Source organism: Chanodichthys erythropterus, chromosome 2 (assembly GCF_024489055.1).
Source record: "Chanodichthys erythropterus isolate Z2021 chromosome 2, ASM2448905v1, whole genome shotgun sequence".
Taxonomy (NCBI): Eukaryota; Metazoa; Chordata; class Actinopteri; order Cypriniformes; family Xenocyprididae; genus Chanodichthys; species Chanodichthys erythropterus.
The window spans coordinates 24115699-24187787 of NC_090222.1; the positions used below are offsets into that span (position 1 = coordinate 24115699).

Sequence of the window (72089 nt, forward strand, 5' to 3'; positions counted from 1 at the left end):
CCATGATATTCATCTAAACACGTAAATTTATGATAAATACCCCTTAAGTATATATTTAAATGGCCATATTCAGTAGGCTAACCTCGTTGTAAGCTAATTGCAATGTCTTTTCGTTAGAATACATAATACACAGTACGTGCAGAGCGAACACTTCAACTTCAGTAAAATAATAAAAACATTCCATTACAATTTCTTGTCTTTGCTTAGCTTTACTTTAACGATTCGCGCACGGTTTTACTCCGATATATCTATAAATGTTAAATATAAGATATCGAGTATTTTCTGTAATTAACAATTCACTACAACACCACAACTCTACAAACAATAAATGCATAAATACACTAAATATTCACATGCATCCAACATTTAAACTATAAAGGTAGAATGAGTTGCATTGGTTCGTTTCCCCTGAAGCGCCTCATGGGTAATGTAGTCAATTATGTTGAGGCAGACAATGGAAGCGTACAGAGGTTCTTCAAACTAAAACTACAATTACCATACTTCTTGTCCCTCGGTTTCCGGTATCTTTGGCAAAAGTTTCAATGGGGGTTGGAAAAAAAGAGTAAGGAAAAAGTATCCGTGTTGTCGTGTACATGAAGTGAAACTAGACGAGGGAAGAGGAGGGCCAGTGCCTTAGACGTAATAGGGCAAGGTAAGAGATGCTGCCTATTAACCAGATGATGCACGCGCAGGTTAATCGCATGGGAAAGAAAGTTATTTCAATGCAAATCTCAGCTTTCTGCTATGTTTTAAGTTATGCCCAAAGTACTCGTGCACATACAAAAATTTATTTTCGTAATATGCTTTCCCTCCACAAATACAGTCAAACATTTGTGTTTTATTATTATGAGAAAAAAACAATGCGGAGATCAAAGTTGTATCGGCGCTGCGCTCATCGCGATGCTCCCCATCATTTTTGCACGCTTGTTGTTGTTTTTTTTTTTTCAATGCATGCATTAAATGCATGCATTAAGCACTACGAACGGTGCATTTCCCTTTTAGTCTGGAAAGTAGGCTACTGAAAACATCACTGAACATATAACACATCTGAGAATGTTTTCCGTTATGATGATCAGCTGACTTTTCAGCAACGCACGAGAGCTGTTTTTACGCAGACGTATTTGTTTACGGGGGTTCCAAAGGGAAAAAATGTGTATGGAGAACGAAGCTCCTCGTTTTAATTCAGTAGAAAATTGACAGTGCTTTCTGAATGTACCAACGCTCATTTTCATGTCCATTTGAAATATGTGAGACGAGGAGCACGCGCGTCCACTCGCAGTGGGCATTTCGCATCTACCGCCTGTTTTTTTCTCCATTGTTACTCAAAATCTAACAGAACCGTTTACGAGAGCCGGTGTCTGATCCTTATCACATGCAGAGACTGATCTCGTCATCTTGCGTAACGTCGAGGAAGATCTCATCCTTTCAGCATCTGATTTATTCTTTGTGCACGAGTCGTTTTGAGGACTTGATTAGCTCGCAGCTCCACCAGAGCATCACTCATTCATTGCTCGAGTGAAGCTCTAATTTCTCTGGTGTGCATGAGCGAAAGATTGAGATGGATTGCCGGTTACAAGGTAGGGTGAAGGACACTTGTTAAGCTATTTAATATTATTAAGAAACATTCCATCCTGTTACTCAGTGTGGTTAGTGCAGACCATCTTATTTTACTCGCATTGGTATTCTAGCTTAAGGAGGACACAAATGATGATAACAGTGTGCTTTAGTGGAATCCTGTAGATCGGGGATTTTCAGATTTTTTAGACTCTGAGACATTAAGAAAACTCAGCCTATGATTAAAAGGTGTTTTCTTTATAATAACTTTGATTATGAACATTATAACTAACTTCACTACAAAATATAACACTTAACAGGACTTTAATTAGACAGTCAGAAATTAGTTAATGAAATGAAAATGTTTTATTATATTTTCTCTATTACATGGATCCCCTTAAGGGACCATGTATATGATTAGGTTATATGGTTATATTTTGTCTGTAGTATAGTTATTTATATACCCAATCATGTTTCAAATTGAAATTCATTTGGTGGTCTTTTCATACATCTAAATGGTTTCTGCAGAGAGATGTGTAGATGTTGAAGACACTTGGGAAGGATGTTGATAGACTGGTATAAATATCCTTTAAGTTGCCAATTATGTCATTTAATTTTTGCTTTTCTTATATTGATGGCTTATGAGAATGTGTATTGTCTATGTATTCAAAATGATTTTTGTTAGTTCTGTTCTGTTGGCCTGTTTCACACCGCATACATAAGCAGTGCATATGCGTAGTGATGGTGAAACTGTAACAGCAGGTTTGTGTTGTACTCTCACACTGTGGCTTTGCAGAAAATAAAGTGATTTCTGTGGGGTTTTTTTTAAATGATGACTTGCACATTGTACAATGGTTATCTGGGTTAGGCCATTGCGATTTATCACATTATCTCTGTGAAGTCCAGTATATGAGGGGGTGGATCACATTTAGATCAAAATTATAATTGATCTATATATAACTCATAAAAAAACAAAATGTAGCTTTTAACTTTCAGTCAGATAATGAATAGTGAGTAGTTGGGTGAAAAGGTTTCAGTAGTTTATGTTGCTTCATAAAAGCCTCGATAAATAGTATTGTAGTTCATTTTACTGTATTTTCTGCTGTTTTAAGCATGCTATGCCTGGCAAAAATCTCTCTGCAGTTACCGAAATATATACTGCTGATTGTTGAATATATAAAGCCTGCTTGTGGTTCCAACCTGATCTCATTAGAAACATTTTTTTTTTTATGAGGTAGTGATTTTGTATGTATGCGTACAATGTGATTCATATGGAAAGAAATTGTTTTTTTGTTTTTTTTTAAGCATGAAGGTCCACCCCTAAACCTAACCATCAGCGGGTATAAGCAGATTGTACTGTACAAATGTAATGTGGAGCAAAGCAGGCCTGATTAGAAAACATAACTTTTTTTTACGAGGTGGCAATTTTGTATGAATTTATACAATGTGATTCGTACATAAATGAAAATTTTTAGAAAAAAAAAAAGTTAGCATTAAGGCCCACCACTAAACCGGAGGGCCGTAAGCACTGCAGATTGTACGAAAATGCACAAATGTGATTATACAAATTCATACGAATTAGCCACCAATTCAACAAAACATGAAATAGTTATGAATTACAGTGAGAGTGTTTCTCACTCTACCACTTAAAGGGATAGTTCACCCAAAAATGAAAATTCTGTCATTAATTACTCACCCTCATTTCGTTCCAAACCCATAAGAGTTTCGTTCATCTTCGAAAACACAAATAAAGATCTTTTTGGTAAAATCTGAGAGCTTTCTGTTCCTCCATAGACAGAGACTTGATTGCTTTACATGATGAACAGATTTAATTTGGGCTTTCATTCACATATACATATTGATCAGCAAACATAAACAGAAGCTCAACCGAACCTGCTTGACATGCGAGAACAAACCCCTTGCGGAAGCTCAAACTTGCTGCGCAACACATGAAAATGAACCTCATTGGTTCTCGCACGTCAAGCAAACATGCTTAAGCTTCCGTTTACCATAACTGATGTGTAAGTTAATGAATGTTTATATGTGAATAAAAGCCTAAATTCAATCTGTTCGTCATAAAAAGCGATTGTTTCTCTTCAGAAAATTTGGACTAAACCACTCAATTCATATGGATTCGTTTTACAATCTCTTTAGGAACTTTTTTTAAGCGTCAAAGTGTCAGTTGCGTAGCTGTTTCTGTGGAGGGACAGAAAGCTCTCAGATTTCATCAAAAAGATTGTCATTTGTGTTCCGAAGATAAACAAAAGTCTTGCGGGTTTGGAATGACATGAAGGGTGAGTAATGACAGAATTTTTGGGTGAACTATCCCTTAAGTCTGGTTGAGTTGGTTTGTATTCAAAAGATCTCATCTCACTAAATGCAGTTTGCCAGCTATCAGGATTCAGTCACAAGATCTTACTTCACTTGTGGGAAATGAAGAGTGCCTTTTCTCAAACAAGGATTTCCGTCCTTTCCTTGGAACATGACTTGGTCAAGGTTGTCTGTACAGTTAGTTTCTTAGGCTATGTACAAAATAGAATGAGAGGAGGGATGAAGTTTGGTTCGGACTGGTGTTTTGGGCTCCTTGGAAAGTGGGCCACAGGTCCCTGGGGTGAGCGGAGCTTTTCTGGGGCAGGCGTGGCAATGACGTATAGGCGGTTCGTAATGGGAACGTACAGCACTGTCCAGTCATTCTAAAGGGAGCCGGGGGTGTGATATGCGGTCTGGAGATAGGAAATACAGGTCTCGCTTCATAGTTCTCTCAACGGAGCTCTTGCGTTCTGGTTGAGTTCTCAGCCAGAGAGGTAGGCGAACTTTTAGAGCGATTTTTGAAATTACTGTAAGATTGCTTTTGGGTTACATTGGTAAATTGGAAGTTCACCGTAGATACTGTCTTCCCCCGCAATTGGCATAAGTTTGTGAAATTAAAACTCTCCGTTGACCTCCAGTGCATATAACAATTTTTCTCTCAGCCATCGGCAGCTGTCTCTGCCCAAACCTAAACACATGAGCGAGCCTTGACACGCAGAGGTGGGATGCTATTTAAAGATCACACAAGCGTACCAGCTGCTCCCATTTCCGTGCTACGTAATTGAATCGGCGCATCCAGTTGAAGAACTCGTCCTTAGATTTGAAAGTTCTGTTTATAGAAGAGGACTCTACTTTCTGTCATCCTTTCTTCTTTTCTGTCAGTTTTTTTTCTTTGGTGTTTGGAGAATCAACCATGTGTTACTACAGGCAGCTTGATGTAGGACACTAAACCCACTTTTATGTGTGTTAAGCTATTCTTAGGCAGTCGAGTTGTAGGCCTAGTTTTATACATGAGAGTGTGGTGCCGTAGTGTCACTCTTAACACTGAGCTTTGGGGGTGTGTTTGAATGTGCCATCTGCTCTGATACAATTTCTATCATTTTTTTAATCGTGTCAATCATTACGTGACATCAGACATCATTTTTGGATTGGTTGGATTGGTCCAACAACTGACTAGTCAATCAGTGAAGTTTAATGTATGTAATATCTTCATAAAAGCCTACTTTAAAGCACCACTCCTGCAGCCATCTATGTTCAGAAGGAAGTCTTTGGTCATTGCATTCTTCATCACATCTCGTTTTTGTAGCATCCTACCATAAGTGTTAAGAGATTATTTTTTAAAAGCGTCTTGTCTTGTGTTTTGTTCCAATCTGTTGCTTTTCATTTTGCTGTTTGTTTTTTATTTATGTATAAATGAAGATTGTCTGTGTTAGTCTAGTTCATTGGTTTTCAGACTTTTTGGGGTCACCAAGTAGGTTGATCCCTTTGCAAGGGACGTCCATTTCTAAAATATAAAGGCAGCTCTGTATTTGTTAAGACCAATTTCAACTGTGAAAATATAATAAAAATGTTTATAGTATTTAGAAGTATATTTTTTTCATCTCATTTGTCAATAGAATATTGTCATTTGTGAGTTATCTCATGAAATATGATCAGTGTTTTAATTTAAATTTTTTTAAACTTTACCTTATAGCCAGACCCCAACTAGGCAAACCACTGACTGGTTGATTTTGAAAATGTGTTTTGCACTGCCCTACTTGAAAACCAAATGAAGTGTTTGTTTGGATATCTTGTTTCTTACTCAAGAATATCTTTGTTCAGAGCATGGAATGGACTCGATAAGAAACCATTAGCGTTAGTGACATGTAAAACTAACTGAAAGGACCTTGCAAGGTCATCCTTCCAATGTATTTCCCTCTAAACCTAATCTAAATCTAATTTTATTTTGCTTTTATATCATTTATAGGGCAGCGCCCGACAGTTTGGTACCATGCTGATTTTGCCATGTTTAATTTACAGTATGAAGGATTTTAGTTCCCTGAGCGCACATCCTAAATGGTGCACGACGGAGGCTGAGGAGTTAAGCACCCAAAGAAGAAATAGGCCAGTTACATCTTTTTTCACACTTCATGTCCTGAGGGAGGCTGCAAGGATGAGTGAGTGTGTGTGTCAGGGATTAGCATGTGTTAGGTATCACCATGTGTCAGGTTCGTGAGGTGACACTTTCTTTGCATTTGGGAATATGACAACATGCTCACCCTCTATTCCAGTGCTATTAGCTTTGCATTCATGTCATATTCACATTCATTTTGCAGACACTACACACATGAACGCTGCATGCAAACATATATTCTCACCTTTTAAGGAAGCACCCTGCACATTGTTCCAGTTTACAGTATGACTCACTGGCGTTGATGCTTCTGGTCCAGGGGTGTGAGAACGGATTTATCTGAGAGACACGCATCTGCTCCCCGTTAAGGCACTGAAGTGTCTCCAATTCATTCTCTCAGTTCTTTTGCCTATGCAGCACATATTCCTAAGCCATTTCCCATCAGAATGAAGCCACAGCAGCGTAATTTCTTCAAATTCATTGCAAGTAGTGTGTGAAATAGCAGACAATAAGGCAATGTTTATTACAGTTTTTTTGTTTTTGTTTTTTTTTACATTTATCATTGTCTGTCAGTTATTTAGTATATATATCAGTTGATATTGAATACTTAATTGTGCATGCTCATTTCCCGACCGGCTTCCGTATTCAACTTACGGAAAAAGCGTAACTGGCGTCACGTCATTTACGTTTTTTTTGCGTAAGTTGAATATGGAAGGCCGTCGGGCGGAAGCTAGATATTTTACTTAAGAACTTGTTACATATGGATATTTTTCTTACACAAATGCATCGCTTCCCTTCAGAAGGCCTTTATTAACCCCCCGGAGCCGCGATGAATATGTTTATGATGGATACATGCACTTTCTTGAGCTTCATACTCCCGTTCACTGCCATTATAAAGCTTGGATGCGTAAGGATATTTTTTTATATAACTCCGATTGTTTTCATCAGAAAGAAGAACATCATGTACACCTAGGATGGCTTGAGAGTGAGTAAATCATTTTAAAGTGAACTAATCCTTTAAGGAGAACATCTTATTCTTGTGTTTTTGAGATAGACCTAATTCAAACAGTTGATTTGACACCGTTAATGTAGATACCTAGACCTAAAAGACTATAGTTAGTTAGTTGCAGTGGCTAGACTACGATTACATGGGAGGATGGATTATTTGATGTATGCATAGCTTTGGTCAATATTACCCTGTGGTTTCAATACCACAGTCACAACATGCTAACCACTTGGCCCAAAACAAGAATGTAAGGCTTCAGAGACCAAACAAAAATAAACCCACCAAAAATTCCTTTACAGACCAAAATAAAGCTGCTTTCAAATTCTTATTGTGACATGCTTCAAAACCATAAATGAAAGCAATAAAACTATGAAACTTAAGCACACTTTACAGTTTATAATAGTCCTTTATGATTGTTGCTTGTCAGACTGTACGAACACGATCCCTGCTGTGAGCCATGTCACACTGTGGGATCTCAGTTATCATTATTGTCAGACTATATGGCAGTCAAGGCGTGTTAAAAATGGATGCATGCAAGACGACTTGGCTGATTTTTAAGATTGGAAATTGCATTCTCAAAATTTGTCTCAGGCGGCCAAATTGTGGCCAAAAGTGTGAACCTGGCTTTACATTTTTGAAGAGCAGTTTCAATATTGTGAAAAGCTGCTTGATTTTTTTTTTTTTTTACACAGGAATGAGTTGGACAATATTAGTATTCCAGCTGCCTGGTCACTGCATTGTCGCAGCGGTATACCATGTTGTTCTCAATGAGATTTGCATAAGGGGCAGTGTGTGCTCCCTGCAGGCGAGTTTTTTATAGTGTGTCCACATCTACAACAATAATAGCAATACACCTTTCTCTAAGAGTCTTGAGACAAATGAAATATATTTTCTTTTTCTCATCCTAAAAGAAAAGTGTGATAAGAGAAAACTAGCTTTATGATCAGGAGTGATGTAAGAGCCTTTTTTTTTTTTTTTGCCTTTAACCACAATTGCACATGAAAACTTTAACTTCTTTATAAAAATTAAATTACCAAAACAAAAAGATGCACTTTAAGACTTGTTCTTTTTATTTTTCACTTGCTTATTTTGTAGTTTGAGTCTAGTGTGTGCTTTAGGTATGATCATACAGTCCTTCAGGAAGTCGCAAACCAAATGACCAGGGTTTTAGGATTATTTTGGTGTCTGAAACCTCAAAAATGTGAGGCTGCGAGGGATAATGATCGTAGCTAAAACAGGCTGCTTAACTCTAGCAATGCCTGTCTCATGTTTACTGCATTCCTGCCTGCTTAATGTACGGATGCAAATTCTGTAGACCTCAGCTGACTGTCATGTTTCATAAGGGACATACCAGCATCCATTATTGAGCCTCAATAACCTTCAGTTTCGAAATATTTATAACTTAAATATTAAACTGCGTCATGGTTGATTTAATGAATGTATTTGTATGCAAATATTGCTGTTTACTATTACGTATTGTGATATTAATGGATATAGAGATTCACACATTGGTACCATAATGGTAAGTAATAAATAATAATGATCAGCCAGAATTTTAATTTTGGTGCATCCCTATTAAAATGAATGAAATGAATAATTTTATTCAGCAAGGAAATAAATTGTTTAAAGAATCCTGAAAGAAAAGTAACCACAGAGTTTCCACAAAATTATTAAGCAGCACAATTGATTTAAACATTGATAATGATAAGAAATGTTTCTTGAGCACCAAATCAGCATATTAGAATTATAGAATGATTTCTGAAGGATCATGTGACTGAAGACTGGAGAGATGATGCTGAAAATTCAGCTTTGTCGTCACAAGAATAAATAGCATTTTAAAAATATATAAATTCAAATAGAAAAGTTATTTTAAATTGTAATAATATTTCAGAATATTACTGTTACTGTAGTTTCGATCATAGTGTATAAATGACCCTTCAGCGACAACCCATAGGCGGAGGGTGAACCAAACAACTAGGGTAAGGCTAGATGCGATTCCTCCTTAAAAACACTTATACCCCCGGTTTCACAGACAGGGCTTAAGCTAGTCCTAGACTAAAATGCATGTTTGAGCTGTTTTAACTGAAAGCAACTTGCACTGACAAATCTTAAAATATGCATATGCAGGATCCATCAAGATGCACACCAGTAATGTTTTTTTCTAGGGTATGTTTATAAAAGCTACTTAAATATCCTAATTGAAATAAGGCCTAATCCTGACTTAGCCAAAGCCATGTCATGAAATAGTTACGTGTCGCCTATCAGGATGTGTAAACGCCCAAAAAAAAAAATGTCATCTTCAAATTCTCACAAAGTTCGGCTAATTGATTAAGCTGACTGTACAATGAATATCTTATTTGGCCTACATAATAACTATACTTTTTGGTTAAAAGTTAAATTATAACGAGAGGATTTGAGCGTACAGATCTCAGCACTGGACAAAAACTTATACGTTCAAGAAATCATCACATACAGTGGGTACGGAAAGTATTCAGACCCCCTTAAATTTTTCACTCTTTGTTATATTGCAGCCATTTGCTAAAATCATTTTCATTTTTTCATTTTTTTCCTCATTAATGTACACACAGCACCTCATATTGTCAGAAAAACACAGAATTGTTGACATTTTTGCAGATTTATTAAAAAAGAAAAACTGAAATATCACATGGTCCTAATTATTCAGTCCCTTTGTGACACTCATATGTTTAACTCAGGTGCTGTCCATTTCTTCTGATCATCCATGAGATGGTTCTACACCTTCATTTGAGTCCAGCTGTGTTTGATTATACTGATTGGACTTGATTAGGAAAGCCACACACCTGTCTATATAATACCTTACAGCTCACAGTGCATGTCAGAGCAAATGAGAATCATGAGGTCAAAGGAACTGCCTGAAGAGCTCAGAGACAGAATTGTGGCAAGACACAGATCTGGCCAAGGTTACAAAAAAATTCCTGCTCCACTTAAGGTTCCTAAGAGCACAGTGGCCTCCATAATCCTTAAATGGAAGATGTTTGGGACGAACAGAACCCTTCCTAGAGCTGGCCGTCCGGCCAAACTGAGCTATCAGGGAAGAAGAGCCTTGCTGAGGTAAAGAAGAACCCAAAGATCACTGTGGCCGAGCTCCACAGATGCAGTCAGGAGATGGGAGAAAGTTGTAGAAAGTCAACCACCACTGCAGCCCTCCACCAGTCGGAGGTTTATGGCAGAGTGGCCCGACGGAAGTCTCTCCTCAGTGCAAGACACATGAAAGCCCGCATGGAGTTTGCTAAAAAACACCTGAAGGACTCGATGGTGAGAAATAAGATTATCTGGTCTGATGAGACCAAGATAGAACTTTTTGGCCTTAATTCTAAGCGGTATGTGTGGACAAAGCCAGGCACTGCTCATCACCTGTCCAATACAGTCCCAACAGTGAAGCATGGTGGTGGCAGCATCATGCTGTGGGGGTGTTTTTCAGCTGCAGGGACAGGACGACTGGTTGCAATCGAGGGAAAGATGAATGCGGCCAAGTACAGGGATATCCTGGACGAAAACCTTCTCCAGAGTGCTCAAGACCAAAGGTTTAACAAGACAATGACCCTAAGCACACAGCTAAAATAACGAAGGAGTGGCTTCACAACAACTCTGTGACTGTTCTCGAATGGCCCAGCCAGAGCCCTGACTTGAACCCAATTGAGCATCTCTAGAGAGACATAAAAATGGCTGTCCAACAACGTTTACCATCCAACCTGACAGAACTGGAGAGGATCTGCAAGGAGGAATGGCAGAGGATCCCCAAATCCAGGTGTGAAAATACTGAGCATAGGGTCTGAATACTTAGGACCATGTGATATTTCAGTTTTTCGTTTTTAATAAATCTACAAAAATGTCAACAATTCTGTGTTTTTCTGTCAATATGGGGTGCTGTGTGTACATTAATGAGGAAAAAAAATGAACTTAAATGATTTTAGCAGATGGCTGCAATATAACAAAGAGTGAAAAATTTAAGGGGGTCTGAATACTTTCCCTACCCACTGTATGTTTGTGATTGGCTACATTGCTCAACGCTGCTGCAAATATGTTGTAAATAGAAAACCTGTTTATATTAGTTTCGATGTTGTCAAGAGCACAATCACCAAATCTGTTTATCAGTTTATGATGAGACTGAGAGCATTAGCGAGAGTGCAGATTTCAGTCAGAATTCCGAGTTCAGTTCGCGCACTGAACAAAACTCCGGCGTTTCAGTGATGACTAATCTGAACGCCTCTGATTGGCCATTGCAATTCAGCTCAACAGAATCATGTGTGATTGGTTAGAGTGCGCAACACTGTAAAATGCGTGACAAGTATAACGCAACATGAGCAGATCTATATTAAATGGCGTAATTGACACTTTTCATTTCATTTCACTAATAAAGGATTTACTACATTTAGTTTAAATGTGCAGCTGCATTTTTGGCCAAACCCCGCTAAGCCTTCCCCAGCCTTACACAAGCTCCGCCTATGCCGTTCCTTTTTTTGTACACAAAACTTTCTGTACATAAAGAATACACTGTTAAGTTCTCCTACCTGTTTATTTTAGCCAGTATTCAATTGGCACTGACTGTATTTTGTGTCAACTTGTATTCTGGTTTTTAAATAAGACATATCACACAAACAACATTAGCTGGGCTCAGGTAAATGCGTGCAGTCTTCTGCTGTTCTTATCTTTCATTGTGACGAAGCAGAAGTTGAAGTGCGGTAAGACTGCTGTCTGTCTGTGTTCGGTTTAATCGATCAATGCCCCTGGAGATATTCATTAGCATTTCTGTCTCTCGCTCTCTCTCTCCTCGATTCATCCATCCTCCACTTCTACTGACAGTCCATTACAGTCTGATGTGCCCTGTCTGTTTTGTGTATCCCTCTGTTAGACATTCGTTCATTTTATTTCCCTGTTATCTATCCTTTTCATCAGCGCCTTTCAGATAATTACCTGTCTTCTATTTATGGTCTTACCTTCTGGTCTTTTCTCAAGCTTGCTGGTTCTATTTTAAACAAACATTTTTTGTCCCAATAATTGTGCAACCTGGAGATGTGAAACCTGCTTTTTTAAATATGTTGGTTGAAGTTCTTGCCACCTTAATGGTGTGAGACGTGCGACTAATTAGTGTAGAAACCACCAAATTTTTGTATCAAGATTGGCAAAGATTACACTTGGAGTAAAATAACCAGCATCATTCGTAACATATGAAGGAGTTTGGGACTCGGGAGTGAAGCTTTCAAGGACGATGAGAGTACTTGAGGATAACACACTTTACTGATCGCTGTCATGAACTTGTGATCACAGCCAGTGAGGATTTGAAGAGATGTGTTTGGGCTCAACTGACCTCCGATCAAGTGAGTTACACATATTATGTCTATATTACAGGAAACCCCTGGAGATGAGCGAATGCACCCTGTCTGCTGGTCTGAACCCTTTGATATAGACTAACAGAGGCACCACGGATGACCACCAATGACCTTCACCACTGTATGTCTGCCCATTCATTCTGAGTTAATTCTGTATTGAAACCCCCAATGGTGATTCAAGAGAGATGTGTGTCCTTTTATGAACCCAAGATGGAAAAACATCCCTTAGTTTTTATTTTATTCTATTATAATATATTTTTTTTTTATTTTGTGTTGTTTTATTTGTTTTATATATATATTTTTGTCACTAAACCTTCACATTTGAAATATATTTGCAACAGTGACAACTGTTTTTTCCAAGGGTAAAGGAGTTTGAATCACATTATGCTTAAGAATACCCCTTACCAGTGGTAAATTGACTGTAATGCACATCCTCTTGTGGCTTATTGCTTTATTAAATCATTTAAATGCCATGCTATCTGTCTGTAATAATTAGTAATAAGTGGCTCTGTAAATGAAAGACCTGCTTATGTAATTATCTGTTTGTTTTGCTTTAATTACAGGATCCATTTATCGTTTTGTCTCAGATTCTGTAATGGAAAATCGAGGTGAGTATTTATTGCCTTACTCTGCTCTGTCTTGATACTAATGATGGTGAATAATTGAGAAGAAACTGTTCCATTTGTAGATTTGTTGATTACGGTCCAGAAACTAATGTGCGATCTTGATTTAACATGTTTTGGGTGCAGTGTTTATTGTCAAAAGCACAGTTACTACACAATTTATACTCTAGGATGCAGCCATTGTATTCATGCATTTGTTATTTGTTTGTGAGAGCAGTGTAATGAGGAACAATTGCATTTGATTAAAATGGGATGCTTGCAGAAGTAATTGTCTAAAGCTTCCTGCTCGTCAACAAAACACTGGTAAAGAGCTCTGTGCCACTCCCTAAGGAAGGTCATCATGAAAGCAGTTCCCACCTTGAACAGATTCATAGAGCTTGTTTTCCAGGTCATGACAGGTTCTGGGTCTAGGTAGAACCAACGAGCTGATTCTCTTCTCTCTCTGTTCTCTCGTTCTCTCTCATTGGAAATGCGCCCAGTGTAGGTGCTGTAACTGGGACAGAGTTTCAGTTCAGTCCTCTGAGTCATTTTTTTTTTTCCAGTGTAGATGCATGTGTGTTCTTACTGTGGGGCTGATCTTGGAACGGTTGCAAAGATAACAGATGAGTTGTGAGATGAATAGGTCAGAGTGATTGTGATCTATCCAACTTGGATGTACAAATTTTATGTAACATGTCAAAACCATGTAGCACAAAGCTATTTTTGTTTGTGCCTCTGTCTTTGCTTGCTTCATCTCTTTAGTTCTCTTTTGTCTTGTTGTATCATTGCAGTTTTTCCCTCTTGCTCTTTCTGTTGCCCCCAGTTCAGCATTATTGTTGCATGGCTTGGGGATTTCATAGTTCCTGCACCACAGAGAGAAAGGATTGTTTGTTCTTGGTTCTTCGTTACTTCATCAAAGCCACAGACATTTAATTTTTTGTTCAAATATTTTAAAAGACGTGTTCAGCCTAAGGCCTGGTTTCACAGACAGGGCTTAGATTAAGCAAGGATTAGACCTTAGTTCAATTAGGAAATTTAAGTAGCTTTTATAAACGTGCCCTAGAAAAAAGCATTACTGGTGTGCATCTTAAGACAAAACAAAGGCACTGACATATTTAAAGATATGTCTGTGCAAGTTGCTTTCAATTAAAACCGCTCAAACATGCATTTTAGTCTGGAACAAGGCTTAAGCCTTGTCTGTGAAACTGGGGGTAAAATTATTACAGCATTAGCCAATTCTATTTGAATGCCATATTTTTCACCATGTTCGCATCCATAAACTGGTGGTTGAGTCAGCTAGTTGATTTTGCTGCTAGTCAATGCATTGGATCTGTCAACTAATCACAGATCACTTGAATTTGTACTTCTTTTAAACATACATTTTAAACGCTTGTTAAGATTTATTTTTATGATTTTTTTTTTTTTTTTATATTTTTCAAGTCTCTCATACTCATCAAGGCTGCATTTAATTTGATCAAAAATACATTAAAATCGTAATATTGTAATATTATTACAATTTCAAATGAACTGTTTCTATATTTCGAAAAACGTTGGGCTCCATACAACATTGGTCACATTGTGTTTCACAAAGAAAGTCAGTCATGACAAAGAAAGTCATAGTTATTCAGCTATGCCGAGGTAAATTCAATTTTTGAATCTAGGCCACCTTTAAACTATAAACAAAATACTAGCTATTAGGTTTGCAACAGGTACCAAAATTTTAGTAGTTGGTACTAATAACAGTGAAATTCTGTGGTTCTCGGCACCAATTTTGGTACTAGAACAAAAACGGTTGAATAACGTACATAATAAAATTCCTTATTTGTCTCGTTCATTGGTTATCACTGTCAATTGCTGCCGTTTCCGATACAATCGCACATTTAAATAGGTTTGTCACATTTAAATAGGTTGTCAATCCAGAAAAATTGCAGTGTACTTGGCAGCATAAACAATAAGCAATAAACAAAAAGCAAGATAAGAGACCTCCCTTTATAATCACCAAGGCTGTCAACCTCTAAAGTGAAAGCTCACTTAATTTGTTGGTTATAATAATAGGATTCGCAAGTGTGTGGCTTGCATTGAACAAAACACAACTTTGTCCATTTTCAGTTCTGTTAAGCGGTTTCTGACTAACTTACTGCACCTCTGATAGGCCATTGTGTTCATTCACTCAAATGATTGTGATTGGCTACAATGGTCAACGCTACGCAAGAGAGCGTTTGAAAGCAACGTCTATTAGCGGTACTCTGTACTACCGGTACTGCAGAAATGCCTGTATGGTCAACAACCTTCTTCTTTTTTTAACTACTACTAGTAGGGTTGTCAAACGTACCGTACTAGCTGGTGTGCTGCTGTTTATATTTAGTCGACAGCTGAAGTGATGACTGTTTTAATACTTTCATCCTGGAGATTATTCCTTATTAATTATTAAACAAAGTTTGCATGAGAACAAACAAATACCATTCTAATGAATGTTGAGAGAGCATGGATACTGATGAGTTTTCCTATATGTTTGTGTCTAAAAGCATCAGTCATGTAAAGAGTTTAACACTGAGGGAGACTGAATAACTTTCCTTCAATTGTGGGTGAAGTCACTTAAATATACTTGAGCAGCCTTTATTGCTGTTATTCATTTGTGAACTAATGAAGCTCCAGTAATGTACACTTGATCTCTTGACTTGAACATCCTTCTAAGATTTGATAGGACATTAGGTCAAATATAGTGAATTTTGGTGAATCATTATATTCATTTGAGATCCATCTGGCTGTGTTTGTCCTTAGGCTGCACAATCACACATGGTCATGGATGGTGACCAAAGATCTGGAGCACTGTTGATCACAGGGAGGATGTGCTCCATGACTGATGTTTCTCATCTAAAAGAAGCTTTTATATACACATCAATGCAGTTCAAGGGTTTGGGACAGAATTGCTTAGTTATACACTGTGGAATGAGAAATAATGTCAGGCTGTAGGAAATGGGATTAGGAGTGCGATCTGCTGTAGTCAAGTTACACAGCTACACACTTCCACATTCCCGTTCTCTGCTAATGTACTCTGCTGGATAAAATTGCATTCTTGGAATTCCTGTGGATGAAGATTTGCTGAAGTGCATTACCCTCTGCTCCGTGCAGAGGGCAGGAGTCCAGATCCACTGATGAGTGTAGACTAATAGATTTAATGTTCGAATTAAATAGAGAGTTTGTTTAGGGGACCTAGATTCAGTATCAATCTTAAAGGGACATTTCACCCAAAAATATATTGTCATTGTTTACTCACCATTCCAGACCTGTCTGACTTTCTTTCCTCTGTGGAACGCAAAAGGGGAAATGCTGTAGCTTGCTCTTTTCCATGCAATTGCAATTGGGTGGAGCTTTCAAGCAAAACAAATGTATCATAAAAGTAGTTTTTGTAACTTGTATACAATATTCCAAGTCTAAAATTTACACTAGGATTCAAAAGTATTGGGGTCAGTGAGATAGAATTTAAAGGTGCCGTCGAATTGAAAATTGAATTTACCTTGGCATAGTTGAATAACAACAGTTCAGTACATGGAAATGACATACAGTGAGACTCAAACTCCATGTTTCCTCCTCCTTATCTAATCCTAATCTCATTTTGTTTAAAAGACCTCCGAAGAACAGGCAAATCTCAACATAACACCGACTGTTACATAACAGTCGGGGTATACGCCCCCAATATTTGCATATGCCAGCCCATGATCGAGGCATTACACAAGGGCAGCCAGTATTAACATCTGGATCTGTGCACAGCTGAATCAACAGACTAGGTAAGCAAGCAAGGACAACAGCGAAAAATGGCAGATGGAGCAATAATAACTGACATGATCCATAACATGATATTTTAGTGATATTTGTAAATTGTCTTTCTAAATGTTTCGTTAGCATGTTGCTAATGTACTTTTAAATGTGGTTAAACTTACCATCGTTTCTTACTGTATTCACGGAGACAAGGGCCGTCGCTATTTTCATTTTTAAACACTTGCAGTCTGTATAATTCATAAACACAACTTCATTCTTTATAAATCTCTCCAACACTGTAGCTTTAGCCGTTAGCCATGGAGCATAGCCTCAAACTCATTCAGAATCAAATGTAAACATCTAAATAAATACCATACTTACGCGATTAGACATGCTGCATGACGAACACTTTGTAAAGATCCATTTTGAGGGTTATATTAGCTGTGTGAACTTTGTTTATGCAGTGATAGAGTCGAGAGCTCAGGAAGGGATGGAGACCGCGAGCAATTAAAGGGGCCGCAGCCTGAATCTGCGCATTTCTAATTATGCCTCAAAATAGGCATACAGAAATAAATTACATTTTAAAATATAATTTAAAGGGTTAGTTCACCTAAAAATAAAAATTCTGTCATTAATTACTCACCTTTATGTCGTTCCAAACCCGTAAGACTTTTTCATCTTCAAAACACAAATGAAGATATTTTTAGTAAAATCTGAAAGAATTATGTCCTTCCATTGACAGCTATGCAACTACCATTTTGACACGTCAAAAAGTTCATAAAGACATTGTAAAACTAATCCATATGAATTTAGTGGTTTAGTCCAGTTTTTTGAAGAGACATGATTGATTTATACAATAAATAGAATCAATTTAGGCAAATAATCACTAATAATCTTCCCTTTCAGTGAGCAAGCTCAAACAACAACCCAAAAATGCGTATAATATATGGACATGGCAACACTGCAGGAGCTCTCTCTGTGAATCAGGCTTCAAACATAAACAAAACATGACTCCTCTGAATAAAATTGGAGAATGAGTCTTTGGTCAAAAATAGTGGATATCAAACATGCGAGACGCCAGAACATTGCTATGGTTACCATGATGTCAATCATCACAATTTCGGGACTGAGTCATGTTCACCCAACATTGTGATACTCCCGTATTTAAATGCGCTTGTCACTCTGAAACTATCCAATGTGTGCGTGGCCAATGAAGGTTATCCAATGTTTTCTTTGTAATGTCAGTGAAATGTAACATTTAAGTTAAAATATTGACTAACATGATGTGTTAAAAGCGTTTTTGATGATCAGTCAGTTGTATTCTCCATAACCACAAAGTCAAATGTCTGCCCAGCTGATACCATCTCTCCCTTTTTGGCAGAACTTCCTTTTAATCCCGTGCTCTTTTTTTCCCTTTGCTTTTCATTAGAACTCATACGCAAGCGCACACACACTCACTTTGCACTTTGACCTCTGCTTTAAGGAATGATAGGCATCCGTTGGCGTCTACGCTGATCTGCTTTGCAAGCTCGTTTATGAAGTGGAGGGAGAGAAAGTGGTGTGGAGGCAGGGGCCTGTGTGAGAGAGGGAGAGGGGGTGGAGAGAGTTGCAGAAGGAGGGCTGAAGGACACTGGAAGAAAAGAAGTGTAGTTGGCATGAGATCCACTCAAAGAAAAGAGAGGACCTTGGAAATGTTGTGGGTTGGAAAGTGGAAGGAAACATGAGAGCGACACTAGGTGACAGGAAAGGAGTACTTTGAAACTGAAAGGAAAAGCAGAAGACTTTGGGTATCCTGAATTGCTGCTGCTGTTCACTGGGGTGCACCTGGACAGGAGCTGCGAACGGAGGCCCTTATAGGGGGCTGGAGCATGGGACAGACGTTCCCTCTAGAGACTGCACCTCAAAACTCTTGCGCACACTTGGGTGAGTCAAGTAAACACTTCAGAAATAAGCATTTTAAGACATTGTAGGCAGCTTCAGACAAGAAGGTAATTTCAAAAGGTAGCCAAATTAATCATGCTGTCTTCTAAGATAACTTATTTTGGCTAAAATAGAAGGTGGCATTACATGTAGGCAGTCCTTTTTGGAGAATGCAATCCCAGAATTCACTACAAGTAGTAGTAAAAAAGGTGGTGTTGAAGTTGAAGCAATAAGAAATGTTAGGTGCGTCCCAATTCACGTACTTATGCCCTTTTCTATGCCATTTTGTAGTATAAATAGTGCAAGTAGTGTGTTCACACTAAAAATTCAAAAAATAAAAAATTGCATTTTTAATAACTGCATGATGCACTTATTTAACCAAAAAAAATGAAGTATGGACTGTCGCAGCTTTAATTATGAAGCGGAGGGGGGAGGGGCTATCAGACTCCAATGTTGAATGACAAAATAACCTTATAAAGTTCATTCACTATACAGTTGACTACACAGTGTATAAGTGCATAGTGTATAGTGCGTCATTTGTGACACAACTGTTGTTTTATAAATACTATCATTCAGTTTTGAAATGTATTGATTTTAAAAAGTAGTATAATTTTAAATGAATTAGTATAATTTTGGAGGATTTAATTTTAAATATTATATTTTATTTGATTATTTTACCCAATTTTTGTTTGTGCTACTTATCCACCTTATTTTTCAGTGTGGAAGTAAACTATTTCCTGTGAATGTGTAAGACTTTGAATTCATTAGCCAGTATAGGTAAATAACTAAAAGAATAACAAAGTGCAATAAACTAAAACTATTATTATTGTGATTAAAATAATAAATTCAAATAATATGATATTTGTGATTTCAAGCAGCAAAATGTATTTGTACAGCTAAAATAACTGAAAGCGACTGACACCGGAAGAATTGCATATTCAAGTTTAAAATGGCTGTATGTGAAAATAGGGTGGATATTTGTTTATTAGAATATCTCGCTCTTTGCTTAACATGCTAATGGCAAACTATTGAAACTTTTTAGGTTACAAAACAGTTAAGAGACTGTCTTACAAAGCAGCTGCCAATGTTGGCAGTAAGCAGTGAGGCAGCTCACTAGGTTTTAGAAGCAATAAGCTCAGCAAGCATTACCTCAGCTTGACTTCAGCACAGCAGGAACTGGTTATGACTCCGCAGTAGGGAAGAAATGGTTACCGGTTTGACATAAACCATGTTAAAATTCCCAATGGTTAGTATTATCATTTCATGTTTAAATCATTATTCTTTAAAAATTAATATGCCCTGACGTGAGCACTTTTTTACTGGTTTGTGGGCGGGACAAGCTGTCACTTACATGAGATCACAGCAATAGCAAACCAAAGATCCAATGAATTCCTGATGGACAGACTCAAGTCCCACATTATATTATTTCCTGTTCGAGAAGCCTTGAATATAGGCCTTCGTCACAAAGACGATCACAACTTCCGTTTAATGCCGACTTTAAATGTGGATAAAAGCCTGAAGTCTGAATTACGATGATCTTTGTACCGTTTCCCCCAGTGCAGGGTGTGAGACACCACCGATAGCTATGACAAACAGGGAGACAAAGCACAGCTGACATTCGGTTACTGCACAGAGGAAGCAATCAAGTCTTTAATGTTCCTCAGCCAAACAGCACAGCTAGGTTTCATGTCACAATACAGGCATCTTTGTTCTCTTGGCAGAATCCGCTCACTGTTGCCTCTGCCGACACTGTATTTGTTTCCAGTGGTTTCTCCTTGCAGCAAAATGTCAATTCGCTGGAAGCAACTGAAACGTTTTATCCCTACGACAATGTGTCCAATAGGAGCTTAACCTCAGACAAAAATAGTTCCAAATTGGGGTGGGTCACAATGTTGTCCAACAACTGACTATTTTATCTAGTAGTATTTATTTATGTGTGTGTAGTTTTTCTTTATATATTTACAATATTACAAAATACAATATTATTTTTTATATAATGTTTATACTATATTTATATTATATTTTTTAAAGTATTTTTAGGTGTACAGTCAAACCAAAAAATGATTCAGACATTTTTTATGTTTTTGATATATTTTTGAGTGGGTGCAGGACACTATAGTTAATTTATGTAAGTGAGGATAGCAAAATAAAGTAAACTGTGACATATCATACCCAAAAATTCTTCATACAGTGGACTACCAGTAAAATTGATAAAAATTTGGAACCAAAAATTATTCAGACACTTTGACCTGACCATGTTTTGCTTAAGTGTTATCTGGCATAATTCAGATGAATTTCCTCTGACACAGTTTAACTCTGAGATCTTGTCATATTTTATTAGCATTTTTTTAAACTATAGTGAATAAACTGTATTAATGAATGAAATGTTCAAGGTGTCTGAATACATTTTGGTTTGACTTTATATAATTATAAATAAGTAATAATATGAGTGCTTTTTTGTTATTAATATAATAATAATATAAATATAATAATAATAGAATATAAATTATATTATTAATAATATAATTGTAATTTAGATTTTTTTTCTATTTTAAATGTATATATTATTTATAATTACAAATATATATTTTTAATTGCTAACAATATAACAATGAATTTTTATTTTATATTCTATATTCTATATATTGTATATATTATACATGATATTTTGCTTTATTTGTTTTAATTTTGTATGTTTTTAGATAGTTTGCACCGTAAAAAACGTTCTTGAAAAAAAAAATGTTTTCTATTGATGCCCACCACTACAGTCATACATATTCCGTAAGTCGTCTTTGGACATAGCATGTTTCATGTGGTATTTTGACTTTCTCGTCCCAAGTGTTACGTTTTTAATATTCCGTTTCAAGTCGTTGCTGTTTTAACATGCCGTTTCTTGTCTTGAGACCCCTGCATTCGGTTCTTTTGTTGTACTCCTGTGTTTTTGAACTTGTTTGTTTGCTTTGTTTGTGAAAGCAAAAATGCATCTTATGTAAAAGCCCCCTAAGAAATGCATCTGATTTTCTTGCAGTCAAATATTCAACTAGTGGTTCAGGCAGCCCACTGATCAGTCAATTTTCTTTTTTTAATATGCTTTTTTTTTTATCATTTGAAGCACAGCTTTGAGAAATATACATTATCAGACAAGCAAGACTGTCTGGAATGAGAGCCTGTAGTTATTTGTGCATTTACAGCAATGCATAAGGGGGTGGTGTGTAGCACCGGGCAGTGATTGACTCTTCATGGTTTCTCCCTGCGGAGACAGACTGTTACATAATGAAACAAGCTGCTCCAGGCTGAATGCCGGCCTTATTTCCGACAACACAACTGCCTACACACTCCTCCTCTCATTTGCTTAGCATATACACCTCAAGCCTCGGGCTCTGGATTTGCATGTGCATGCATCCAAAAGCACTAGTCAACTAGTCGGTGGGTTGCTTGAATGACAAGGCAATTAATCGGTCTCAAGGTCCGGTTTCCGGTGCACCTACCTCAATCGGATATGTTTGTTTTAGGCCGTTTACATAAGATGTGCTAAAAAACAGCTTCACGTTGCACTGTAAAATGTTTATTGTCAAATTAACAGTAACTTACTGGCAACAATTATCCAGTAGTTGCTGTATTTAATACCACAGTAAAATTACCGTAAAAATAACTACAGTAGTTTTACTGTACTGTACTATAAAATAAAGTATAATGCTGTACTTTATTTTACAGTATGCCTAAAACTACTGTAGTTATTTTCACAGTTAAAATAAATAAAAATTAAGTTAACTGTTATATATTCAATAACACAAATTATTGCTTCAGATCAACTTTATTTAGGTTTCATCTTTTATATTTCTGAACTTCAATACAGAAATTTACCAGCATATTTCATCAATTAACAAAAAAATACAATTAAATTCATACCACTAAAATCACATTGACACATTGTGCCAGTGGAAAATAAATGTTATAAAATATAAAAATAAAGTTTGAAGAGTTAAAGTACCTAATTAGTAGCAGTATACAACAATAACCAGTGAATACATATCATCTTACATCTTAAAACCACATTCCATAAAGAAAATTGTCTTCTTTATTGCTACGACTCTTCCCCCCCGTCTCACGATGGTTCAGCCCGTCTGCCAGCGCCGCTGCAGGAAAAAAAATGCTGTCAGCACGGCTTAACTGGGAAATGAGCGCCAGCAGCACCAACAGTATTTATACCTTTAAGTTGCAAACAACATTGCTACAAAACAAAAAAAGTGATTACATGCGTTTTAAAGTTGACCTACCATTTTCACGAATGCTTTTCGTCTTCATAACGACTCTTCCCGCCTGTCTCACGTTAGTTCAGCCGGTCTCTGAAAGCGGCGCTGCGGGAGGAAAGAGCTACTTAGTGCGGCTTAACAGGGAAAAGAGCACCAGCTTCGATGTTCTTACGGATATTTATAAACTAAAACATATTTATACCTTGCAAACAATATTAGTACAAAACAAAAAAAGTATTTACATGCGTTTTAAAGTTGACCTACCATTTTCACGAATGCTTTTCGTCTTCATAACGACTCTTCCCGCCTGTCTCACGTTAGTTCAGCCGGTCTCTGAAAGCGGCGCTGCGGGAGGAAAGAGCTACTTAGTGCGGCTTAACAGGGAAAAGAGCACCAGCTTCGATGTTCTTACGGATATTTATAAACTAAAACATATTTATACCTTGCAAACAATATTAGTACAAAACAAAAAAAGTATTTACATGCGTTTTAAAGTTGACCTACCATTTTCACGAATGCTTTTCGTCTTCATAACGACTCTTCTGTCTCACGTTAGTTCAGCCGGTCTCTGCAGCGCCGCTGCGGGAGGAAAGAGCTACTTAGTGCGGCTAACAGGGAAATGAGCACCCGCTTCGATGTTCTTACGGATATTTATAAACTAAAACATATTTATACCTTGCAAACAATATTAGTACAAAACAAAAAAGGCGATTACATGCGTTTTAAAACTGACCTACCAATTTCAGGTAACGTTAATAGGCTTTTTGTCTTCACAACGGCTCTTCCCGCCTGTCTCGCGATGGTCCAGCCGGTCTGCCAGCGCCGCTGCGGGAGGAAAATTCTAGTTAGTGCGGCTCAAATGGGAAATGCTCACCCGGTCCGATGTTCATACATATATCAATTAACTCAAACGTATTTATACTTTGCAAATAACATTTGTATAAAACAGATAAGGCAATTACATGTGTTTTAAAGTATACCCACCTACCAATTTCACGTAGGCTACTCCGTCCTCGGACTTTAATCTTCACCACGCTGCAGGAGGAAAATGGCAGAAAATGAACGCTTACTCATGTATTTTTATGGAAATGTATTAACTAAAACGTAGCTTTATATCTTGGAAATAACATCAGAATAAAACATAAAGTGAAAAAAAAGAAAAGTTAACCTACCATATTGTTGTAGGCTTTCATCTTCATGATTAGTCTGTCATGCGTGAGGAGGTGTGTGGTTGTTTTTCGCGGTCATTTAGTAGCCTACTGTATTTACATATACAATAGGCTAACATTTTCCCAGAATGCATCGAAAATCTACGGTAACATACTGTACACAGCTTATAGCTACAGTTGGAAACTGTTAAAAATACAGTAACAAGCTGTGAAAACTACAAAATCTATAGTAATATGCTGTACTCAGATTCTACAGTAGGGAACTGTTGAGAACACAGTATAATACTGTGAAAACAGCAGAAATCGTTTACAGTGTGGGCAACAATGCAATAGACTTGAATGGTGTTTTTAAAAATTTAACTGCTGTTAAAAGTACACCTTTTGTCAGCGGACACTTAAAAAAACAGTGTGAGACACTCTTTGGAAGACAGTTGGGTTCTGTTTTGCTGTATGTGACATGCTGGGGCTGTATAAAATGGATTTCTTGCTGTCCTCCTTAAGTGCTTGATTGTGTCAGTCTGGTTAGGTAATGTAGCTGAGAGGTCCTTCAAATCACTTGGCCAAAAGAGGGTAAGCCAAACTCATTATGGTGGAATAAGCAGTCAGTGCCACATCCTTTGAGGAACGGTTCTTTTGAAAGTACTAGAATCTTTAAACAGGGGAAAAATAGAATAGAGTTTTTCCCATTTTAGCTTTGGTGGATTTGGTGTGTTATAGGGCTGGGTATCGTCAGATACCTTATGATATGTACCACAATACATTTTTTACTTGACCTCTCATTTTAGATCCTCTTTTTGCCTTATTTTTTCATTTTTGGTTTTAGGTTTGTGTTTTATTTGTATTTTTGATGAAATAATAGGGATTTTCAATAGAAATTTAACCGCAGAACTGTAGGAAATTATAGAAATGATCAAAAAAATACACTACCATTCCATCAGTTTGGGGTGCGTAAAAACTATTATTCAGTAACAGTGCAATTTATAAAAAAAAATAAAATAAAAAGTATTTCAATTAAATGCTGTTCTTTTGTACTTTCTGTTCATTAAAGAATCCTAAAAGAGGATAATGGTTTCCACAAAAATATTTGTTTTCAACATTGGTGCTCAATAAATGATTCTTATTATCATCAAAACAGCATGTTAAAATGATTTCTGAAGGATCATGTGACTGAATACTAAAGTAATGGCTGTTGAACATTCACAGGAATAAAGTACTTTCTAAAATATATTAAAAAGGAAAACGGCTCATTTAAGTTGTAATATTTCACAATATTACCTTTTTCCTGTATTTTTGATCAAATAAATGCAGCCTTGATGAGCATAAGAGACTTCTTTACAAACCCCAGACTGTTGAATGGCAGTGTAAATAAAATTTTTGATACAAGTACCAGTTCAATAGTGTAAGATGAACAGTTGCCCTCTATTCATATATGATGGTTTCAGCAGTCTGTCTGATAAAATAAAGTGCATATCAGTGCTCAACTGCACATCAGTAAATGCATGTCATGTTTGTTTTATCTGCTGTTTTCTGTTTTTTTTTCCCATTTCACACTGTGGTGGACTGTGGGAGGGTGGCTTTTTTGATTCACCTCTTTCCCCCCTCTCCCTCCCTGTTTCAGGATCAGGGTGGAGTGCCGTTTCCTCCCTCTGTTTCCCAGGCCTCGCCCCCCCCTGTTTTCCGTGGCAATCTGAATCTCTCCCTGCCATTAATGCACAGATTGTTCTTTAAACAACACCTCACTCACATCTTTAGCTACTCTGCGTATCATTTGGAGCCTTGTCTTCCGGATCTGTTTCCTACTGGTTCACTTATCGTGCCACTATTAGTGATGTCTGATCCATTAAGGGCTAATATCTTGACTCAAGCTGCTCACGCTCAAGTTTAATGCAGCTGGATGATATCTGCGTAACACATTGCTGTTTTCTCACTGAACTCAGTGGATGTGCGTCATTCACTGATTGTCTTTCCAAAGGCTGGGACTCCTCGCCGGCTGTGCTTTTAGGATATGGTCATGGATATGTGGCGACGGCTGGTGATTCTTAGTTCTTTTCTGGAAGGTGTTCCCCTTTGTTAGACATAAGGAGTCCATTCTGACTTTTACACTTCTCATGTACTCAAGAAACTGGGAGTCCTCACACTTTTTGAGTTGTGAGACTGCCTGTTCCTCAGACAGCGTCTTCCATCTGAACTGTTGGATATATGGTTGTGTTCAGTCACATTGTGCTCTAGGACTGTAACTTTTTCATTTGTACTCCTACTTCAACATTTTCACTCTTCGATTTGGAGACTCCAAACAGGAAAGGAAGTGGACGTTTGTATGGCTTGCTGCTTTCAAACAAGTTGCCATGGCAGCTGGAGTCCAGGTAGACTGCATTTACACACTAAAATGTAGTAATGGGGGACTTATTAGTGTTTTAATAATTAAGGAGCAATTTGGATATTTTTTCCAAGCCCCATGAGTCTTTATGTTGTCTGTTTTAGCTTCTTTGCTTTGAGTTTTCCTCCCTGTTGATTTGTGGGTTGCAGGTGTTGGTTGTCTATATATGTACTTGCCTAAAAGCATAGGTTTTTACTAGGCGAGTATTAGATGTATTACAGTGACGAGTATTAGATAGTACACATGTAATGATTTAGCAAATGTTTGAAAGTCAACAAGAAGAAGAATGAACTGTGCTGTGCCCAAATCTACAGCTCTTTACAAATGAAGGTTCTAAATTCAACATTCTGAAGATTTGGAATGGATCACGATGGTTGACTATGGCTATTTATTGTTACATGCTTTTAGCCTGTCAAAATGAACGTGTTAATTTCGCTTTTTTTTTTTTTTTTTTTTTTACACTATTAACGCAGCATCCGTTTTTTTTTCCCGTCATCCTTTGGCTGCGCTACAGTATATGATCATGCTATCATTCATTCAAGTGCTATTAAAACATTAAAGTGTGATAAGATGCAAAAGAATTACTAAAATCTGTACGCGCTGTCTGTGAATAAACACCTGAAATGTGTGCAAAGAATGCTGCTTCGGACAATCGGACAAGTTCTCCTTTGTGCTTGAGTGGACAAAAGTACACAGAATTATGTCAAAATGCCCATTTTTGGCAATTATCATTGTAAGCATAGTCTTACACAAGTTAAAAAGTGTTAAATGAACATAAAGAATTTGTCATATGTGTGTCAGATCTTTGTGAAGTCTTAAAGTAACAGCAGCCTAATAAACCTGCTGCTGTCTGTGTCATTAATGTTCAAAGAACAACAGACAAAGAGAAAATCACTCACTGCTCTTGACTGAATCACTTTTGTAGATTTCATAAGGATTAATATATATTCAATTTATAATTCATGCAGTGAAGACTGTGCAGTGTTTGATTATTCAGTTTCTGTGTATTTACCTATTAGACCTACCTGAAAAATATATATATTATAACCTTGTGCTTTAAGATTTTCAGGTAGGTCTAATAGGTAAATACACAGAATATATATATATATATATATATATATATATATATATATATATATATATATATATATATATATATATAATATATATAATATATATATATATATATATACTTTTTTTTTTATTATTAATTTTATTTATTTTATATTAAATTAAATTATATATATTTTTATTTATTTATTTGTGCCTTTTAGCAGAGCAGGTAAAATTTTGAACCTGGCCTGCCTGGGCTAGTAGGAAAAAAAACCTTAGTGTTGAGCCCTAATATACTAAAAGCACAGCTAAATGTGACTTTTTTTTTTACAATGGGTTCATGTAAAGATTGTTTTAAGTTCACTTAAATATGACGTATATATTTTTAAAGCCTATTAAATGTTAAAATTGATAGCTTTCAATTATACTGTGATGATGAATGGCTATAATTAATGATTAAAATTTAGGGGGGAAAATCAATTTAATAGAATCATCAGTGTCAGTGATATTGGCCTTCATTCATAGTGCTTAGTAAAAAGATGCAATTAAACAAATATATTTAAAATATACAATCTTTATGTTGTTTCTACATTATTTTGGAGATTCAATGTGAAAGTATTACAGTCTAAAAATGTTAAAGAAATGTAATGTTAGGTGTGATTTATTAATAATATAAATTTTTGTTTTAATCAATTGACAGCACTAGTGCCAACATATGATTTTCTTTACAAAATTATTTTCTTTTATATTTGTTAATGCTTGAATTTGACTGCATATTGAAATAAACACAGCCTACAGGGTTCCCACAGTTCTGGAACACATGAAAATGTCAGGGAATTTCAAAAGTGTAATTTTTCATGCTGGCAGAAGTCATGGAAAATATTAATATTTTTGTAAAAAAAATGATTATAATTTTTGAAAGTTCATGGAACTTTCTGTAGTCATTAATTTACTCTAAAAATAATATTCTCTCACCCTCTCACCAAGGCTGCATTTATTTGTTCAAATACAGTAAAAACACTAATATTGGGAATTATTATTATTATTATTATTATTATTATTATTATTATTATTATTATTGAAATTAGTTTTCTGTTTTTCTAGATTTTAAAATGTAATTTATTCCTGTGATGGCAAAGCTGAATTTTCGGCATCATTACTCCATTCTTCAGTGTCTAAAATTCTGATTTGGTTAATATTTTCATGGAAACCCTGATACAATTTTTCACGATTCTTTGATGAATAGAGGGTTAAAATGAACAGCATTTATTTTAAGTATTTTTTGTAACAATGTTGAAGTCTTTACTGTCACTTTATATCAACTTAAAAAAAAAATCATACTGACCCCAAACTTTTAAACAGTAGGCTTAATTTACTAAAAAGTCACTAGTATTTCAAACAGAGAATGTGTTTAATAACAGTCACAGCCAAGCAGGCACTGTTATAGTCCGATAATCTCTAAATGGAAAAATATTTTAAATGGCCCTGGTCCTGTACCTTACTGTACTTATGTGATGCACAGCTTCATCTGTGTACAAAAGAGAGTACAGTGAGGCCCATCCCCATCAACCGGAAAGTTCAAAGCCATGTTCGGCACCCACTTGAATGGGCCAAAGATATAAGATTGTGAGTCTCTTGGCAGTGCTGGACCTGAGAGGAATGTGAGTGTGTAACATGGGGAAGCAGTGGCCTCTGGCCAGCTCACCATGCTGAGATGTGATTGAGGTTCGCAATGGGGATCAGCTCGTCTTCTCATGAGAGCCGCCAGAAAACACTCTGCGTTGGGGTTTAAAACAATAGTGACTCTTAGGAGGCTCAGCAGTTTAGTATGTTTTGATATTGAGGTTGGAGAAGGGTTGTGGTGTCAAGTATTTCATGCTTGAGGGCGTCTCTGGATCTAGTGCACAGGACACAGCTGCATATATGGGACAGTATGTTTGTCATGTTTCGTATGATGGCACAATATTATAATTCACCCTGATGTGGCATGCTATATATAATGTGCTTACATAAACACTCTGCACAACACAAAGTAACATAAACCATCTGACCCCAGGCCTCTTGGAGCCACTAATATACCCTGTGTTTGACGGGTCAGTCAAGGCACTAATTCTCTGTCTGTTCTCCAGATGATGAAGGTGACCACCAGCACAGCACCATGGGGAGCGATGGGGGCACGGCAGGGGAAGGCACCCCTCCTCCTAAGCGCAAGGGAAAGTTCTCTACCCTGGGTAAGATCTTCAAACCCTGGAAGTGGAGGAAGAAGAAAAGCAGCGAGAAGTTTCAGGAAACTTCAGAAGGTCCTTTGTTCTTTTTTCTTCATGTTTGTTTTGGAAAATATGTTTCCTTGACTTTTTTTCCTAAAATCACACCCTACTGTTTGTTAATATTTTCTTTCCTTTACTGATATGAATGTTTTCTCAGATGTTTTGAACAATAATGAGATGATTTCAAAATCCTTTTGCCCAGTGGTTCGTAACTGGTTTCGCTCGAGGGCTTGATACCTGACATTAAATGTTCATCCAACACTGTACTAAAAATGTTTAACAGTTGTCCTTATTTTGGTTTATTTTTGATGTATAAATGTGTTTTAAATGTCCAGTAATTCAAATGATAATATTCAGTAATTAGCCTGAATCCATAAACACTGAAAGCACTCATCATATAAGGCCTTTGCAGGAGATGCACTAATCTGTGGTTCAAAACCATTAAGTTGCATACAGCTGTGTGCAGTTGAGAGTTTAGCTTTTTATATATAGTGTTTTGTTCCCCCCACAGTTTTGGAAAGAAAGATGTCGATGAGGAGGCCAAGACAGGAACTGATCGAGCAGGGAGTGCTAAAGGAGCTTCCTGACAATGGTAGGAGAGAAAAGTGTGTTTGTGTGTGTCTGTGCGCCTACTTAACGATATATTGTACCAAGAAATGTGTACCCTAAAGTGAGCTAAACCTGACAAAACCTCCTTTTGGGGATAAAAAGGATATAAAAAGTAAATAAAGTGCAGAAAGTTTGCTATTAGGGTTAAGGTTAAGTAAGGTTTTTATTTTTTTTAAGGTATTTATAACTATCTGTCTATAAAAACAATGGAAGTCAATGCAGTGTCCCCATTTAGATGTGTATGCGCTCAAGAAGATGGGTGTTTCTTCAACTATGGGCACTTTTATGTCCCAGGGTTTAACAGATTTTTGACACTTTTAAAATGCTTTTCATGTGTAGATTTTGTTGTTTTTTTTCCTCACACCCAGAATCCATCTTAAAAATGCATCATAATCAGTTGACGCGTCATTTTAACCAAAGCCAGTTTTATCCATAATATTTTTGTCTGTCAGTTAAGTTGTAATTTTTGGCCAAATCATGCAATTACGCATTGCATTAAAAAAATATACTACTATCTACTTATTCCTATTATTCCATCTATCTATTTTGGATTCATAAAATTCCTGCTACTGTATGAAATTAGTTTTAGTTGGCAAAGAGTTGGCCATTTTATTTCAAAAATGTTATTTCCACCACAGAATGTTATCAAATGAAATACATATTCTGAAAAAGATGGAAAAGACATTTGTTGGTCCAGGAAAAATGACTAAAATAACACTATTCTCATTTGAGAAATGTATATGATAGTTGGACACTATTGTTAGATCATATGTAAACTAGTGATTGTATGAAAAGTATTTTATGAGAGTTTCTTTATTAAAAGTCCATAGGTCCAAAAGCACCCAAGAAACATCCAAGTGTGTGTGTGTGTGTGTGTGTGTGTGTGTGTGTGTGTGTGTGTGTGTGTGTGTGTGTGTGTGTGTGTGTGTGTGTGTGTGTGTGTGTGTGTGTGTGTGTCAGGCAGGGGGTTTGCGCCTTTAATTTCTGAGTGGTCTTGCTGTATTTCTTACATTCCTGTCATTGTGGTCTTTGAGGATACTGGACATACCAACAGTGAAAACTCTGGGCCTCAGAAGGAAAATAAACATTGGGAATGATTTCCCCCTCATTTACAGATGTGTGGCATCCATTAGTGCTGAATCACAGTTCTGTGCTTCAAAGCTGTTTTGATACATGTGCTGTACATTCATTTCAGTGCACTGTCTCCCTTCACATCAGAGAAAGACAGACAGCTCAGTGAGGCAGTCATCTCACCACCACATAATGTGGCAGCAGTCAGGGGAGATGAGACAAATTCGGCAGTTTTCAAGGCAGATGAAGTGTGGAAATTTCAATGTGATACTTTTTTTTTTTTTTTTTTTTTTTTGAGTCTTCATATTTTGGGAAGGAAATGACATGCAGTTTTTCTTAAGACAAGAAAGTGGAGCAAATTGTGCCCTGCAGCAAAAAGCTTTGAAAGTCATGTGCTGTGAACTGGCTGCTTTGGAGGCCTATTTATTTGAGAGCTGCTCGTGTAACCTCTGAGAGACGCAACCTGTACCTCAGAGCCAATCGAAGATAGAGACTTGTGTCGTACTTCAGAAGCAAACCACATTAGAATATAACCTGATTCAAACCTGATCTTTTTTTTTTTTAAATGCAAATTCTTTGCAAGGCTCCCAGGGGAAAAAAAATATTTATTCAATGAACACTGTACTTAAAGGTGAAGAGTGTCATTTCTGTCTGTGCACATCCTGTGTGTGTGTGTGTGTGTGTGTGTGTGTGTGTGTGTGTGTGTGTGTGTGTGTGTGTGTGTGTGTGTGTGTGTGTGTGTGTGTGTGTGTGTGTGTGTGTGTGTGTGTGTGTGTGTGTGTGTGTGTGTGTGTGTGTGTTTATACTGTACTGTTACTTAGGGCTGTCAAATGATTAATCACGATTAATCGCATACAAAATAAAAGTTTGAGTTTGCCTAATATATGTGGGTGTACTATGTGTAATTATTATGTATATATAAATACAAACACATCCATGTATAGTATATATTTGAGAAATATTTACAAGTATATGTATTTATATTTTTATATAATTTATATTATATATATAAATACATTTTTTGTACATAACATATTTCTCTTAAATATATGCATTAATTTGTGTGTATTTATATATACATATTATTTGCAAACATTTAGGGCTGCAACGATTAATCGCGATTACTGTTCACGTAATATATATGTGTGTGTTCTGTGTATAACAATTATGTGTATATAAATACACACATTCATGTATATATTTAAGAAAAAAATTATATTTATATATAAAATATTTGTTTATATGTAATATAAAATGTATATAAATATATATATTTATAATACATTCATATATTTCTAAACTTTACACCTGTATGTGTGTGTATTTATATATACATAATTATTATACACAGAACAAACACATATATATTACGTAAACACAGACTTTCATTTTGCAAACGATTAATCGCGATTAATTGTTGCAGCCCTACACACATTACTCACACATATATTATGCAAACTCAAACTTTTATTTTGTATGCGATTAATCGTTTGACATCCCTACAGTTAATTAATCAATATGGGTTGATTCACAAAGCATGACCTCATGACCTGCATTTTTGCTCGTGGATACAACATAATAATCAAGCGTAGCTTTAGTTCTGGCAGGTCACGTCAATCAAGCTTGCATCAGCTGACTCTCAGCTGATCCACATCTACCTATAAGAATACAATGCCTATCACAGAATTCATATATAAGTCCTTCAGTATTACCAGTAGCTATCACGTTTCTCAGGAGCTAATTACCCTCCTCCATCCCCAGCTCCTCCTCTCGTACAGTCAGGATTTGGCCTTCTGATTCCCCCTTTAATCAGACTAATTCTCAGATTATGTAAACATTAAAATATTCAACATTAATGACATATACAATACATTTGTGTTGGTTCTGTTCTGTTAGTAGGGGGAGGTTATTGCTGCTCTCCCTGCTCTTATTCATGCTAGACTACATGGATGGGCAGGGAGTTCTTGTCCAGAACAGAACCATACCACCAATCTAGACTGTATGCCAATTGACAATCATCTTTGACGATAGTGGTCCTGACAGAAAAAAATATTAATGACACACATTTTAATTAAAGTAATGAAATAAAAACCTGGATAACTTTCTTTCCTCCATGGAGTATAGATGTTAGAAAGTGAATGGTGACCTGGGGCTGTCAAACTCCAAAAAGAACCATAAAAGACACACAACAGAGGAGAAAAGTATGAGTAAATAAGGGCTTTTTCCGACATAAACATATTCAGAAGACGTGATATAATATAGCGCACAATATAAGTCAGGCTACTTTAAAAGTGTTTTGACAGAAAAGAGTTTGAATACAGAAAACATGGTTTCATCAATGAACTAAATTAAGTTTTAACAACTTGACTATCCACCTTATTCCTACGGCCCATGATGCTTGGTGCGAATTATGGGTGTAACTTCGGTTAAGCTGTAAACAATCAGTGAAAGTCTCGCTCCATGAACGCAATAATGTTTTTTTTTTGTTTGTTTTTTTTACAATCATGGCTACAATCATTATCAGAGGTTTGACAATCAGAGATTATTCTACTCACCCTTCAACCATCGAACATTAAAAGGACATATAAAAGTGTAAAAGCATCAACAAGGTACTATCTTTCCATAAGAAAGTAACAAGCGATTCTTTCCACAGCAATAACGGACGGGTTGAATATCACTATAGTAATGTGTATCTGTATTAACATACATTGATATACCTTAATCGAAAAAAGTTCATTATCTTCTTCATTGCGTTTACTATTTCAAAGTCATTTCCGTAATTTTGACAGATAATAAATTGTATTTACCTGTGAAAGCAAACCTGGAAAGAGACATGAGGATTTGAGGATTCTTTGTGCATTCCAGTGAATTATTAATGGGATATATCTTAAATTAAATCGGGAGAACAGACCACAATTGTGCAGTATATGTTGTCCATTTTTATACTATTACAGTGGAATGCAAAGGGGAAAAAAATAATAATCATGAGGAAAATAATGCAGCAACTGAAAAGAGCTCTTGCCATAGATATTTTTATTGTATCATGTCATGTAAAAAAAACAGCCGTTACGTTATTCTCATGATGTCTGGAAATAAAACATGAAGGAAAATTGATGGATAAGCTTTATTTGTAGGGCAACCTTATGAATTGAAATGATTGGTTTCGGTCTTTTTGAATGAAAGTTACTCAAACCACAAGTGCCATCCATAATTCAAAACGCAGTAGGCTCGTCAGGAATGAGGTGGACAAATGACAGGCTCCATTAGGTGTTAAGATAAGTTGTCAAACACTTTGTCAGGATTGCTGAAATTTGTTCAAATTTGCATTATCTTCATTTCATCTTAGTCCAGAATAAGTTGTAGTTTCCCTCACGTTTTACTACAACTCTGCAAATAACATCTGTAACACAAGATAAAATGAAAATCTGTTTTGGTGTTATGAAAAAGTGGTGGCAAAAGTGTATTGCGCTGACTATAGATGATTTCGACTAATGTTGAGGATGGCAATAGTAAAACTGTTGACCTGCCTTTATAATATAATGTTAATCCAGTTACTTGCTAAGTAGTTATGTTTTAATCTTTTTGTTATAATTCTTTGTTAACAGAATCAGGTGAGGCCCATGGCCACAAGCCACACTATGTGAAGAATGGTCACACTCTGCCTGTAGGAGTTGGTGGAGGTCTGGGGCTGGAGCAGGTTCACTCGCCCTCTGAATCTGAATTCAGGGTCAACCCTGTCTGGCTGCCACAGCATGATGACCGCAGAGGTCGCGCCCCCTCTGATGGGGATCATCGTGGAGCATTGGGCCCCCGGGCCTCCAATCAGGACGAAGGCAGGAGAAGTGGTTGGTCTGTCGGGACGGAGGACTGGAAATCTAATCTAGCCTGGCAGGGAGATGATATCCGACGTGGAGGAAGACCTCACGCTGAAGTGGACAAGAGGCCTGGGCTAATGAAAGCCCCATCTGAGGATGGGCGCAGGACTCGCCCCGAATCAGACTGGAAGCCGACGCTTCCCCGTCACTCATCTGTCGAAGAGGGAAGGGGAAGACGAGGTTTGTAGGATCAATTCTCTTCATGTTTCTCTAGTTCCCTTTCTACCTTCCTCTTCTTTGTTCTACCACACTTCCGCCATCACTTCCTCACCTTCTGTTGGGCCAACTGGAGTGAGACGAGTGTCTGTGTTCCCATGGGTTCTGCTCCAGCTAAGGTTCTTATTTAGGAACGGAGCACAGCTAAGCTGAGTTCTCCTGTTCTTTCCTAATTAATAAACCACAGTCACCTCAATCCTCATCAAAGCCAACATTATCATTTAATCCCAAACCATTCCTCTGTAGGCAGATCTGTCTCACCACTAGGACTGATGAGACTGTTTTAATTTAGATTTAGTCACCATTCAAATGTTGCTCTACGTTTAGAGCAATGTAGCTTATTGAAAGAATTATAGAAATGTTTTTCAGCTTTCTGATGGTATTCAGTGTGCATTTTGATATTTATGTATTTTGTTCTGTAGTGTCTTAAATTGTCTTAAAAAGATTTAAAAAAAAAATCTTTTGTATTCATTTTTATTTTATTTTATTTTATTTTATTTTATTTTATTTTATTTTATTTTATTTTATTTTATTTTATTTTATTTTATTTTTTCAACCAAATGAAAACTGTTTAATATAACGAAAACAATTCAGTAAGAACCATTAAAATAATCAAGGCATGTTTTCCGCAGTTTTTCATTATTGTAATTTAATATATTTTATAATAATTATTATATTTTTAATATGAATTTCTATTAGAAAATAATAATAAAATATATTTATGTACCTACATTTATTTTTATACATTTTAATATATTAAAAATACCACATAGGAATTTGCCAGAACATGTTTTAATGATTATGATTAATTTAGTATTTTTTATACTATTATTCTATACTACTATTATTATTATTATTATTAATATATATTATTATGTATTCATTTTTTGAATTGCCTTTTTTACATTTTCAGTTTTCACAGTTTTCAGTTTTCAAATTTTAGTAATTTTATCATGTGCTTTTTTTCATTTGTATTAGCTTTTGTCTGTTTAACATTTAGGTATACTTTTAATAGTGTAAGTAATTTTAGTATTTAAATTTAAATTTTATTTAATTTTAGTTAGTTGCCAAGGCAACATTTTTCATTTTCAGTGGGGTTTTTTTTTGTTTTTCATTAATATTTATATTGAGTATACTTATATAATATTAATATTTATATACTCATATAAATAAGCAAAAACATTATTTATTTATTTTTTTTGTTGTTGTTGTTACTTTTTTATTTTGAATGTTCTTCAGATCTCCTTTTACAACAATTACTTGCACACAGAAACAATATCCTTTACAGGGGATCATAACATTCACGCATCCTTACATGTATGATCAATTCCACAGAAAAATATGTCCAAAAATACAAGGAAAAGAAGAAATAAGAAAATCATTAACAACATTTAAAGCAAACAATTTGAACAAAACAAACATCAACTTAAAACAAAACATGGGTTGTATTCAAGTTCCCCTGGCAAATATAACCAGTTAGTTCTAATGGTCCTCCATCACCGTCATTAATGGTGCCCATCTTTCAATAAAAACTTCCCTTTGTAATCTCAACGAATAAGCAATTTTTTCCAGTGTAAATATTTCTCAAAATTGTTAGCCATTCAGCTTGGTTTGGCGACTCATTTTTAAGCCACTTTATTGTAATAGCTTTCTTTGCTGCTATCAGTAATATCTGTAATAAATACATCTTTTTCCTACTGTGTATCACAACTTGTTTAATCCCTAGGATTGCTATCAGAGGGTCTCTTATCAAATCAACATTCAATACTTTATTAATATATGTAAAAATGGATTTCCAAAAGTTATCCAACAAAGGGCATTGCCAAAAAATATGTGAGTGAGTAGTCATTGTTTCTCCACACCCCCTCCAACACTGACTTGATTGATTCGGATTCATTTTAGCCACAACTTGTGGTGTTCTGAAAAATCTGTTATTTATTTTCCATTGAAATTCCTTCCACAAATTGGCATTCGTGACTTTATGAGCCTGAGTACATACCTCCAACCAAACTTCTTCACTTATTTCGAGCCGTAGCTCCCTAGTCCACTTGCCTTTCACATAGAATGAATTGTCTCTTGTCATTGAAGCAATGATTTTATAAACATTGGTTATTGGTTTCCTCATATGTTCTCCACCCTGAATTTTTGCAAAAAAAATATTTTTAATAGTTTTAGCTAACAATAACAATGCTGACACAAATAAATGGCTGAATCAGAGTTTTGAATCGATTCATTGAAATGGTTCTTCTTTGAATTTTGAACTTTGAAGTAATAAACATAATCCTTACTTCAGATCAGCTTGAGTTATTAGGAAGCACAAAGTAAATATATTAATCAGTTTTTCATGTAACTAAATATTATTTTTTCCCTTACAGAGTCTGACAGCAGTCAATATGTTCCTAACTCAGAGGTTCTGAGGGACACACTGCGAGAGCCTTTGCCCCCCAAGCAATCTGTCATGCCCCCAAAATGGCTTATGACCTCCACCCCGGAACCTGGTGTTGACAGCTTGCCTCGCACCCCTGTCCACAACCCTGCAGCTGGTTTCTCCTCTTCCTCAGCCTCCTCCAACTCCTCCTCCTCCTCAGCTGTCAGCACAGCTGGAAAACCGCTACGAAACGTCTCCTCAGCTGGTGCCAACACACAAGCTTCCAGTGGCCCTCCCCTCACCACTTCCTCAGGGCCATCCTCAATGGGCGCTGTCCCAACTCAGCCCACAAAACAGCCCCCCCTCCCTCCACCCAAGCCAATCAACCGTAGCAACAACCCCGCCATGTTGGGTGAGTGGTCACAAACATGTCATACGAGATATAAGATGACCTCTATTAAAGTCAGTGAAATTACTAGTCACAATTAATTTGCTTCCTCGTGCAAGCTCACTGATAAAGTCCTCATAATCTTCTCTATGGGTGTAGATAGGGCATGTCTCTACAAAAGTTAAGAGACTTCAATGTTGATAATCCCTACCAATATTTTTTAGCAATCACTGTTATGAATTATTTGACCTTTATAAATTAAATTACCAGTTTCTAGGATAACTATATAAAACGTTTTCGTGGTTGGCGCATTTACTGTGCTGCAAACCACCACAGATGACTCATTTTAATTGTATTAAAATGAGTATGTTTTAAAAAATAATTTGTCAATACATATATTTTATAATACTCACATTTATGCAGTTTATGCATATTTTTATAATATAGTATTTATATATTGTATAATATTTTAGTGCATAAAAGATATATTGTAGTCAGGAACTGATCAGCAGTGGAAACATTTGTTTGGTTATCTTTCATAGTCAAGAGTGCTGTGTTAGGCAAACTTGTAATACCATAAATGAGGAAATGAATAAAATGCTCTGAGGGAAGTCGAAACAGCTTATTAAAATTAAAATAGGAATTCCAGTAAAATTCAGATACTTCACTTACTGTGACAACCCTAAACCACCTATGTAGAGGCTAACAAGGAAATCCTTTCATACTTAAAGATTTGCAATATTAGTATTTTCTGTCAATGTGTGTAACTATGTATATAATTTGACAGATTTTAAAATATCAATACTAATATTCAAAGCAAACCTACTGCATTTGCTCACAGGATTAACACTACAGCATCTCATACAGAATGCACTGATTCTTATATTTCAGAAAAGAAACATGATTTGTTGTGTAAATTACATTAAATCCATGTGACATACATCATGAGAACCCAACCATGTATTTATTAAACTTCGGCAATACATTTCTGCTATTCTCCAGTTTTTGCTTTTGGGTTCATGACCCTTAAGCTGATCAACTTGATAATAGTCTTTGATTGCGAGATACTGAGTTATTACTAAAGACAATGTTTTCATTTATGCTGTAATCTTGGATTTGTCATTTGTCCCTGATTATTGCAGGAAAACAATAGACATGTTTGTTTCAATTTAGTTCAATTTGGGAGAATTGTTTACTGAATGCGTTTCTTTGTTTAATCATATGAGAAGTTCTCCTGGCAGCCGCATGCAAAATTTCATCCCGCTGATATCAATATCTGATGTTGAATTTTATTTTATTAGCCCTTGACTTGACCTATGAAACCTATTTAGGGAAAAAGAGATGTTGAACGTTATCAATATATTCTGTTTTATATATTTAAGTAGTATAACACAACAGTCCTGCTGAATCGAATATCAGCATGACTGTAATTTGCTCGTAGGCACAAGGTATATTATTTTGCCCTCCAACAACAAAAATAGCTCAAAAGGAAGCCAAAGCATCAATCTTTTCATGGTTTGTAGTGTCTAAACATCGTGTATCAAACATTCAATCTCCACACTGCCTCCTGCTGTCCATTTGGAAACCAGTCAATAAGCATGTCAGTCAGTGGCTCTGACGGGCAGAGCTGTACATCTCCCTTATGTGTTGTTGTTGTTTTACTTCTGGGTCACAGTACACTGGAATGGTTCAGATCTTGATGTTGAACCACAGACACCAGACAGTAGCTCTGTTGCATAAGAAGAGCTATTGTAAATATGTCTTGCTGTGCTCGAATGAACTAGAACATTTTAAAATGCATAGGTTTTCTTTTACTTTGACTGGTTGCACAGTGCTGTGGCATTTTTCTTGGTGTAATGGCAGTTCTGAAGATAATGGTGCTGGTGACTTATCTGGATCATATCTATGGCTTTAGCTGGTTCTTTATCTCACATATGCATTTAAAGTCAATGTGAATTGCCATTTGCAACCCATTTTACTTCCATAATGTAATGTATTTCCAGGATATTCAACAAGAAAAAAATGAGGATAAAACAAGTAACTATTTCAATTTTGAAACTAGACAAATGCAAGTTTGTTGAATGCCTGAAATTAGTCTTTTTGGCTATTGGTTAATGTTATCCAATAGCTTGCTCGGGCGAAGTTATGTTACTAGAAAAGGAACGTGTTTTCAGAGAAAGAGCATGTTAAGCTTTTATATTTTGATTTAAATATTATGGAAACTTTTAAACAAGCTGCACCAATTTTATCATTCACAATAAGACCAGAAACGTGCATTAGGAAAATAAATGGGGTCAGTTTTGATTTCACATTGACTTTAAAAACCTTCTGTGTGTGTAGTCTCACTGTTGTGCTGTTTACAGTCAATTAAAGGAGTAAGTCGTCACTGCTTTTGTAAAGGTGTATGTTGTTTGATGCCCGGGGACTGTGTTTTTGTCCCTTGCCAGCCTCCACCCTGCACGGGGGTGACGGCAGCGATTTCCCCCTCTACTGGTCCTGTTGGAAGCGTGAGGGTGACCATGACGTCTACCTGTCCCTGCCTGTCTACCTCTGCCGGCGGGCAGGAGGCATGCGCACAGGTAAACGTCGAGGCCAGGCCTGTCGCCAAAGCTGCGTCCTTCATCTGCTGCTGTGTGCGCTAGCCTCATCTTTCTCAGCCTCAGCATAGCATGCCTTTAGTGCACCACCTGAGCGTGAGACTAACACGCTCCCCTTGCTGCTACTCTTTCTCTCTCACTCACATTCTCAAGTGCAAAACCGCATGTTTTGGGCATTAAAGCTGTCAAAAGTGTGCAGCACATTATTAACAGGTGTTTAAACGGCTAGAAGACCCCCTGTGGAATTGAGCCGATCTTAGCCACCGCTGCTGGAAATGCCCCATCATGCCAGATGCCAGCATATGTTCTGTATAAGCTACTCCAGGCAACAGTTGCTCCACAAGCAGCTGTGAGATTAGAGAACGAGGAATGAATCCAGTCCACCTCATCACATGCTGAAAACCTGCGGGTTGCTTAGCTTTAGGGCTAAAATTTATGCTTTTGATTTGTAGAAAGACAGCCAGGCTAATGCAAAGAATGTTTTAACATGCAGTTTGCATGTTGAGCTTACTTTATGCTTCCTTCTCATTAATAATGTTTGGCCGCTGTACTTCATTATACTTACACTATATTTTTTGCAGTTATGTGTAGAGCAATTCATCTGTAAGTCATGTGACATGGGATTCTGATTGCATTGATTAGCAGTCACATGGCTTTTCGTCAATGAACTTGCTTGCTTACAATGTGTTCTGTAAGAATTAGTTGGTCTTCGGTGACGTTACTGGCGAATGGGAATGGGAGTCATTTAATTCTACTAATATGATATCACTGATCTGAAATGTGAAAATTTTAAAATCTGTGTTCAACAAAAATGAAATTTCTGTAATCATTTACTCACCCTCGTCTCATTCCAAACCTGTATGATTTTCTTTCTTCTGTGGAATACAAGGATACATTTTGTCCATACTGGATGCTTTTTACCATGCAGTTACATTGAGCTTTCATACCTCAAAAAAGACACAAGCGCTTTAAAAGTATCATAAATGTAGTCCATATGACTTATGAAGTCATACAGTAGCATTTTGTGAGGAACGGATGGAAATTTTAGCCATTTTTCGCTGATGTTCTCCGGTGAAGTGTTTATTTTAGTATTATTTATTTACTATTACAATATTTATTAATATTTTAAATTAGCTATTATTTTTATATTTTCTTTTTTTTTTTTATTATTGTAGTTTAAGTTTTAGTGACTGTTATGTGCTTTTGGTGTTTTTATTTTTTATATTTCTATTTAGCTTTAATTTATAATTCAGTTTTAGTTTCAGTAATTGTGGTACTTCTACATAGTTTTTCATCTAATATTTAGATTTAGATTTTATTTCTAGATTTATTTCAGTTAAAAGAATGATTTTCAATAGTTTTAGTTGTAGTTAACAAACAACACTGCTTCTGTGAGCTGAATCACTCAGTTGAGGGAGTTGAACTTGTGAACTAGACCAACTAATTTAATTGACAAGATTTATTTAAAAAAAAAAAAAAAAAATTCTCATAAAAATCATATGATTTGGAATGGCATGAGGGTGAGCGACAGAATTTTCATTTTTACGTGAACTGTTCCTTAATTAGAGTAAATAGTACAGTAATGTTTGACCTTTATGCAGTATGTTTGGAAAAATTACTTAAATTTACAATGTTTCTTTATACATAATATTCTACAGCTGAACTTTCACAAGGAGGCACCAACCTTGTACCAGTCAAACCTTCGCCCCCCATGCCCCCGAAGAGAACCACGCCTGTTACCAAGCGCAATGCAGAAGACTCCCCACTGACCATTTCCTCCCTTCCCTCCATTCTGTCCGAGGACATGAGGGCCAACATCCCTGGGGGCTACCAGCTGCCCCCACCTCCCCCATCCCCACCTCTCCCCTCACACATCCCCCCGTCCCCTCCACGGGCCCACACCCATCACCTCCTCCACCAACACTCCTACCCCTACCCCCTGCCCCAGCCACTTCCTGTCCATTTCGACCCTCCCAGCCCTCCAGAGGAACCGCCTGCCCGTCAAGCACCCGTTCCCTTACACATCATGATCCAGAGGGCACTCAGTAGCCCAGGACCCACCCTCCCACACCCAGATGGCTCCCAGCGTGCCCACTCACTGCTGTTTGAGACACCGCCGGAGTACCAGGGTGGCCGCCCACTGCCAGTGACCATCCAGCCTCTCAAACTGTGAGTGTAATCTGGGCACTTTCTTTACTTTCGATAAGAGCTGTCAATCAAAAATAAAAATATTTAGTCAGTTTGTAAATGTTTTACAGCAGCCTATGTTTTTAACCTTGTAACATTTAATCTAAATGTAAGACTTCTCTCTAATGGTGTATGCTGGACTTCTCCAATCATTTAGTGCAGTTAAACCCCATCTTTCCACAATTCACTGCAAACTCGAATTCATTTTTTAAATCCAGCTTTCATGAGTCAAATTCTAATCAACAATTGATTGATAGAACCAAGTCCCCGCCCTACATTTATTTTCTTTTTTGATAATTCATTACACTCAAATGTATGCCACAAAGGAAGAAAAAGTTCTGTCACTACTTCAATTTCAACAAAACTTTTAAAATAGCAGTGATAAACATTGAACTAGTAATTTTCTGTCCTTCTTCTTCATGCTCACATATTTTGTTGATCCTGGTACAACATTCCTGTCTGAAAATTTAGTCCTAACCCTATCCCTACCGTTAAACTTAACCCTACCCATAAGTTATCCTTAAAATCAGAGGGAACCGATAGGTGAATAAAACTGATGTAGAAGCACCTAATCGTGGTTGTAAACTTGACATAAACCTTAAACTTGTCATTCAAATCTGATTGGTTGATTGGAATGTTGTTCCAGGATCAACAAAGATGTTGATTCAGAAACATGTTGTACTGGTGTTCACACATTGAGCCTTGATACTCGTTTGGGAGAGGCTGGTTTAATCCATCTTTGTGTTGCTTTCCCTTTTTCTCCAAAATATTTTTTTATCCTCTCTTGAATGTCCCTGACAGTAAAAAGTTGCAAATACAGTACATTAATATGCATATGGGTCCAATATGAAATGGATTTTTATTTGCTCAGGGATGAGGATGACTACTCTGATGAAGAGGAGGAGGAAGAGGATGACGATGATGATGATGAGGAACCGCCACCTGATCACCTCCCATCCCCTCAGTCCCAGCCAGATCTTGAGCCTCGTAGCCGCAGATGTCTGGTGGGTGACCTGAGCGTCAGTATCATCCCTGAAGGAAACAACAGCAGCGAGGAAGAGGAAGATGAGGAAGATCAGCAGCCAGAGGAGAGCGATTCAGATGGGCCCGTGCTGTACAAGGATGATGAATCAGATGAAGACGAGGAGGATGATAGCCCACCAAGTGTGTATATATATATATATATATATATATGTGTGTGTGTGTAGATCAGAGGTCGTGTTAGACTTTCGCACTGTCCGATAGGATAGTAAAAATTTCGTCGTAACCAATTATTAATAGTCATTTTAATTTTTTAGATTTAAATGATAAGACGTTTAATAGTGTCTTTTTTTCATCCATATTTTTATTCACGATCTTACAGGATAAGCAAATGGGCCTAGGCTATGCATTTATTTATATTATGAAAAGAAAGTTGAACAGAGACTGTGCGTCACTTTTCAGTTTTCATCTTGAACAGTTGTCGCGGATCATGAGTGAATGCGATCATCCCATCCCTTCCTCTTTACTACTTTACAGATCAAAATAAACATGAATGAACATCAGAAAATATGTTGCAAGACACAGTAGCTTACCGAAATCTGTATCACGTCCTAATCAGTTCAATCAGAGTTGGAAACAATGTCACGTAACCTGGAAAAGCCATTCGTTGACCATAAACTTGATAGTCAGCAGGAAAAATAACAAACAAACCATTTAAAACAAAACGAACTGGATTAGAAATGTAATTATTTAAGTATAAGTTTTATAACTTTATTATAAAATGGACTTTAAATTTGGTGCTTGCCTGTGTGTAATCAAACGCATCGTTTTCATTTTACTCTGGAGCGTGAAGACACACCGGAGCACACTCGCCACCAACTGGGCAGGGGTGGGAATTACAGTTACAAGTTACATCAGCCTCAGTGTAATCTCTCAAAATGACGGACGGCCTTCAGATTTTTCCGTCATTGCAAAAAAAATTGCGTCAATGACGGAAAATTTCTGGTTAACGTGGCCTCTGGTGTAGATATACTGTTTGTTTATTCATATAAAAATTTAGACTTTCGACTAATATGCCATTAATATGCCATAAGATGGCAGCATGAGAGTGAGTCAGTCAATCGCAAAGACTTTTATACTGAAATGGACTGAAACAAGGAAACAAGGATGTTGTTTTTACTTTAAACATCTTACGAGACGCAACTGACAAATGCATCGACTAGCACTGTCATGGGAATGTCTTAAATGTTAAAAGGACAAAGACAAAAGATATTGCTTTCCTCAGCAGACATTCAAACTGATTTTGTGATTATGAATATAAGATTGACTTGAAGAATATCAGCTAGATGCAGGTAATACACTGGCTCAGGATATCTCTCTCTCATAATACTCAACATATTACAGTGAGCTTCAATGAACCTTCGTTACTAGTTTTAAAGTGATGTTTTAGAATTAGAAACGGAGGCTTGGGCTCAACTGTTAAACTGTCAACTTGAGATTTTAATCCGTGGCGGAATTAAGTAGTTCCTCTCAAAAGAGGGTTTTTAAAGACACTCCATTGTTGTTCTTATTTATTTACACACTTGTGCCGTCGAACTGTTGTATAAACGCAATATAATATAAACGCACACTCGTAGCCGTGCGATATGGCTGTATGCGATGTGGCCCGAATCACAGCCGTGCTGATATACAGCCATATCGCATTGCTACTTGTCATATATATATATATATATATATATATAAAATATAAAATTATTAAATGTGTGTACATGTGTATAATACATTGTGTCTGTGTTTTTAGAATGGGCGTTCTGCTGTCTGTATTAATTACACAGGTTTTTTTTGTTTGTTTTTTTTTTAGTAGGATTGTATATTCAGACATCTGTCCATATAAAAGAGAGCCAAAACTTCTGACTGCATGCGTGTGTATATGTGTGTTTGCTCGCTGCAGGTGCTCTGGCCAGCAGGGTGAAAAGGAAGGACACATTGGCGCTGAAGCTGAGCAGTCGGCCCTCTGCCCCAGACAGACAGGCTCCTGAGAGGCAGGCCAAAGTAGAGCACACGGGTCTGTCGTGGCAGAGCAAGGAGCAGTGGGAGGCCATCCGCACACAGATTGGTAGTGCACTCACACGGTAATAGCCCTCTCAGCCACACACCCCCATAAATGATTACACTGAAAAACTGTTGAAATGTGAATCGGCCATAGGCTGATACTCTGTGTAAAAAGAACCAACAAGAAGTTAAGGCCCACAAGAACAATAACTATAATGATAAAGATATAGTTATATAAACTGCTCTAAATGTAAAAGAATAGCAGAGTCCATACCACAACTATAACAGCACAGATAAACAATATCGTTGGAATCAATTTCACAATGATTGTTTCCAGCTGTCCAATGATAAAAACAATGGCAGCCAATCAGAATCCATCATGCTTTAAAGAGCTTTAGCATTTAAAGTGACAGATGACAAAACTGCACTGTGTGCTTACAATAAACAGAACAATATCGAAAATTTAATATTTAAACATATATTAAAACATTACATTACATTTTAAATTATATTTAAACATAATTAAAATATTGTTTATCATATAGTGCAAAATAAAGAGAAAATATGAATGATGAGGTTTTTTGTTTATTTTTTTTTATCTGTAGACGATTGAGCCAGAGACCTACTGCTGAGGAGTTGGAACAGAGAAACATTCTCCAGCGTAAATTGCCTGTTTATGCTCACTCCAGTTATTGTATTGTGATTTATTTCCCTGCTTCCGTCTTGTCCCTTTTTTCTCGTTTCATTAGTTACTCATTTATTCTTGTTCATTTATTACTTCAGTGTTCACTGAAGGTTTGACACTGACCTACATATATTTCACTCTCCGTCTCTCTTTGTTCATAAGATATTATTACAGATGCTTTCTGCTAAATAGAGTGAAGTCCTTGCTTGTGTTTCTCTCATTGATTTAAAATACTTTCCTGTCCACTTTTATTTTGTACTTTAATAGTTGTCTGATATTGGATTTGATTCAGCCTAATTGGTGTTGATGGTTTCTCTCATTTTTCCAGCCAAAAACGAAGCGGACAGACAAGCAGAGGTCAGGGAGATCAAGCGAAGACTCACCAGAAAGGTGCGATTCGGTTTGCTTGTATTAAAATTGACCTGGAATATAATTTTAATGTTGATTTTAGCAAGCATTGACCGTGATCTTGCTTAAAATAATTCCAATCAAACATTCGACAGCATTTGTGACATGCATTTGTCTGTTTTTCTTTTTCATTTTTTTAGTTGAGTCAACGACCGACTGTAGCCGAACTGCAGGCTCGGAAAATATTACGTTTCCACGAGTACGTGGAGGTCACGTGCGCTCAGGACTATGACCGCCGTGCTGACAAGCCATGGACCAAACTCACCCCCGCAGACAAGGTACAACTACAAAAACGAAAGCATCTCATTTACGTCTGCATAACTTGCATATGCAGCCACACACACATTTGTGTCTATATAAAGATCCAGAGCTCTTTATATATCATTTGACTTGAGTCCTGGAGAATATAAATGGTCTTCAAAGACACTGCTTTCTTTAGAATTTCTCACAAAAAAGTAATCTGATTACATATCTCGTGTTACTTGTAATGTGTTACCCCCAACACTGACCAACACTAAACCTCTTTGTATAGGCTGCTATTCGTAAAGAGCTCAATGAGTTTAAGAGCTCTGAGATGGAAGTGCATGAGGAAAGCAGAATTTACACAAGGTAAGTGTATTGTTACTTGCAACATAAAAATACAGAAAAGTGCAAAGCATTAAAAACCATTAATTTTATGTGGTTTTGTGTCGTTTCTAGGTTCCATCGTCCTTAGCGGCGTCTTTTAACTGGAAAATGAAGCACTTAAAGGCCGGTGGATATTGGGATGAAATGGCTGTTTTTTCTGGTGAGGAGCCTCAGGGTGTCAGAGCGCCTCTCAGACTGCTTTTACTATGAATGTACTTCTTCAATGCACAGGGTCACCTGGAGCATTCAGAAACCAATCAAAACAAAATCAAAACAGACCGTTTCTCAGTTGTCCACCCACCGACGTGTGGGACGGGTGACCTCTGGGGGACAGATGCAGTATTTCTCCTGGACTTTAGGGGACCCACGTGCCAAGAACGAGAGGCGATGAAGGACTTTTTAGAGGATGTTACTTGTGCCAATGGCAGATATTCCTCTCTCTACTCTCTGAATGGCCTTTTTTCTGCTTTTACTTCATATGATAAACTTTATTTCCTTTCAGGGAAGTGTAACAAAGTTAAAAATAATAGTAATAATAATGATGTGACAATAATAAATACAGTAATAAGTGTTAGTTACTGACAAATAGCAGGGCAGACAGAGGAACTGCAAGAATAAGGCCTGAGCCTGGACATTAATTGTGTATTTGTGTATGTTTGTATAGGCTGCTGTAATTTTTCTCTTAGTTTGGAACGTTCTAAATGTTAGATACTTTAAGGCTCAAGATTTTTTTTTTATTTCATAACTTTGGCTTTGGCCCGCTTTATTCAAGACAGGGTTACAGATTCCCCCTACTTTGTGGTCCTCACTGTTTGAAAAGAATAGAACATAGGTTAAATTTTTAGGTAGAATGTAAGCATTGCATATCTCACTATTGATCTACAGCGAAACTGTGATCTGTTATCTTTTACAATCTTTTTTTATTATTTGCATCACCTCTGTAAAAGTGAGGTCCAGCTATTTCAGTTTTAAGAAGTGTCCAAATTATGTTTACAAAATATTTTATTTCTAAATAAAAAGCATTTCCTGATTATTTATTACCCATTTAAAAGGAGAATGAATTTAGTCCGGGCACGCACTGATACAGCAAGTTTTTGTAAAGTACTGTTGACAGGGAGGTTTTTGCGGCAGGAACTCTTCTTAATTTTTTTGCCATTATTTTGTCATTTATGTTGTTTTTGGCCAGTAGGATTATAGGAATTGCTCTGCTGTACAGATCTATTCTGTAGATGAAACTGACTGTTTGTGTATATCTTGTCTTCCTTTTATTTTAAAAAATATTTTAAATATATTGAAACTCATATAGGTTACTATTTTTTTAAGCACAAAATTATTAGTGTATTATTCAGCACTACAAGAATGGGAGCAGAATGTTCCATTGTAATGTAGCGTTGTATATTATTGCTTTTTAATTATATGTGAAACTGACAGTAAATTTGCTGTTTAGATGTAAACACTAAATCTAAATTAAAATGCTTACCAATAATGTTTGTGTCGCGCTTTCTTACTTACAAATGCATTCTTATGACATACTGACTATCATTTTGTGTACAGAACCCAATGGGTAATGATACACATTTTAGAATTAAATTAAATAATCTCTACCACAGTTCCTCTGGGGACCCGAATTTCAGAAATAAAGATGTTAATCAAAGACAGATTGCGGTCTTTGTTGGATCCTTTTTCACAGTTCTGAGATGTCCAAATGAGATATTACATTGCAAATATGAGAAATTACAGTTGCAAAATTGAAAATAAACACACTATGCACACAATATGTTGCAAAGCAGATAAAAATGTGCCACACTTAACATGTAACATCAAAGGTGCAGTGAGGTTTTAGAGAGTACTGTCAGTGCCGAGGAAGGGCCAGAAATGGGTAATATTCCTCATTTCTGCATTTGTCACAATGTATATGGTCATTTTTACATCTGTGGTGGCTTTCAGATATCTGACCCAGTATTTTAATTGTTAACTAATGCTAAAATATTAAAATTGTTTTCAGTGATTAAAATCAAGCTGATATCAAATAAAATATGAAGAATAGACAAAAACTTTTTGCCTTGTCAACTAAAAATAATTTTAAGTATTAAACTTATTAAAATAAAATAAATGAAGGCTAAAAAGATTAAATAAACTAAAACACATAATACACTTAATAAAATTAAAATATAAAAATAAAAGCTCATTAAAAATATCAATAAATGTCATAATAGGATCCAAATAAAAACAATGTAAAAAAGTAACGTTAATGATTTATTTACACACCTTTTGCATTGATTTAAAAAAAGATTCCCACCACATAATTAGAAATGTTCTTTGGATTTGATTTTGTTCAGTTTTTTTTATTTATTTATTATTATTTTGGTTGTGGTGTATCTGCTTGCAGCCATTCTTCAACCACAAAATTGTCCTACCCGCCTTTCCAATAGGCGGCGCCTGTTCATTTGTATATTAGCGCGAATCCAGTGAAATACATGAAGCAAGACAGGAGTGAGACACGCGTGCGTTACACTCTCTCAAGGAGTTATTGGTGTTCATAAACCTTCTCGAGCCAGCAAAAGCTTTGAACCCGGGCATTTTTTTGTTCATACGTGTTGGTTATCATCTCAGCTGCCTACCGACGGTAAGATGAAATTCATAGTCACAGGAAATGTAATGCAAATAGTCCTTGTGAAATATCTGTTGCCGAACAAGCATGATTGAGCCTGTTTAATTCATTCATTGCTCTTAATTCAATTTAAAGTGTGATGCTTGTGCGATGTTAGTTATGAAATAATTTGTCGTCAGACTAAATGTTGCCGGGGTGAACCGTGTAGACTCTTGACTCCAGGGTCTCGCTTTACAAGGCTTGATCTGTTGAAACTTTTAGCGGGTTGTTCCTATGACTTTGAACTTGAACTCGGCTCTTATTCCGCCATGTTTAAATTCATTTCCTGCATCTAAATTATGCATAAAAGCTGAAAAAATAGACCATCGTCTGTTCTTTCCAATGCCATGTTTGGCCGATAAACCGCCATCAACCATTTGCTGCTGTCAGTCATAGTCTGTGAAGTCAGCGCCAAAAAAAGTGCCTGTCCTAAAACCCAGTTGCCTATGTTGTCCACATTTTTAGATATTATAATGCCCCTCATAAAAGCTGTATGCGCCTATAAGACCAAATTGGCGCACATTATGCTTTAATATGCTATCTAGGTAGACTATCTTTGAGAATTTTATAGTATAAAGTGAAATTAACTTTTGCTTTCATGACTTTAGCAGCCCTGGCCTGTTTTTCTTTTTTTTTTCTTGTAGGCCTCAAATGCTGTTTATTTCAGCCTTGAAGAAGTTACTTTTGTTAACATGTCTTTATTCATAGTTTTAGGTTTTGTCAAGAATTTGGAGTCACCATGCCTGCAAAAAAAGCTGTAAAGAGACAAACGATTGCAGCAACTGAGAACTCAACAGTTGCGAAAAAACAAAAAGGTAAGCAGTCTTGTTGCAATTTTCATGTAGTCAGATTGATACCCTTTTTATGCTATTTTAAGCATTCTTAATATTGTTTTGTTAACCTCCTACTGCAGGTTTGCATTGCATGCATCCAAAGTGTAAAAAAAAAAAAAACACTTCTTGCAGTGTCTGAAACAGTTTGATAAAGGATTAGGTCTTTCTAAACACCTTGGCCCTGTTTACACCTAGTATTAAGATGCGTTTAGTGGATGATGCTAAATACAGGTGTAAATGGGGTGTAAAACATTTTGAGAATGTCCACTTTGACCACTTCCAGAGGTAGTCGAAAACAGATTTGACCATATCCTCTTGTTAAGTTGTGACGTAAGGAACGCCGTTTCTGGGTCCAAGCCCCGGCTCGTTTCACTTGAGAATGGCCGTTTGAGCGCCATTTATTCATGTTTAACTTTTTAAAATGTTAAATGTTTAATATTAAAAATACTTAGTCTACACAGCATTTTCCGTGCTCACAGCATCACAGACATTAATATATTAACGATTTATAAGATGAATCACTGTCTGGCCATCTTGGATTTTGGTATGGAGGTAAAGGTTATGATTATGTATTGCACCCCATCATGTGTGTATATTAGCACCGTCTGTTTTCTTGTGGTATATGAGAGAGCGTTTGGACCCGGAAACGCTGCCGTGTGACGTCAGACTTAACAACCGAATTGCTTTTGTAGTGTAGATGCTCATGTGGACAAATGTCCGAACAGCTCAAAAGGTCGCCTTCTCTCCACCTACTGACTTGTTTGAACATTATGGGATTTAATATGGGATTTAAGCCATATGGGATTTAAGCTTTGTCGGCTAAAAACCTAAGTTTGATTTGAGGATGAAAATGTACCAAGCACAATGTTCTCTCACCATTCCTGATTTCTAACACACACTCACAGTGTTCAGCATGGTCTTGGGGCTATCAAAGCAGAAACAAAAGCTGCTGCTCTCAGTATGTTTTTCCATTGTCTCTGGGCACGTTCACATGTAAATTGCGTGAGCTTCTTTTGTCCATTAGATCGAATGATCTGAAAAAACCCATACATTTAGCCACCCATAGACCCTTCCTCAAAGAAATCAGGACCGGAGTGGTTGAAAGTGGACAAAAGAGATGGATTAAAACTCCAGGTGTGAAGGGTTATATGTCTGCCTTGTCTACTTGTGATCCGATCGACCAAAACTTATCTCAATACCAGGTGTAAACTTCCTATCTAAACCCTTTTCTGATTGGTCAGATGGCCCAGTCTGTCTACCGCTTTACAGCACATGTCATAAATGTAACGACCCCTTATGGAATCAAATAAGTAAAAAATGCATATCCAGATTTGAAAACTCATGCTTTTTTTTTCTGTGGTTGTTGTAGTCTCTCACAGTAGTCATGGCCAGGAGAAGGGCCTGGTGCTTGTTCTCGGGCAGGGTGATGTTGGGCAGCTTGGCCTAGGGGAGGATGTGCTGGAGAGGAAGAAACCAGCTCTGGTGACTCTTCCTGAGGGTATCGTGCAGGCTGTGGCTGGAGGCATGCACACAGTCTGCCTCAGCGACACTGGAAATGTAAGCTGAGCACAAATAACATAAATCGTGACCTCAAAACCCAACTAACAAGGCTGTTCAAAGTTATTTTTTTTTTTTTTTTTTTCTGATGCCCTGCCTGTTATCTCATCCTTGTGTAGATTTATACATTTGGCTGTAATGATGAAGGTGCTCTGGGTCGTGATACATCCGAGGAAGGCTCAGAGATGGTGCCAGCAAAGGTGGACCTTGGGGAAAAGGTTGTGCAGGTTTCTGCAGGAGACAGTCACACCGCTGCCCTCACGGAGGAGGGGACCGTCTATGTCTGGGGCTCTTTTAGAGTGAGTATACCCTTTATGTATACTGCAACAAAGTGGAAAAGATGTACCAGTTTTGATTGACCTCTCCTTTCTGTTGCAGGACAATAATGGTGTCATTGGACTCCTGGAGCCCATGAAAAAATGCACATTCCCCGTCAAAGTTCCTATAGAAAAGCCAGTGGTTAAAATAGTCTCAGGTGGGTCATAGGAATTCAAGCTTTGACTTTAGTAGTCATTCTCTTTGAAATCTTTCTCATGATGTTTTGAATTCATTCTAAAGGAAATGACCATTTGGTGATGCTGACTGTGAGTGGAGAGCTGTACACCTCAGGATGTGGAGAACAAGGCCAGCTGGGCCGTGTGGCTGAGCACTTCGCTAACCGTGGAGGCAGGAAGGGGTTGAGTATGTATCTCCATGTTAATTGAATGGTCACTACTGGAATGTGAATGAATAATTTTAGGGCTGGAATGATGTGTCGTTGTAATTGATTACATCGATTTACATAAATTAGTTGATTTGCATGTAATTCATCGATTCGTTGCACTGTTTAGCAACGCTAGAATACAGATGTCAGTCTCATTTTGTGCTTAATACAGCTGTATTCATACAGCATTTTATATTAAATGCTGTGGGTGCGAAGCTTGTGAGACATGCAGCTCAAACATACTCTCTGCAACCGGTTACAAAGCATTTAAAGGATTAGTTCACCCAAAAATGAAAATTGTCATTAATTACTCACCCTCATGTCGTTCCAAACCCGAAAGACCTTCAATCATCTTCGGAATACAAATTAAGATATTTTTGATGAAATCCGAGAGGTATATGACTCCATAGTTAGCAATAACCACCACTTTCAAGGTCCAGAAAGGTACTAAAGACATAGTTAGTCAACTTGACTACAGTGGTTCAGCTATGTTATGAAGCGACGAGAATACTTTGTGCACTAATACAAAACAAAAATAACGACTTTATTCATCAATATTTTCTCTTGCGTCATTCTCGTTCGCTGTTTACGTTCAGCATTTCCAGGTTCTACATCAGAACGGCGGCTCAGTATTGGCTGACACTGTTCAGTGGAGCAGAACAACGCATGCGTGTGATGCTGATGCAGGAGCTGGCTTTCTGTCATAGTACCTGGGAGCGCTGATTGAAACAGCGTAAAAGTGACTGTGAATGCAGCAATAGTAAACACCTTTGCTAATTAGGCCTACACAAACCTTATCTTTTGTCATAAATGGTATCATTAGGTAATAGTTCATACATGGTTTAGTTACGGTTATTATTTATTAGTAACTTAACCAAAGGATTAATCGGCTTTTCAGAAAATAAATGATAGACTAATTGATAAATTAGATTATTCGATTAATTGAAAAAATGTAAAAGTTAATTGATTGAAAATATAATCCATAGAAGCTGGAAGCATAGAATTTTCTGAATATGTTGATCATTTTAAAATGTACTCAAACAATCTTGCTGACCCCAAAATTTGCAAGCCTGTATTTACTCTAACAAAAGTACTAGAAATGGTATTATTGTGAAATATTACAATTTTAAATAACTTTTCTATATTCATTTTAAAATGTAATTCCTGTGGTGGCAAAGCTGACTTTTCAGCATCTTTACTCCAGTCTTCAGTGTCACATGATCCTTCACAAATCAACTAACATGGTGATTTGGTGCTCTAGAAATATTTCTAAAAGAGTTGTGCTGAATATTTTTGTGTATTTTTGAATATCATTTGAAATGCTGTTATAAAATCTTTTGTAACATTATAAATGTTTTTAATCTTCCTTTTGATAAATTTAATGCATCCTTGATGAAAAGTATTACTTTCTTTCAAAGAAGGATGACCCCCAAATGTTTGAATGCTAGTAAAATATAAATAACTCTGTGGTCTTAACCAGCAAAGGTGGTCACTGAAAAAGGATAAGTTCTGTCTTCTACAGTGTTCATATTTTTTTTTCTTTCTGTGTCAGTGAGACTGCTGGAGCCGCAGATGGTTATCATTAAACCACGGGGGAAGGTCATCTTCACGGATGTCTTCTGTGGAGCTTATTTCACCTTTGCTGTGTCTAAAGAGGGGCACGTCTATGGATTTGGCCTGTCCAATTACCACCAGCTTGGTAAGATTCTTAGCTCATCCAGTCCTGAAGATTAAATGGTCTGTCTTTTGCAGTCTTAGTTCACACTTGTTGTTCGGTTCATTTGGTCCGGACCAAAGAAGAAAATAAAACATTTAGTCCTGGTCTGATTAGCGTTCACATTGGCAATTTTATCAACAAACCAAAAGATCCCAAACCTTATGTCACAGGGATACATTCACAACGTGATTGGTCAGATTTTATAACATATTGCCTATTTTGAGACGGAACTTACCGAACATCGAAAAACGATGCTGTTTTCTGAGGTAAATGCACTCGTTGTGTGTGCGTAGCCTGCATGTGATGGTATTTTGGCCAGCTGGAAACTCATGAAGAGCTTATAAAATGTGCAAAGTAGTCAAAACAGCGGCGGAAATCCATCCGTCATACACACAAATGATCTGCTGCGTGAAGACGCGCGTCTGATGCCTGTCATGGGCAAACTCGCGTGTATGACGAGAAAAACCGACATGCATGAGGATTCTGTCCATTTTAGGGTCTCGTCTTCCTGTTTTTGGTTCGTTTACATGTCTTTGGTCCGTGTTGCGTTCATATATCATTCGAACCGCACCAGAGTTTGTTTGGAAGCGGACCATATGTTTGGAAGCGTTCACATATGTTCCAATGAACCGCACTAACCGAGCAATCGCACCAGGTTCATTTTAATCGAACCAAACATGACAAGTGTGAATGTACCCTTAGAGGTGTTTTTTTTGTTTTTTGTTTTTTGTTTTTTTTCTTCCCTTATACAGGCACCCAAAGCACAGACACCTGCTTTGTTCCTGTGAAACTCAGTTCTTTCAAGAATTCCACCACCTCCTGGGTGGGTTTCTCTGGGGGGCAGCATCACACACTGTGCCTGAATTCAGAAGGTAATTCATCCACAAACTTTATTTCTAATATGTACGTTTGGCACTGGCATTAAATCATGTGTTCCAGTAGTGTATCAAATAACTTTCAACTACTGACTTCATCCACAGGACAAGTGTACAGTCTTGGTCGGGCGGAGTATGGCCGTCTGGGCCTGGGGAAGGATGCAGGGGAGAAGAGTGAGCCCACACCCGTCACTGTGATCAGTGACGCTCAGGTGGTTGCCTGTGGTGCCTCTGTGAGCTATGCTGTCACCAAACAAGGTGAGAATGTGCCCTGTCCTTGTTTACATGCACTCCAAACACCTCGAATCAGCATAAACTGAGACCTTTTTGGCTTCAGGTTCGTTTTGACTAATTCTAAATATTTTTAGCCACTACAGGTTGTTATACAAAACTTTAAATGCATTGTAAACCGTTTCAAACCACAACCAAATTTGGTATAAATATGCATAGAGAACATAAAGAGAACACTTATGCTCACCAAGGCTGCATTTATTTGATCAAATATACAGAAACTACTGTGCCCCCTATGTGGTGCTGGACAAAAATGAGATGGGAGATTATCTCGCAAAAGTGTTGTTTCCCTGAGAATCTTTGTTCTCTTGCAAAAGTTCAAAAAAGGAAGAAGTAATGTACGATATTATTGCAATTTAATATTTTAAAATGTAATTTATTCCTATGATTGCAAAGCTGAATTTCCAGCAATCATTACTCCAGATTTTGGTGTCACATGGTTCTTGAGAAATCATTCTACTAAATATGCTGATTTGGTGCTCAGGAAACTTGTCAGTGTTGATAACAGCTGCTTGATATTTTTGTGGAAACCGTGATGCAGTTTTATTCAGGATTCTTTTTGAATAGAAAGTTCAAAAGAGCAGTACATTTGTAACAAATGTCTGTCACTTTTGATCACTTAAATGCATCCTTGCTGAATCATTTTAATTTCTTCTTCAAAAAAAAAAAAAACTTGCTGACCCCAAACTTTTAATCTGTAGTGTACTTTATGGCAGATATTTAATTGCATTTATAAATTTAATATCTTTCATATTGTACATAATGCTGTGATGCCTAAATTCAGTTATAGCTTGGTTTTACTTGTCTGATCAAAACTGATCAGTGCATTTATAGTTTGATACCGTTTGGGTTGTAGCATTGTTTGTCCCTGTAGTTTTAAATGGCAATTGCACAAATGTATCCTCAACCACTAATTACATTAATTGCACCACTCAGAGCTGTCTTTTTTTTTTTTTTTTTTTAGGACATTAACAAATAACATAGAATGTACTCTTGGCTTGTTTTGATCTCACTTAAAAGCTGTGTTTTAGTTTCCTAACAATGGTATCTGTTGGCTAGGCTCTGTGTTTTCATGGGGAATGGGTACCAACCTGCAGCTGGGTACAGGAGAGGAGGATGATGAATGGAGCCCAGTGGAGATGACGGGCAAGCAGCTGGAGAACCGTGTAGTTCTATCAGTGTCCAGTGGAGGGCAGCACACGGTCCTGCTGGTCAAAGACAAGCAGGAGAGCTGATCTTTAACTCCTTGACCAAAGACAGCTGAGCCAATCTACTGTATCAGTGGTATCTGTAACCTAAAGCTTGATCAAGATTGGGGGAGTCTGGGGTTGGTAATGCTTCCTGTGCTGTGCTAAGCTAAGCCAGCGAATGAGGGAGATGGTAGGTTGTGAAGAGGGTAGGATGAGTATCATCTAATTAAACCTTTTATCCCGCTTTATGGGGAGCCCAAACATTCACTGGATATGGTCCGGTAGATGATGAGAGACCTTTTTTTATGGACTTTTGTTTCTTTGCTTTATTTTCTTAATTCTTTTTAACCAAGATCTTTAGTATGCCTCCTGGAGACTGCCTGTCACGAATGATTGTATGCATGTATGAGCTGAAAAGTGATTTAATAAGTGTTTTAGCAAAGTCCCACAAACCGTTTTTTAAATTCCATGTTCTGGTCTGAGCAATAAGCGGTTACGATAGCAGGTCTAATCTATGTCTCACAAAAAAAAACAGATTTGGTATATTGCTGTACTTTGCAGTGTTAAATTGTTTTCCTAATTTCTTGATGAAACAATTATTGTATCCATGCATTGCTGGCCCTGTGGACAATTAATAAAAATGAGTCTTTACAGAAACTGACCTATGATAACTTATTTAACACACAAACCACTCATTTAGTGCAGATTTATTTGAGTAAAAAGTCACTTTTAATGCCTGTTACCCAAGAAGGTTTGGAAGCATATATCGTGTTGTAGTTATTCTATTTTAATTGTCAACTGGTGCTCTTCAATGTGAAATGCCTACTTTTGTTACACAGACAAATAGGTTTGCTCATGATGTCATTGCTGTGGCCTGAAATGCAGCTGGAGGGCAGGAAGTAATTTTTCTATATAGATATTCTATATATTTCTATCACAAACTCAAAATTCCTATGTTTTGCATTGTTTATGGTTGCTCAAATCGTTCAAACCAAGAAACCACAGAAGCTTTTATCGTTTATGTAACTTTTGTTTTTTTAACATGACAGCATCTGCTGATACTGAACTTAATATGGATACCTGTTGTTTTTGATTTTGTTAAATATTCATTCTTCTTATCAATTGCAAGGAAGAGAAGCTATTTTGTCCCGTTGCATGATCATTTGGTGTCACAGAATTCTGTTCACAATGAACCCTTTTCACAGTGATGCATTTTAAAGGTCGTCAGTATTGTAAATCCTGCAAAGATTTTTTCTTTCTTTTTCTTTTTTCTTTTATTTAAACGCATGTTTTCAACTGAAGATAAAAAAAGACATTACATCTCTCCAGATCTCAGTAAAGCAGGATTAAACAACTCCACAAACAGCATTACAGCTTCACATATTACTAACCGTAATGACTCTATTTTTGTCATTCATCTACATAAGTTCTTATAACTTGTTTGCAATTACGTGGTTCTGATGATGCACAAAATTCTGATGGAGGGCAGGAAGTGAAAATTAGAATGTATGAGATGGAGGAAAGTCCTTAATGTACTGGTTTAGACACTATCACAAGAAAATCACATTTATTTTTTTTTTTTTTTTTTTTTTTTTTCTACTACATTGGTATATTTGCCTGTCATTGAGATGGTAAGCAACTTCTCCAGTGTTTTCCAAAACATATTATAAAGGAAAATTACACTTAAGGTGCTTTATGCAACCGGACACGGGCATCCTTCTACTCCAGAAAATAAATGAAAGCATACAGAACTATGGAGGCATACTATTTTTTTTGTTAGTGGTTGCATATGTAAGGTGTATTTTGTAGAGTTAAGTAGTAGCTCTTACTTAACTAATAAACACAGAGAGACATGTCCAACGTGTGCTCTGCAAGCATGACTTTATTACAGTGCCTGATTTACCACTTCCCCTACCTAACCACAAGGGGGCAATGGCATATCATGTGTTCTATAAAATCCCTTAACACTACATCCCCCTTTCTAAGATCAGTTGTACTGATAACTCAAGATTAAACTAACCCCTCTGTACTGTAACAGACTATATCAAAAATTAACTGTTCCCAATTCAAACTGTTGCACTATGCATAAGGCAACATAACCCATTGTCTTTTTCTCAAATATTCCTGGAGAACTTTAAATCAAATGGTATCGTAAGAACAATAAGAAAATGAACATTAACTGAAAATCTGAACTAAGAAGGTGGGGTAGACTGCTCAATCCTTCTGCTGAGTGTGGGGGTTTATTCTGCCCCGTAGAAATCACTCAGTCTCTCCAGGGGTACCTGCTATTTAGCCACATAGTCCTTCAGGTACCCTGGAGGTCGTCTCTCTCTTGCAGGGTAACGTGCTGGAGGTTCAGGACTGCACGGTTGAACTGGCCCCTGCTCTGCATGATCTGACCTCACTGGCTGACCAGTAGATTGCTCTGGCTCTGGTAGGGTAGTCTGCGCTACTGGCGCCACTGCTGTAGAGACGAGGTGGTTTCGGTTTCGGCGCAGGTTCCCTCTGGGAGTGTCAATGACATATGACCTTGGTGCTTCCGCCTGTCTTATCACTGTCCCCTTCTCCTTTGCGTCTTTTATCCAGACATGGTCGCCTGGTGTCAGTCTTGTGAGATAATGAGCTCTGTGTCTTTTGTTGAAGTTCCAGCTCAATCTCAGTCTCTTTTTCTGTTCCTTCTCTTTGAGTTTGGTTATATCAGTCCAGCCTGGGTTGAGAGATGACAGAGTGACCGGAACTGTTGTTCTGAGCTGCCGGCCCATTGACAGCTGTGCCGGACTGTACCCATTGGCGAGTGGTGTGGCTCTGTAAGCCATGAGTGCCAGATATGGGTCTTTTTCTTTCTGGAGGAGGCCTTTAACTGTCCGCACAGCTCGCTCTGCCTCTCCGCTGCTCTGAGCGTATCTGGGGCTGGACGTTGTGTGTGTGAACCCCCACTGTGTTGCGAACTGAGTGAAGCATTCAGACGAGAACTGGGGTCCATTATCTGTCATGACTTCGGACAGTATGCCATGCCTGGCAAAGATAGACTTGCAATGTTCCACTACAGCTAATGAGGTTGTAGATGTGAGTTTAGCTACCTCAATGAAATGGGAAAAGTAGTCTACCACCAATAGATACTGGTTATCATTCCACTGAAACAAGTCAGCACCCACCTTTGCCCATGGTCTATCAGGGAATTCTGTAGGCAGCAGTGGCTCTTTGGGGTTGATTCTTTCTTTTGCACATGTGTCGCAGCCCTCGACCACTTTCTGAAGCTGTGTACACAGTCCCAGCCACCAGACAGATTGCTTGGCTCTTTCACGACACTTGGCTATACCTTAGTGTCCTGCGTGCAGTTTCTGAAGGATGTCTGTCTGTAGCAGCTTGGGAATAACTAGTCTACATCCTTTCAGTAATAAGCCATTCTCCACTGATAGCTCTTCCTCGACATGTGCGTAGGGTAGGTAAGCTCTGTCTATTGTGGATCTGTCTGGCCAGCCCTCAGTACAGTACCTTTTCACTTGGTTTAGTATTTCATCATGATCTTGATGTTCTCTTATTTCTTGTAACCTCTTTTCTGTAGCTGGGAGGGTTGACATGATCATGTTTACATACAGGTTGACTTCCTCTTCCTGCTCCGGCTGCCCTCTGTCTCGCAACGGTGCCCTTGATAACACGTCCGCTGTGGCCAACTTCTTGCCGGCCACATGGGAGATGGAGAAACTGAAAGCCATCAGTCTCATTCTGAGTCTCTGAATGTGTGGCGGGAGCTCATCCAGGCTCCTGGAGCCTAGTAACGGAACCAGAGGCTTGTGGTCCGTTTTAACGTGGAATGTAATGCCCACCAGGAAGTCTGAGAAACGCTCGCACGCCCATGTGATTGCCAAAGCCTCTTTCTCAATCTGTGCGTACCTTTTCTCAGTGTCTGTTAGTGCTCTGGAGCTATACGCGACTGGCTTGAGGTGGCCGTCCTTCTGTCTCTGGAGTAGCACAGCTCCCAGTCCAAATGATGACGCGTCAGCTGAGACGACCGTCTCCGCTTTTGCGTTATAGAGCGCCAGCCCTGGTGGCGTGCTCAGATCCTCTTTGATGCTGTTGAATGCTCTTTGTTGATCATGCCCCCACTGAAACATGTTTTGCTTCTTAAACAGATCCCGGAGTGGCTGTGTCTTTTCCGCCAGATGAGGTAAGTACTTTCCCAGGTGATTCACCATCCCGAGGAATCGTCTCACTCCACTCGCGTCCTCAGGCTCCTCCATGTCGGTCACTGCCCTCACTTTGTTAGGATCTGCTCTCACGCCGGCTGCATCTACGATCTGTCCGAGAAATTTAACATGGCCTTTTGAGAATTCACATTTCTCATCTCTCAGCGTGACACCTGCCTCCTGTAGCCTCCCCAGCACCGCAAGCAGTCGTGAGTCGTGCTGGGTCTGTGTGTCTCCGTACACGAGCACGTCGTCCATTTGGCACAGGACGCCGTCGAGTCCCTCCAGTATCTGAGACATTCTCTTCTGGTAGTGTTCAGGTGCTGAGTATATGCCGAAGCAGAGGCGGTTAAAGCAAAACCTCCTAAAGGGAGTGAGGAATGTTGTGAGGAGAGCGGACTCCTTGGCAAGGGGAATTTGCCAAAACCCTGAGTTTGCATCAATTTTTGAGAATACTTTGGCGCCCTCTAGCTGTCCAAGTGTGTGTTCGACCGACGGGAGCATATGTCTCTCCCTCTTGACTGACTCATTCAATTTGGTCAGATCTACGCAGATGCGCACCTCATCTTTGCCTGGCTTTGGGACAGTGACCATACCGGCGCACCAGTCTGTGGGCTGTTCAACCCTTGAGATCACCCCCATCTCTTCCATGCACGTGAGTTCTTTTTTTACTTTAGACATGAGAGGCAGCGGGATTCGTCGTGGGGTTGATATGGAGAATGGTTTGGCGTCTGCTTTAAGCTCTATCTTGTATTCACCCTCCATCTTACCTAGCCCTTTGAACAGTGTGGGAAACTGCTCCTTGACTCTCTCGACTGAATCCAGTGCCACTGTGTCTACTCTAGCCACTAGCCCTAATGCCTGGATAGCTGGACGTCCCAGTAGGCTAAACTTCAGACCCGGGACTACATACACTTCCTGTGTGGTGCTTTTACTGTCTGTTCCTATGGTGGCTGTGAACTTCCCCTTCACCTTGATGGGTGTCAGACCTGGACCCTGCAGCACTTTCTTTGCCCTCTCTAGCTCTGGAAACTGCCCTTTCTGAAATACATCTTCAGATAGCACTGTTACGTCTGCCCCTGTATCTATTTTGAATACAGCTGTGTGCTCATTCACTTTAAGGTTGATTAGCCATGGTTCACCATCTGAACTGACTGTGCCTAGGAAAGCTATTTCCTCCTCATCTGACTCTGCTGTGTTAACTTCGTTGAGAGCCCCTGACCTGCACACCTTTGCATAGTGACCCTTTTTCTGACACCGGATACATGCTACTTCTCTAGCTGGGCACTGATTTTTGCTGCATGTGGTGTTCTACCACACCACATGCATCGTGTCTGGTTACCTGGCTGTGTCTGATAACTGCTTTTATTATTTGTTCCAGCCTGCATTTTCTGCTGTCTTGCTTTGCCTTTGTCAAACTTGTGTTTTGTTTGAATGCTGTCCACGTCTGTGGTCTCTGCCTTAAAGTTACTCTTCAACAGATCCTGTTGTTTTCACTTCCGCTCTGACACGCGCGTGTCACCGCTCTCTCCAGCGTTAGCTCCGAGTCCAGCTGCAGTTGCTCCGACAGCTTTTTATCAAGCAAGCCTACAACAAGTCTGTCACGGACCATTTCCTCATGCAGCTGTCCATAGCCGCAGTGTTCTGACAAGCAGTGGAGTGCCGTGATAAAACTGTCCACAGTTTCTCCTTGTTCCTGCTGTCTCTGGTTGAATTTGGCCCGCTCAAAAATAACATTTCTCCTCACCACGAAATGTCCCTCTAGCTTCTCTTTGACAGTGGTGTACACACTTGCCTCCTCCTCCGTCATACGAAGTGAAGTCACGATATCTTCCGCCTCGTCCCCCATAGTATAGATTAAAGTGTTCACCTGGTTTTCATCTGGCTGTAGCTCTAGACCCGATGCAATCCGGAATCTCTCAAACCTTCGAATCCACTTGGGCCACTCTTCTGGCTTTGTGAAATCAAACTTGGGTGGTGGGGGAATCTGGAATCGCTCCATTTTCTTTACTTCTCGCCGCGAACGTTAACTACGAGTCACGTTAGTTTTGCAAGCTAGCTAAACTTCAGACTTGAAACTAAACTAAAGTTAACGTGAGTTCTCTCCAGTTAAATCGGCAAAATCACATCTCATGTTTACCCGACTTGAGAAACTGAAGTCTTCTGACACCATGTAGAGTTAAGTAGTAGCTCTTACTTAACTAATAAACACAGAGAGACATGTCCAACGTGTGCTCTCCAAGCATGACTTTATTACAGTGCCTGATTTACCACTTCCCCTACCTAACCACAAGGGGGCAATGGCATATCATGTGTTCTATACATAGGTTCTATAAAATCCCTTAAAACTACATATTTATCTTTTGACAGAGCGGTCACTCAAATTTTTAAACATTTTCTCTCTTTATCCAGCCATATGCTGGGAACTATGATGGGAACTAACAAGCACCGCCCATTTTCAGTTAACTGAACAAAATTCATTCATGTAATCCCAACACAAACGGATTAAGTAAACTTCAATACTAGATCTTTTTACGTGGATTAAACACAATGAAATTAAGTTAGGACAAAATGTGTAGGAAGTGTTGCTTTAGCTCATTTTAATTAAAGGTGCTATAGCTAACCCCCCTCCTTCACAGCTCATTTCAAGGGAACGCCTCCCAAAACTCGTGCACGAGTATTGGAACATGAGTGTTTGTTTACCACCAGCATTCGCTGTGTTGTGTTAGTGGATTCATTATGTCGGACTCACCGCAGGTAACTCATAATCTGCAGTTGTTACGCCTGACAAAAATATTGCATGCGGCGCCTGTGGAGTGTGGAAAGTTACTGGAGGGCGCACATCTCTCACAAGGAACGTAATGGCAGTGATTGACAAGCCAGAAGGCCTCGTTTATGCGATGATCACACAAACGATTGGCTGATGTTTTTAAGGCCCTACCTCATGCACAGATGATGTATATTAATATTATTCCTTTCAGTGCACCTAATAAATAGTCTTTTATCAGTTAGTAAAGACAGTTTCAAGCATAAATCTTTTTTTTTTCAGTGTGTACTGAATAAAGGGTTAAAATAAACCCCAGAAAATAAGGGGTACCCTGGGGCAAAAATAATCCCTACATTACATTTCATTACTATTTTTAATGTTTTTGTCTCATATGCTTATCAAGCCTGCATTTATTTGATCAAAAATAAACCTTTGAATAAAAATTTAACATGCAGTTTTAACCGCACCAAGCGGGACTCGAACTCGGGTTGCTTACTATGGGAGATGGGCCAAAGACCACTATGGCAAGCTGTTTTGACTTTTATTCATTCTCAGGATATGAATTCTTGATATCAACAATTCAATTTTCACTAGTGTAACTGCAACAAAAAACTCCGGCCAAATATACATAAAACACTTTTTGCAAGAAAAAAATAAAAATATATAAATAGACTAATAATAATAAAACACTAATCCTTGTATCACATGGGGCCCGTTTTAATATTAAAGTCCACTTGAACCAGAAATTGCAAACGACTTTTCTCCAGTGTTGTGACGTATTTCCAAGTGAAACAGAATATTGAATAGAGGGCAGAGTTTTACTTTAGCGCTCCTCCTCTCCATCTCTCGCTCATAGCAGACGAATAGTTGGAGGCAGTGGCGTAACTTTGTTTTAAAAAGTGGGTGGGACAGGAATGTGTATGGGGGGGGGGGGGGGTATTGTAATTGTATTATTACAATAATAATAATATGATATTAAACTTAAAATGATGTTTCTTCCTTACATCTGTTATAATACTATGTCTCGAGAGTATGTATATTAGCTAATATGTGGATCCGCTGATGAGAATAGGTTGTCCTGATGGACTGGAGGCAATATTTTCGTTTAGCATGCAAGAGATTCTGGGTTCGAATCCAACCATGTATGATTTTTTTTTCTCTCATTAAAACCAAAGACGTCAGTGATTGTATATCAAGAGCAGGGACACGTTTATTTGTATTTTGTTTTGTGATTCAACGTAACGAATAGAGAGTCTCTGCAACAGTTAAGCGATAGATTGAAGCGCTCGTCCGTGTGAACACTGCGCAGTGTGCACGAGCGAGCGCCAAGAGAACAGTTGCGCCTCTGATAACAGCGACAACGAGCACTCAACATGATTTCAAAAACAACACATCCCAGCGCCAGATCGCCTATTATTAACACAAATTGATAATAAACTAGAGGTGTTTCTTTTGTATTAGATATCCGCGAGATGCCGCGAAAAAGTGGTGGGGACAATATCGACCCTTTCAAAAAGTGGTGGGGACATGTCCCACCCGTCCCACCCGCAAATTACGCCTATGGTTGGAGGGGAGTGGTTTAAGCGATTTCAACCCAAGACGTCAAACTGACGTTATCAGAGAAGGGGCACCATTGCAGAGTGGAGGAGCATTTTCAGATTTTGATTAAATATAACGAAGCCAAACGTTTTTTTTTGTGTGGATTGACTTGCATGGATGAATTGTTCACCACAAAACTAGCAATTTGAGCTAACAAAATAAATAAGGTCAATTTTGATTTCATGTGTACTTTAAGGTTCAACTATGAGTTAAAACTGAGTTTTCGGTTTAGCGCGTACACCACAACAATGAACCATGTAAAAGTAGTAGTTCTTTGCAATAAGTGTAAATTAGATGCTACACTTTTTACTGGCAGTTCACTTAGTTTTGTAGTGGCCACGACATATAAACTCGTGATAATGGGGCAGTTTCCGGACAGAGATTAAACCTAGTCCTAGAATAAAATGGCCCTTTAAACCAGATTAACAGAAATCTGCTTTCTCTGTCATGGTTTAAAATAGTCCTAGACTTAGTGTAGTCCGGAGTTTAATAAGGTGATTTCCTGTAGGAAGACTAGAGCTACTGCAGGACTAAACTGAGGCTTAGTGTTAGGGTTAGGGATTCAGGTTTAGCTTCAGATTAATGTTGTTTCAAAGAAGACACATGTATTACTTGGATATATATATATATATATATATATATATATATATATATATATATATATATATATATATATATATATACAGCTATGGAAAAAATTAAGAGACCACTCCAAGTTCAGAAATCAATGTTAAGTGGTCTCTTAATTTTTTCCATATATATAGTTGTTTTTTCTTTTTGTTTTTTTTTTTATGCTGTTCACTTTATTTAAACAATTTATTATGATTTAACACCATTGTTTCTGGTTCAAATGTGATTGCTTCATGTTAAATTTATGTGAAATGGTTACTAGAACTCACCTGATGCTTTCTTTTTGAAATAACATGTTTCAGTCAAGTAACCCAATCAAACAGGATTTTCACTTTTTTTTAGATAGATGAGAATATGGAGAGACGTCTTACTGTTTAATGTTCTATTATGTAAAAGTTTTTGATATGTTAGTGTTTTTTTGCAGATTACCATTGTGGTGAAGTGTAGAGCTTGTGCTTGGGTTGAGGACAAAAAATGTCCATTTTGTTTTTATAATGAAACAATCACTAGTGCTTTGGATCAAACCAGTATCATTTCTAGACTGCCAACACTGATTGTCACATGTGTAAATAATTATGTTTAGTTTGTTGCTGACTCACAATGAAAACTGTCATTGAAATCTCGTAAAGAACAAAATTGACTGTCATTGAGATCTCATGACTGAACAAAACCAACCGTCACTGAAGTCTCATAACTGAATAAAACATATGTCATTGAACTCTTGTAACGAAACGAAAGTCGTTGAAATCTCGTAACTGAACAAAACTGAATGACAATGAAAACCGCATGTCATCATCCTGATGACGATCAATGGATGGGCAGCCGCTGCCCAGCCAACATAGCATGGTGGGGCCCAGATGGGTGTCACCTGGGCAGCCTAACTGGGGCCCAGACATTTTTGTCCACGGTTTCCATGGAGGCCCCACATGGGTTACCCCAGATGAACTGAACACTGCTCAGTGTGCACACTACAGGCTGTTAAATGAAACACAGAAACATGCTGGAGTTAATGAGATAATTAGGGATGCACCGAATATTCGGCCACCAAAAATTCGGTTTTCGGCCGAAAGACTTTTATCACCGAAACAATACGGCGGAAATGTTGTGATGACGCAAACAAAAACCGCGAGATCAGCTCCTCTGATGCATCTGTAGCGGACGTTATTCCTTTAATCGCAGCACTAAAGCGTCTCCTAAGCGAAGTGGTTGAGACGGACCACGGAGTGAAAACAATGAAAAGTACACTCTTAGAGTCGGTCAGCACACGTTTCACTGAGATCCAGGGGCGGCGCCAGCCGATTTTGCCGGGGCTTCAGCCCCAAATGTTTTGAGTCAAGCCCCGAATGTAATGACTGTCACTGAGCAAATATGAAACTGGACAATAGCCTATGTAAACCTCCGAAATCATAACTTTATTTCATTGGCTTTGCATATACTGCACACAGCCTGTAAAAATAGACCTTAAAAATAATCTAGCCTATAGAATAGATTTCTTTGCTGTCAGTAGCCTATGGGCTATCCGACCATACACCTGCAGCGCTTAGCCGCCTTTCCACTGCACACGACATTCGCATCCGATTGTCGCATTTCGCCCCCTAGCGGCAGTCGCACGGAACTTAGAAATTGGTAGTGAAGCAACCGTTACCCTCGGCTTATTCCAACCCAAGCAACCACCATGGTAAACTGAACGATTTTAATGAATGTAACGTTAATGCATGTATGAATATATCCATACAAAGCAAATGACCCTCAATACATTTGAAATAAAAACATACTAGTAGATTTTATAGAGCTTCAACGTAAAAATTTATTTAATAATCATAAAATATCTTTTTTTGTTTTACATAATTATTGATAACCACCATTTTAAAGAAATAGTGTTTATATAATAACGTTAAAGTGTTAAAATATTGGTAATTCTAACTTCGTGCTCATCGTTTTGACTAGAGTACATCATATCCGGTCGGCCGGTCGCATACGGTCTAGCCGCAGAAGTTCAAATATTTCAACGCATCTGAAGCTCAAATCGGATCCGAAATTTCCGCATTCGCATATGATCGGAACTCCACGCAGCCCCCGTACTACTCTCCATTGGAAACGAATGACTTCCGGTCCAACGGCTGTCGTTTGTCGTGTGCAGTGGAAAGGCGGCTTTCTCCTCTCCGACGCGAGTTCACGCACACCGCAGTTGTACAGAGCCACGCCTCCTGTCACTCACTCAGAGCAGCGGCAGGCCTCGAGAATCTCTTTCGGTCCGGTGGAAGGGTTTTTGTAATAACAACTGATATGACAACTTTAGCACATTTATCAGCTATACATTCATTCAGTGTTTCCCATTAATGACCCTCTACTGCCGCCACCGTTTCATAATGAACTAAAAATGTAAAACAGCCTACTACGTTTGCCAACGAACTAAAAATCAAAACTGTGATATGGCTTTGTGCCTTTATAAAACAGCAAAAGACAGCGATTAAATATACAGTCTGTCTGTGCTGCGTGTTTTAAAGAGAATTCTCTTTAAAACACGCAGCACAGACAGACTGTATATTTATATATCACCAGCTGATCGCATGCGCAAATGTGCGCACACATTTGCGCACGCGATCAGCTGGTGATCTGGTGATCAAAATAAAAGCTCAAGGATTTATCTTTTAAAAAGAAATGCGTACAAAAGTATTGTAAAAAGATGTTTGAACTCTGTCCAGGTACAAGTCAATGCTGTTTCTTTGTTGAATTTGCACACTGTTCATGGGTTGAAGCTCTTAATTTTGAGTTTCCAGAGTGCACCAGATTGATGCATTTAACCTTAAAATGTACAAAATTTTCTGCCGGGGGGGCATGCCCCCGGACCCCCCTAGAGGAGGTACATCCAACAAAGTTTTACAAATTACAGTGTCAAATAATGTACATTTTCTGAACAAAAATACGACAACAAGAGCTCCTTTCATGTCAGTAAAGCTGTTAATAGAAAATTAAATTGTATTTGGACAAATATAGATTTGGGCTAGGCCCCGAATGTTTACAATGTCTGGCTCCGCCCCTGCTGAGATCTATTCGGATCCTCTGCACTTCATCGCGACTGTACTTGATCCGCGTTATAAAGACCATTACTTTGATGCGGAAAAAAAGCAGCGCGCACGAGAAATGATCCAGGCCGCGATGGATGCGGAGAACCTGTGTGGAGACAGAGCAGGGAGCAGCGCCCAGCGCTGGAGAAGGAGATCAGAGTGCCAAAAAAAATAAAAAACTTGTCTCTCTGGACTAGATGAGGGGCTGACCTCGATCACGGTAACATCAAAACAAACTTATTTTCAACAAATCATCAACATTTAAACTTCTGGTAATTCTCAATAACAACTTTTGTAGATAAATGTCAGAAATAAAGTCAGTCTGGTTAGTAATAAGTGTAGCTGGTAATGTTGTTTGTGAAGTTGTTTAATCAGCTCTTGAATGATTTAATGTCTTTTATCTTCAGTTGATTTCATCGAAGGCTGTGGTTGAAGTCGTAGTTGTTGTTTCTCTGTCTTTCAGTGATTCTGCTCATTATCACCTAATTATCTCATTAACTCCAGTATGTTTCTGTGTTTCATTTAACAGCCTGTAGTGTGCACACTGAGCAGTCTTCATTTCATCTGGGTTAACCCATGTGGGGCCTCCACGGAAACCGTGGACAAAAATGTCTGGGCCCCAGTTAGGCTGCCCAGGTGACACCCATCTGGGCCCCACCATGCTATGTTGGCTGGGTGGAAGAAGAGCCGCTCGAGCAGACGTAGAGCCGAGGAAGTGAAGCAGAGCCGATGACCCTGGTGACCATGACTGAGCCGCAGCGACAACCCCCTGAGGAAGGAAGAGGGGATCCTGAGGGCTGAGGACGAGCTGTTGTGACTGAGGTGAAGACTGAGGAAGGCGGAGCTAGCTGGACCCCACTAGAGGGACCGATGTCCACCCACCACAGTCTCACAAAATCCTGTGGGAAACAAAGAACCAATCAATGACTGTCAGGTTTTTTTGGTTACGAGACTTCAATGATCATTGATTTTGTTCAGTTAAGAGATGACAATCAATTTTCAGTGACAGTCGGTTTTTGATGGTTGGTTTTGTTCTGTTAAGAGATTTCAATGATGGTCAGGTTTATTCAGTTATGAGATTTTAATGACATCTGTTTTATTTGGCTATGAGATTTAATGGATGGCTGATTTTGCCCGGCTATGTGACTTCAATGACGGTAATTTTGTTTCATTATGAAATTTCAATGATTATTGGTTTTGTTCAGTTAAGAGACTTAAGAGATGACGGTCAGTTCTGTTACTGTTTTATTCGTTGATGAGATTTCATTGATGGCTGGTTTTGTCCGGCTATGTATTCTCAATGACGGTAAGTTTGTTCCTTTACGAGATTTCAAAGACAACTGGTTTTGTTTCTTTACAAGATTTCATTGATGGTTGGTTTCGTTCTAAGAGACTTCAATGACTGTCAGGTTTATTTGGATACAAGATTTTAATTCTGTTTCATTCAGTTATGAGACGTCAGTGAAGGCCGGATTTTTCCGGCTATGTGATCTCAATGACTGTAAGTTTGTTCCTTTATGAGATTTCAAATACAATCAGATTTGTTTCATTACGAGATTTCATTAATGGCTGGTTCCGTTTTGCTAAGAGACTTCAATGACGGGCAGGTTTATTTGGCTACGTGATTTTGATGATATCTTTTTTATTTGTTGATGAGATTTCATTGATAGGTGGTTTTGTCTGGCTATTTATTCTCAACGATGGTAAGTTTGTTCCTTTACAACAGGGGTCTCAAACTCAATTTACCTGGGGGCTGCTGGAGGTAAAGTCTGGGTCAGGCTGGGCCGCAGCAAGTATTCCACAAAAAAGGAGCACAACTGATCCAATCATCTCAATCGTTATCATTAAAATTTCTTTAACATTAACGTTTCTTCCAAACATTTTTTCATAAGAAATCAATGCATTTTTAAAGATATTGTGAGACATTGTGAGTAGCCTATGAGTTCATTTAATAATTTAATTAGAATTGTTTTCACATCTGTCATAGTCAAAGTCATAGTTAAAACATTTCTTTTTTAAAGAGCCATTTGTGAGCTAAAAGAGCCGGGTCTTTTCAGCGAGCTGAGTCAAACGAGCTGGCTCACGACCGCAAGTAGACTGCGAAGTGGACTTCACAGGGTATTTCGCCATCTTAAGTGAGATTCCATTCCGAAGGGAGTGAACATGTTCAGTTCGAAGGGCACTACGAACGGGATAGGGAATAAGGGAA

The 72089-nt window shown here is 37.9% G+C and overlaps 2 protein-coding genes across 6 annotated transcripts; both read left to right on the forward strand.

Annotated features, from left to right (window-relative positions):
- Window positions 1–554: 554 nt before the first annotated feature.
- On the forward strand, window positions 555–49291 carry phactr4b (phosphatase and actin regulator 4b). 4 transcript variants are annotated; one of them, XM_067405564.1, is made up of 16 exons: window positions 555–652; window positions 12369–12470; window positions 12913–12957; window positions 29612–29782; window positions 30261–30341; window positions 35035–35484; window positions 37896–38300; window positions 40724–40855; window positions 42532–43042; window positions 43932–44224; window positions 45993–46173; window positions 46699–46754; window positions 47107–47168; window positions 47327–47464; window positions 47719–47795; window positions 47886–49291. In XM_067405564.1, the coding sequence occupies exons 3-16, from the start codon at window positions 12945–12947 to the stop codon at window positions 47899–47901; spliced, it is 2586 nt and encodes an 861-aa protein (XP_067261665.1). In that variant the 5' UTR covers window positions 555–652; window positions 12369–12470; window positions 12913–12944; the 3' UTR covers window positions 47902–49291. The 4 variants fall into 4 exon arrangements, with proteins under 4 accessions (XP_067261665.1, XP_067261675.1, XP_067261656.1 ...); XM_067405574.1 differs by lacking the exon at window positions 555–652 and adding an exon at window positions 1485–1577; XM_067405555.1 differs by lacking the exon at window positions 555–652 and adding an exon at window positions 4222–4358.
- Window positions 49292–50287: 996 nt separating this feature from the next.
- Window positions 50288–58279, forward strand: rcc1 (regulator of chromosome condensation 1). Of its 2 annotated transcripts, none has more exons than XM_067394178.1 (10): window positions 50288–50439; window positions 51172–51278; window positions 52666–52853; window positions 52973–53152; window positions 53232–53328; window positions 53412–53534; window positions 55109–55255; window positions 56026–56145; window positions 56254–56406; window positions 57499–58279. In XM_067394178.1, exons 2-10 carry the CDS (start codon window positions 51203–51205, stop codon window positions 57672–57674), a joined length of 1260 nt encoding a protein of 419 aa, XP_067250279.1. In that variant the 5' UTR covers window positions 50288–50439; window positions 51172–51202; the 3' UTR covers window positions 57675–58279. The 2 variants fall into 2 exon arrangements, with proteins under 2 accessions (XP_067250279.1, XP_067250288.1); XM_067394187.1 differs by having other exon boundaries at window positions 51178–51278.
- The last annotated feature ends 13810 nt before the right edge of the window (window positions 58280–72089 follow it).

Excerpts from the sequence above, each read along its gene's own strand:
- rcc1 (XM_067394178.1), top strand. The coding sequence starts at position 51,203 with ATGCCTGCAAAAAAAGCTGTAAAGAGACAAACGATTGCAGCAACTGAG. Across the intron at positions 51,279-52,665 it reads AGTTGCGAAAAAACAAAAAG|TCTCTCACAGTAGTCATGGC; the intron begins GTAAGCAGTCTT and ends TGGTTGTTGTAG. Across the intron at positions 56,407-57,498 it reads CTATGCTGTCACCAAACAAG|GCTCTGTGTTTTCATGGGGA; the intron begins GTGAGAATGTGC and ends TCTGTTGGCTAG.
- phactr4b (XM_067405545.1), top strand. The coding sequence starts at position 26,370 with ATGGCTTGCTGCTTTCAAACAAGTTGCCATGGCAGCTGGAGTCCAG. Across the intron at positions 43,043-43,931 it reads ACCATCCAGCCTCTCAAACT|GGATGAGGATGACTACTCTG; the intron begins GTGAGTGTAATC and ends TTATTTGCTCAG. Across the intron at positions 46,755-47,106 it reads ACAGAGAAACATTCTCCAGC|CCAAAAACGAAGCGGACAGA; the intron begins GTAAATTGCCTG and ends TCATTTTTCCAG.